The sequence below is a fragment of the Neovison vison genome, chromosome 6 (assembly GCF_020171115.1).
Source record: "Neovison vison isolate M4711 chromosome 6, ASM_NN_V1, whole genome shotgun sequence".
NCBI classification, from domain to species: domain Eukaryota; kingdom Metazoa; phylum Chordata; class Mammalia; order Carnivora; family Mustelidae; genus Neogale; species Neogale vison.
In genome coordinates, this window is record NC_058096.1 from 46,283,273 (window position 1) to 46,355,361 (window position 72,089).

General features: G+C 36.5%; 2 protein-coding genes and 2 pseudogenes across 2 annotated transcripts; 3 read left to right on the plus strand and 1 right to left on the minus strand.

The window, feature by feature from the left end:
* Window positions 1–7,179: 7,179 nt before the first annotated feature.
* On the plus strand, window positions 7,180–8,109 carry LOC122910384 (olfactory receptor 5K3-like). The gene has a single exon (XM_044255014.1). It carries the CDS (start codon window positions 7,180–7,182, stop codon window positions 8,107–8,109), a length of 930 nt encoding a protein of 309 aa, XP_044110949.1.
* Window positions 8,110–19,539: 11,430 nt separating this feature from the next.
* Window positions 19,540–40,186, minus strand: LOC122910040 (annotated as a pseudogene).
* A 199-nt stretch (window positions 40,187–40,385) lies between these two features.
* LOC122910041 lies at window positions 40,386–41,295 on the plus strand (annotated as a pseudogene).
* Window positions 41,296–56,352: 15,057 nt separating this feature from the next.
* Window positions 56,353–61,377, plus strand: LOC122910385 (olfactory receptor 5H2-like). Its single transcript, XM_044255015.1, has 2 exons — window positions 56,353–56,361; window positions 60,448–61,377. Exon 2 carries the CDS (start codon window positions 60,448–60,450, stop codon window positions 61,375–61,377), a length of 930 nt encoding a protein of 309 aa, XP_044110950.1. The 5' UTR covers window positions 56,353–56,361.
* Window positions 61,378–72,089: the final 10,712 nt, after the last annotated feature.

A 72,089-nucleotide genomic window follows, 5' to 3' on the forward strand; every position in this document is an offset into this window, starting at 1 on the left:
TGTGGTTAATTCTTATTGTTATATAACATTTCCATTGCGCTGATTTTTTTTCTTAAATTATCTACATTTTTTGGAAGAAGCAGAGGAAGATAAGCGGTGTAGAGTTAAATTATGGAAAATCACACAAATTCACAGAAGAGGAAAAGAGAAGTCCTGGATCACAAAAATAAATTTAGAGACTTCAGTGATTCCATAAAGCACAATAACATTATATCATAGGAGTTCCAGAAGAAAAAAAGAAGAAAACAAAGTACATATATTCCCTCATGGAAATCTTTCAGATTTCCAACTAGCAGAACCTGTTTTCTCTTTGGCCACCAGAGCCCATTCTGTCCTCCTTCAGGTGAGGTCAGAAGTGGCAGGGAACTGACGACACACCTCCCCACCAAGATCAGACCTCAGCCAATATTTATGTAGAACTGCTGTACAGTTCAGTCTTGAACAACACAGGTTTGAATTGCAGAGTTCCACTTATATGTGGATTTTTTCAATAACTACATACCATACTACAAATGCATTTTCCTTTTGATTTTTTTACTTATGTAATTTTATTTTTTTAAATTTTATTTTTGTGTTCCAGACTCATTGCTTATACACCATACCCAGTGCTCCATGCAATACATGCCTTCCTTAATACCCACCACCAGGCTCAACATCCCCCTAATCCTCTCCCCTTCAAAACCCCCAGCTTCTTAGAGTCCACAATCTCTCATGGTTTATACAAAGATACAGATTTACTGAGAAGAAGGGCCATATGTACCCCAATGTTCCTTATGATTTTCTTTTTTTTCCCCTCAAGTAGTCTTTTTAAAAAATTTCTTTTCAGTGTTCCAGAATTCATTGTTTATGCAACACACCCAGTGCCCCATGCAATACGTGCCCTCCATAATACCCACCAGCAGGTCACCCAACCTCCCACCCCCCTCCCATCCAAGTGTTATTTGAACAAATTCTACCTGAAAACTTCCACAATCAAGGGAGGAAAACAGACATTCAAATTCAGGGGACACATAGAACCCCCACAACATCAACAAAAACAGGCCAACACCAGCACATACCAGTTAAATTTGCAAAATATAGAGATAAAAAAAAATCCTAAAAGCAGCAGGACAAAAGAAGTCTCTAACTTACAAGGGAAGAGAAATAAGGTTAGCAGCAGATGTCTCCACAGAAACTTGACAAGCCAGAAGAGAGTGGTAAGATGTATTCACTCTACTGAATGGGAAAAATATGGAGGCAAGAATGCTTTATCTAGCAAGGCTATCATTCAGAACTGAAAGTGACAAAAATTAAAGGATCTCATGACCACTAAACCAGCCCTGCAAGGAATATTAAAGAGAACTGTGAGGGGAAGAGAAAAACCAAAAGCAGCAAAGGCTAGTCCGGAAAAGAAAATCTCCAGAAACAATGAAAAAAAAAAAGTAATGAAATGGCAGAAAATTTCTATCAATAATTACTCTCAATGTAAATGGACTAAATGTACCAATCAAAAGAGACAAGTTTTGTTTCTTAAATTCCACACGAGTGAAATCATACTTTGTCTTTCTCTGACTGACTTATTTTGCTTAGCATAATACACTCTAATTCCAACATAGGGGAAGGGAAGGAAAAATAAACTAAAATAAAAACAGAGAGGGAGACAGACCATAAGAGACTCTTAACTACTGATAACAAACAGAGGATTTCCTGGGGAAGGGGGTGTTACCAGGGGGATAGGGCAAACAGGTCAAGGACATTAAGAAGGGCACTTGATGTAATGAGCCCTGGGTATTATATGCAACTGATGAATCACTAAATTCTACCCCCCAATTAATAATACATTACATGTTAACTAACTTGAATTTGAATAAAACAAAAAAAGTAGACCAAGGTATCAGAATAAATTTAAAGAGACACATCCATATGTTGCCTACAAGAGACCCATTTTAAACCTAAAGATACCTGCAGATTGACAGTGAGGGGATGGAGAAATATTTAGAACACAAAAGGATGACTAAAGAAAGCTAGAATAGCCATACTTTACCAGGAAAACTAGATTTTAAAACAAAGACTGTAAAAAGAGATGAAGAAGGTGACTGCATCCAAATAAAGGGATATATCCAACAAGAAGATCTAACAAACGCAAATATTTATGCCTCAACTTTGGAAGCACCCAAGTGTATAAAACAGTTATTGACAAACATAAAGGAATTCATTGGTGCTAATAATAGTAGGGGGTTTTAACACCCCACTTACAGGAATGGGCAGATCATCTAAGTAGAAAATCATCAAGGAAACGATGGCATTAAATGACACAGTGGACAAGATCAACTTACCAGATATATTCAGAACATTTGATTCTAAAACAGCAGAATACACATTCTTTTTAAGTACACAAGGGGCATTCCCCATAATAGATTATATACTAGGTCCCATATCAGGCTCAATAACTACAAAAAGACTGTGGTCATACCATGCCTATTGACAGCTATGAAACTTGAAGTAAATCTCAAGAAAAAATTTGGACAGGCCACAAATAAATGGAGGATAAAGAACATCCTACTAAAGAATGAATGCATCAACCAAGAAATAAAAGAATAAGTTAAAAAGTGCACTGAAACCATGAAAAATGAAAACATGATGAAAACCTTTGGGAAGCAGAAAAATGGGTCATAAAAGGTACGTATATAGCAATGCATGCCTACATCAGGAAGCAAGAAAAATCTCAAATACACAACCTAACCCTAAACCTAAAGATGCTGGAAAAAGAACCACCAATGAAGCCTAACGCCAGCGGAAGAAGGAAATCATAAAGATGTGAGCAGAAATAAAAGATATAAAAATGAAACAACCTAGTAGAACCGATCAATGAAACCAGGAGATGGTTCCATGAAAAAAATAAAATTGATAATCCTCTAGCCAGACTTACCAAAAAGAAAAGAGAAAGGACCCTAGTAAATAAAATCACTAATGAGAGATGAGGAATCACAACCAATACTACAGAAATACAAACAATTAAAAGAACATATTATTGAAAATAATATGCCAAGAAATTGAGCAATTTGGAAGACATGGATACATCTCTAGAAACATATAAATACCAAAACCAAAACCAGAAGAAATAGAAAACCAGAACAGGCCAATAACCAGGAAAGAAATTGTATCAGTAATCAAAAATCTCCCAGCACACAAAAGCCTGGGGAAGATGGCTTTACAGGGGAATTTTACCAAACACTTAAAGAAGAGTTAATACCTATTCTTCTCCTGCTATTCCAGTAAACAGAAATGCAAGGAAAACTTTGGAACTCATTCTATAAGGGCAGCATTACCTTGATCCCCAAACCAAAGACACCACTAAAAAGGAGAATTACAGATCACTATCCCTAGTGAACTTGGGTGTAAACAATTCTCAACAATATAATAGCAAATCAAATCCAACAGTAGATTAAACAGATCATTCACCACGATCAAATGGGATTTATTTCTGGGTTACAAGGGTGGTTCAATATTTATGAATCAATCAACATGATACACCTCATTAATAAAAGAAAGGACAAGAACCATACAATCTTCTCAATAGATGCAGAAAAAGCTTTTGATAAGGTACAGCATCCTTTCTCAATAGAAACTTTCAGCAAAGTAGGGATATAGGGAATATGCCTCAATATCATAAAGGCCATATATGAACAACCCAAGCTAAAATCATCCATACTGGGGAAAAACTGAGAACTTTTCCTCTAAGGTCAAGAGGAAAACAGGGATGTCCAATCTCACCACTATTATTTAACATGGTACTGGAAGTCCTAACGTCAGTGATTAGACAACAAAAAGAAATAAAAGGCTTCCAAACCAGCAGGGAAGAAGTCAGACACTCACTCTTTGCAGACAACAAGATACTCTGTGTAGAGAACCCATAAGACTCCATCAAAAAAAATGGCTAGAATCGGTATATGAATTTAGCAAAGTCACAGAATACAAAATCTACATACAGAAATATGTTACATTTCTATAAACTTATAATTAAGCAGCAGCAGTATAAGTAAAGAAACAAATGCTCTAAAAAGAGAGCATTGCAAGTTCCTGAGCAGTAGACTTCATTTTATAGTCATCCAACAAATATTGTTTACGCACCACAAAGTATCATCTTTCGTGGTTTAGAAATGTAGGAATGAACATAACAGAAATCCCTATAGCTAATTGTAGCAGCTGGCAACAAGTGATGGATTAGAAGCAACTCTATGTTGTCTATGTTATATATACTCTATATATAGTATTTATATTAAATTAAATTTTATTAATGATACAGTATATTTATATGAATAATGGAATGAAGGGGGAAAGCAAGGTAAGAAGGATAATGTAACTGGGAAGAACTGAAAAGAACAGAGCACAACTCAGTAAATCATATGTGTGGCTAAAGGGTGACAGCAAAGTCTCCACGAGGGTTTTGCAATATATGGAACAAATTCAACTCAGAGTGAAGGAGTTGATGAGCCTAGCTAAACCTCCTACACCTTTGTTTTCCTCTCTAAAAGCTAATTTTCTTTTATAAACCATATTAATCTCTCTAGTAACTGTCCAAACTGACCCAAGACTCTCTCTGGCTCATTTTACATTTTATGCACAGGATAATGAACACCATTCTAAACATGATGTCAGTTACATAAGAATCAGCAAGATGATCATCAAATGAATTAGTGACTTTAGTGAAGGTCATTTACTTTAACCTCATTGTCTCACAGGTCATCTTTAATTTGTGTCACAGAGTTAATATGTTTTGGGAGCTGAATCTCCCCATAGAAATACACTGACGTCATCAGAGGAAAGTCCCATAAGCATTTGATGGGAAAGTTTAACTTTACATTTGTAAGGAATGTAATTCTTGACACTGACTTCTTAGTAGTCACCTAGATTTTCATTTTTAATCCCAAATGTTTTTGAGAGCATAATTTATATCCTGAAATTCTACAAGACTTACCACCATTAAAAAAAGCAATCTGATGTTGCAAGACTCTTCTCAGTGCACTCAGGTAAAGGAAGTACTCAAATTTATCTTTACTTTTGCTATTAGCATCCATAAATATTGATTTATCTGAATTAGTTCTGAGATTTCAACTTCTCACTTTTCTAGCTCTTCTCACAACTGAAGGCTATGGCAAATTAGCATGAGATTTAGACTCAGTTCATGCTGACCTTTTCTGATTATAAGGTAGATCTTCAAAACATACAGGTAAGAGTACAGCTTAATTCTGTTACATAATTCAGGCAAGTACATTGAAAGTTAATTCTAAACATAGCTGAATAATTAAATGGCTTATCTTTAGTACTTTAAAACAAGAAAATAAAACATTCCACCTGTGCCTATATTTTGATGTTTTCATTATGGAAAAATAAACCCATTTTGACCAGAGAATTTACATAATTATACACATTGGTCAAAATATCCTAATGGATCCCTATGTCATCATAAAAAATAGCCTTTGAGGTAAAACAAAATTTGTCTTTGAAAATCATATTTAAATTTTTAAAAAATTTATTCTTTTGATAGAGGGGCAGACACAGAAAGCTCAAGCTGGGGGAGAGGGGAAGAGAGAGGAAGAAGCTGACTCCCTGTTGAGCTGGGAGTCAGACATGGGGCTCAATTGTAGGACCTGGAGATCATGACCTGATCTAAATGGGGACACTTAACTATCTGAGCCACCCAGGATCCCCATCTCAAAAATCATGTTAAGATTTTTTTTTCTTTTTCTAAGTAGTATGAAACTGAAATATACAGGCAAGCTTATTTTTGCTGGATTTCAAACTACTGTGATATACGTCAGAAAATATTATATAAGTTTCTTAGGAAGCAGGAAAATAGTGGATGCGTCAATTCAGATAAGAAAATGATATAAAACTTTTTTAAAGATTGATTTCCAAGAATTTCCATTGTAGGCTCTTGTTCAAAATTAGCAGTCTCAATTTGCAAAAAGCAAAGAGATCACTAAGGATCAGTGGTAGTATACTGACAAGTTCCCCTATCTCAGGTGTTTGAAGCTAGGGCTGGAATCAGTACCTTTTTCCTCTATAGCACAAACAACTCACAAGTCATAACTAAACTCAAATATCTACAGTTCTAATAACAAAACTGTGCATGCATATAGAAAAAAAGCCATGTAGATTATACACAAGCAATTCTGGATTGTGTTGCATATATAGTATATGCTTGAGAATGCAGGGAGTAAAAATCAGTGTGGTCTGGTGCATTTAGTTAAAACTTTCTTAAGTAACATTATATGTAAACTATGCTTTACATAAAGAAGAAGAGGATTTATATATCTGGGAAATATCAACAGGAATTATGGGATGGACAAAATCAGTTTTTATGGAAATGGATCTAATCCTAGAGAAGGTGATGAAAGAGGTGAAAATATACAGATATTTACTTTCTTGGATAGCCAAAGTAATTTTCTTTAAGGATGAAAGTCCTATACTTAAACTTTGTGATATTCATACAATTCCTAAGATATAAATTTAATATTTCTTGAATGCTATTTTCAGTCATTCTCTCCACCAGAAGAGTATATGAAATCTTTGTGCTCAGTTACAAAAATGTGTATATATGAGAATTGATGGTAAATTTATTTTAAGAATCTTTAATACAAAAATTGATATTGAAATCCTTTGTCGGGACGACTGGGTGGTTCAGTGGGTTAAGCCGCTGCCTTCGGCTCAGGTCATGATCTCAGGGTCCTGGGATCGAGTCCCGCATCGGGCTCTCTGCTCAGAGGGGGGCCTGCTTCCCTCTCTCTCTCTGCCTGCCTCTCCATCTACTTGTGATTTCTCTCTGTCAAATAAATAAATAAAATCTTTAAAAAAAAAGAAATTCTTTGTCAACAATGTATAAATATGGGTATGCAAGATTTCTACACTATTCATACATGAATTCATGAAGACAAACTTTTTCAATTGTAAGCATTCTTCTTGCAATTACAAAAATATTCACAGGAATGCTGATTTTCAGAATTGAGTTTGTAAAATGACATGTTAGGGGAATGACTATCCCCTAGAGGTTTGTGTGCCTTCATCCAGAGATACTAAGGGAAGTTTGAAGAAGCTCCTCTCTTTGTTGTAAAAAGAAAAAGTTGGAAGGAAAGTTATATATACTCTAAATTAGAATCTTATATTTCCAGAATTCCTCTCTCAACAGAGAAGGTGGATATGACTGAGGATAACTACTCCTTGACCACTGAATTTATCCTCATAGGATTTGCAGATCATCCAGAGTTGAAGAGCCTCCTGTTTGTGGTGTTTCTCACTATCTATGTGATCACTATGGTGGGGAATCTGGGCCTGGTGATGTTGATTTTTACGGAGGGTCGTCTTCACACACCAATGTACATCTTTCTGGGCAACCTGGCTTTGATGGATTCCTGTTGTTCCTGTGCCATTACCCCCAAAATGTTAGAGAACTTCTTTTCTATAGACAAAACAATTTCCCTCTATGAATGCATGGCACAATTTTATTTTCTCTGCCTTGCTGAAACTACAGACTGTTTTCTCCTGGCAGCAATGGCCTATGATCGCTATGTGGCCATATGCAGCCCACTGCAGTACCACAACACGATGTCAAAGAAAGTGTGCATTCAGATGATCACAGGGGCCTACATAGCTGGAAACCTGCATCCCATGATTCAGGTAGGGTTTCTCTTTAGGTTAACTTTCTGTGGGTCAAATCAAATTAATCACTTTTTTTGTGATGTTTTTCCATTATACAGACTTTCCTGTGTTGACCCTTATATCAATGAATTGATGATATTTATCTTTGCAGGTGCAATTCAAGTCTTCTCTATTATAATAGTCCTAATCTCCTATCTCTGCATCCTTTTCATGATTTTCAAAATGAAATCCAAAGAGGGAAGAGGCAAAGCCTTATCTACTTGTGCCTCCCACTTTCTCTCTGTCTCAATATTCTATGGTTCTCTTCTCTTTGTGTACATTCGACCACATTCAGTTAAAGAAGATGATGAAGATATACCTGGTGCTGTTTTTTATACTCTAGTGATCCCTTTATTAAACCCTTTTATTTATAGTCTAAGAAATAAGGAAGTAATAAATGCTATGAAAAAAGTTATAAAGAAAATTTTGTAAAATTTTAAAGGAAGAATCATCCCCTGTGGAAAATTAATTTAAATTTGAAAAAAATGATTTTCAAAATCATGGAATATTGAGAAAGTAAAAAAGCATCACTTTGTTCATAAAATATTCAATTACTAATACATGTAAGTATAGGAGTCAAATAAATAAGTTCTGCAAGGAGAGATTCTGCTACACTGTATTCCAAAATCTTAGCTACTAGCTCCCTTTAAGAATGAATGAATTAATTATTCTTGAGGTCACAAAAAGATTAGCTAAACTATTAACTAATTCTTTCAAAGAGTAATAAGTTATAATTTTCAACAAATACAACAAATATTAGGAATACAAGTGAGTATATGTAAAGATCACCTCCATTTAATATTGTTGACAAATTTCTGGAATTCCAAAGCATAATCTTATAAAGTCTGGCACCTTCTATGTTCTCAAGAATTTATCCCTTCTTAAACTACAACATCTGTCAGATGTACACTGTATGTATTTGATTCCCAAATTTCTTTGAGTCTTTTTCATGAGACTATATTTGAATATTAATTCACATGGAATATCTATTCTGAAAAAGAAGAACATTTTCATCCTTGTGGCACCTGGGTGGCTGTCAGTTAAGCCTCTGCCTTTGGCCTGTGTCATAATCTCAGGGTCCTGGGATCGGGCCCCGCATCATGTTCTCTGCTCATCAGGGGGCCTGCTTCCTTCTCTCTCTCTGCCTGCCTCTCTGCCTACTTGTGATCTCTCTCTCTCTCTCTCTGTCAGATAAATAAATAAAATCTTAAAAAAAAGAATATTTTCACCCTTAAAAGGGGAAATTTTGTTATACATCATTAGCCACAATTAAAATTATTAAAGACAAAAAAAGAATACTATTAAAGATTTATAATTAAAAGAGACTACTTTGATCTTTAGTGTTCGTCAATTTTACTCTCATATTTTCTGAAGTAGTGTATCTGTATACTTGTGATTTATCAATCTCTAGATGAAATAGATGGTATTCATACAGAAATCCATATAGATTTGGATATTTTTATATAGTTTGATTAGGTGTCCATCAAAAATGAAGTGCAATTTTGAATACATTGTACATAATGTAGGTGTTATTCTCTTTGATATTACTTATCATGTTTGTTACTAAGAATTCCACCCACCTGTACTTATTCCAATGTAAACTACTAATACATTAATAGCATTAAGAAAAAATTGGAGATGCTGTAAGCATAAATGAGGCACAAAATAGTAAAAATTCTAAATTCCTAAACATAAATATTTATTGATCAGTTATATATACAGATACGAATAAGAATAATTTACTGAAAACATGTTATCTGCGAGACACAAAGCTACACTTTAAATCGATATTATCTACCAACTGGTTAGATATAATTTTTCACGAATTTTCTCAGTAAAAATCCTCATACTTTGAAACACTGAGTGACTTGCTCAAATTCAACCAGGTGATTCAGATTGAGCTCGAATTTGTATCAGTGTTGCTTGGAAGTTTAGGAAATGGAGAGCCTTGTCACGTGGGATATTTAGTCCTTATGCAGGATCAGAAGTAAGATGTGCTTTAAAAATGATTTTTAGAAAATGATGTTTGGAGGAAAAAAGGAGTGAGTATGACCACAGTGTTTATGGAAATAAGTGTGACACTGGGAACTGGGATGAAGGAGGTGAACCATGGACAAGGTCAGAGAGCTGACAAAACTATCCTTAAAAGATGTGGAATATGGGAAATAAGGATGGAAGGGAATCAGTTTACTGAGAATCTTAAATGCCAACCTAAGGAATCTTAATTTATCTTAGAGGCATCAGATACTGAATTCTTCCTAGGACCAGGTAATATTATTGTATTTTTCAGAAAACTAATCTGGCAATTGATTGGAAGGAGGCTAGAATCAATGAGGCTAACTGCCAGAATTCATATATTAGATGATGAGAGCTGACACTGGAGGATGAAAGGGGAGGAGGGCACAGATATAAGCACATTTTAAAGAAAAAGTAGTAAACTGTGACTACCCAATAATAAAATGAAGGCCTGTCTTCTTCCTGTGAGTACCAACCTAGTTGTGACTGATTTCCTACCACTAATACTCGAAAAGGTACCTGACACATTTGGTCATTCATTAGCCATTTCCATTAATATATTTTAATATAATCATTTAATTTAATGTCTGACATGTCTGTTATTTTTATTTTTAAATAAGTCAGTGAATATTTTTAATTTCTTGGTTTTAATTTCTAATATTGTAAATACTTTTAGCTGTAACCCACAAACACAAAGCTCTACAGGGTCTTAAACACATTTTTTAAAAGTGTAAAGGAATCCAGATACCTGTGTTCAAATAATGTGTTCCTTTGTATCCACTGTCTATTTTAGGAGTTACTTTGGGTTGTCCGATTCACATGCATTGGTCCCCTTCCCTTTTCAAGGGATACCACAGATTCTGTTTATGTATTTCTGCGCCACCTGCTTCCAACCCTTACCAACACTGAAACCTAGAGGTCTGTTAAGGGAAGAGTCGGTGGCTTACTTGGGCCCATTGAGTCAAAAGAGGTAATTTTGTGAAAGTTTCTGGGTTATATGTTTCTTTTATTTTAAAAGAGATTCACCATAAAAGGTCAGCTTTCTTCCTCTGAATGCCATGTTTTGTGGATATGAAATCTGGCACAGTCTACAACCATTGGCCACCAAAAGAGAAGCCAGCCTGGATGAAATCAACACACTAATGAGGGCATAACTGAGGGAATCACAGAGAAGCAGACCCAGGGTCTCTGGAATTAATCTCATTTCAAAAATAACAGTAGATATTCTTATCATTAAACTTGTTTGGAAGTAATGCTTTTATTTCAATTGAGTAAATATTAGCAGATACATTCATGTCTTTTGCCTCATGTCAGTTTTGTTTTATTTTAAATTAATTCACCCACACCCTTTTAACTTGCAAATAACTTTCATCAATATCCATTTAACTACTCAACATATCTGTTGAGTTTTTTACTTTTATTTCTATATTTTAATTTTCTACAAGCCCACTGAAAAAATGGGAGACAAAAGGGGTTTCATAATTTGTCCACAGAAATATTAAGGTGAGCTCAGGGATCAAATATAGAGATTAATTCCAAAATCCATGTTCTTAACCACTAAGTCATGTTATACACAACATAGAGAAGTAAAAGTAGCAGGAGAGGAAAACTTACAAGAAACTAATGTGTAAAGTGGGCAGAGAAATAGGGCAGAGGATCCAGAAAAATGTGAATCAATGACATTTTCCTCTAGATTTATTCTTAAAAATTTCAAACCTACAGATAAGTTGAGAGAATGTCCATGAATTTTTTTAAAATCAAGATGATTAATTGTTAACCTTACACCACATTTACCCAATATCACATTTGCAAATGTGTATATATACACATTTAATACATGAATTTATGTCTATATGTACATATGTAAGATTATGACAGTTTATCCATAAATTTCTCAACATAAATCTCAAAAGAACAAAGACAATTGTACATTGCCATATCATTTTTTTAAGGATTTTGTTTATTTACGTGAGAGAGAGAGAGGGATCATGAGTGGGAGGAGGAGAAGCAGAAGCCTTAGGTGCTTGGGATTTGATTCCAGGACTCGAGAAGATGATGATCTGAGATGAAGGCAGATACTTAACTGACTCAGCCATCCAGGCACCCCATCATGTCATTATTATCCCCAAGAAATTTAGCATCATCTAATATGGTGTTCATATTAAAATTGTTCCCAATTTTCCCAAAATTGTCCTTTCTAGAAATTTATTTTTTCATCAAGAATTCAATAAAGGGCCATTATTTGCTTTATTATCATTCTGTAATCTCCCGTAATGTAGAATAAATTTCTTGCTTTTTATTTCCTTTTATGACATTTAAAAATTTTTAAACATTTGTGTCAGACATCATTGAAAGTATCCCACCATCTCTTTTTTTGATATATCCTCATTATTAGATTAAATTAAATAATTCAGGAATCATGGGTGTACTGTTTTCTTTTTTTTTTTTTTAAAGATTTTATTTATCCATTCGACAGAGAGAGATCACAAGTAGGCAGAGAGGCAGAGAGAGAGAGAGGAGGAAGCAGGCTCCCTGCTGAGCAGAGAGCCCGATGTGGGACTCGATCCCAGGACCCTGAGATCGTGACCTGAGCTGAAGGCAGAGGCTTAACCCACTGAGCCACCCAGGCGCCCCATGGGTGTGCTGTTTTCTTCTCCCATCATGAGACCCATCACATTAACTTGTCTTGTTAACTGATGCTGTTCACTGATTACTTCATTAAGGTGGTACCCTCAACTCTATGATAAAGATAACTTATTTCCTTGCTATTAAAATCAATCTTTAGGGTGATATATTAAGGTCATGTGAATTTCTTCATGTGAAGATTCATGTGAATTTCTATTGTTCATAATTGTCTATTGTTCACAAATTCATGTGAATTTCTATTGTTCTCTAATAATTTTTCATCAAGTTTTAGCATCTGATGACTTTAATTTTTTGAATCAATTATTATCATTGGAAGCAGAAGACTGATGATTGTTTTTCCCCAAGTGTTCTCTGGATTCATTCTGAGAAAAAAAACTTTACCTCAAAGATTTTAATACATTTTTTAAAGGTCTGCAAACAATTTTGATTTATAGAAAATAATAAAGATAGTATAGAGAATTCCCTTATATGACACATCCGTTTTCTCATGTCATTAATATCCTGCATTAGTATGGTGCTTTTGTTATAATTAATGAGTCAATATTAATACATGATGATGAAGTGAAATTCATAACTGATGCAGATTTCCATAGTTTAATCTATTGTCCTTGAATTCAGAATCCCATTCAGCATATCACTTTATATTTGGTCATCACATCCCTTTAGTGATCAGGTGTCTGTCATAGTTTTTCAGACAATCCTTGTTTTTGATGTCCTTGGTAAGTTTTGAGAAGTACTAATCAGGCATTTTGTAGAATGTCCCTGAACTGGGATTCTTCTGACGTTTTTCTCATGATAAGTCTGGGGGGAGAGCTTTTTAGGAGAAAAGCCACAGAGGTAAATCACCATTTTCTTTACATCCTACTGGTGGCAAATACTGTCCTCATCACTTGTAACTCTTTTGATGTTGAACTTGACCACCTGGTTGAGGTAGAGTTTGCCAGGTTTCTCCATGGGGGAACTGCTCTTTCTCCACTTTCTCTTACTGTGTTGGGTAAGGAAGAAGTCACTATCCACAGCCTACACTTACAGAAAAGAGAGAAATGGATCACCTCCATTGGGCAAAGTATCTATATAATCTGGAATTCTTCTGCATGGAAGATGTGTCTATTCACCTCACTTATTTATACATTCAATCCTCTATTTACATGAGTATAGAATCATGGATAATTATTTTATACTTGGATAAAATTAAATACTACTCCATTAATTCTGGTGCTCAAATCATTCTAGCTTTGGCCACAGAGAGCTGTTTCCATGGGTTCCTGTGTCCCTTTGGTATACATCCATCGCTGTGTATGCAGGGAAGTTTTGTGTTTGTTTGTTCTTTAGCTTTGATTTTTTTCTTCCTCCCTCCCTCTTCCCTCTCTCTCTCTCTTTTTTTCCTTTCTTTCTCTCTCTTTCCTCTTTCTTTCTTTCTTTCTTTTTCTTTCTTTCTCTTCTCTCTCACTTTCTTCCTTCCTTCCTTCTTTCTTCTTTTTTTAATTTTCTGGCATTACAAGATGTTTCAGGCTCATCCTGCATATTTTTTTCTAACCTACCCTACCCTATCCTAGTCACCACATCAGCTATTTTTCCAAGTAGACTTAATTCCTTTGACTGGAAAATGGTATTAAGAACCAAAATCTGGGGGGCACCTGGGTGGCCCAGTGGGTTAAGCCACTGCCTTCGGCTCAGGTCATGATCTCAGGGCCCCGGGATCAAGTCCCACATCGGGGTCTCTGCTCGGCAGGGAGTATGCTTCCCTCTCTCTCTCTCTCTGCCTGCCTCTCTGCCTACTTGTGATCTTTCTCTGTCAAATAAATAAATAAAATCTTTAAAAAAAAAAAAAAGAACCAAAATCTGGGCCATAGGTAAGATAACGGTTTCTTTTTTTCTTTTCTTTTTGTTTGTATTACTTCTTTTTTTTTAATTTTCAGCATAACAGTATTCATTATTTTTTCACCATACCCAGTGTTCCATGCAATCGTGCCCTCTAAAATACCCACCACCTGATACCCCAACCTCCCACCCCCCGCCTCTTCAAATCCCTCAGATTGTTTTTCAGAGTCCATAGTCTCTCATGGTTCACCTCTCCTTCCAATTTCCCCCAACTCCCTTCTCCTATCTCCCCATATCCTCCATGCTATTTGTTATGCTCCACAAATAAGTGAAACCATATGATAATTGACTCTCTCTGCTTGACTTATTTAACTCAGCATAATCTCTTTCAGTTATGTCCATTTTGCTACAAAAGTCGGGTATTCATCCTTTCTGAGGGAGGCATAATACTCCATAGTGTGTATGGACCACATCTTCCAATCCATGCGTTCGTTGAAGGGCATCTTGGTTCTTTCCACAGTTTGGCGACCGTGGCCATTGCTGCTATAAACATTGGAGTACAGATGGCCCTTCTTTTCACTACATCTGTATCTTTGGGGTAAATACCCAGTAGTGCAATTGCAGGGTCATAAGGAAGCTCTATTTTTAATTTCTTGAGGAATCTCCACACTGTTCTCCAAAGAGGCTGCACCAACTTGCATTCCCACCAACTGTGTAAGAGGGTTCCCTTTTCTCCACATCCCCTCCAACACATGTTGTTTCCTGTCTTGTTAATTTTGGCCATTCTAACTGGTGTAAGGTAATATCTCAATGTGGTTTCAATTTTAATCTCCCTGAGGGCTAGTGATGATGAACATTTTTTCATGTGTCTGATAGCCATTTGTATGTCTTCTTTGGAGAAGTGTCTGTTCATATCTTCTGCCCATTTTTTGATATGATTGCCCGTTTTGTGTGTGTTGAGTTTGAGGAGTTCAATATAGATCCTGATATCAACCTTTTGTCTGTACTGTCATTTGCAAATATCTTCTCCCACTCCGTGGGTTGCCTCTTTTTTTTTTTTTTTGACTGTTTCCTTTGCTGTGCAGAAGCTTTTGATTTTGAAGAAGTCCCAAAAGTTTATTTTCTCTTTTGTTTCCTTTGCCTTTGGAGACATATCTTGAAAGAAGTTGCTGTGGCTGATATAGAAAGGATTATTGCTTATGTTCTCCTCTAGGATTCTGATGGATTCCTGTCTCACATTGAGGTCTTTTATCCATTTTGAGTTTATCTTTGTGTACGGTGTAAGAGAATGGTCGAGTTTCATTCTTCTACATATAGCTGTCCAGTTTTCCCAGCACCATTTATTGAAGAGACTGTCTTTTTTCCACTGTATATTTTTTCCTGTTTTGTCGAAGATTAATTGACCATAGAGTTGAGGGTCCATATCTGGGCTCTACAGAACATTCATGAAAGAAATTGAAGAAGACACAAAAAGATGGAAGACATTCCATGCTCTTGGATCAGAAGAATAAACATTGTTAAAATGTCTATATTGCCTAGAGCAATCTATACTTTAATGCCATTCTGATCAAAATTCCACTGGTATTCTTCAAAGAGCTGGAGCAAATAATCCAAAAAATTTGTATGGACTCAGAAGAGACCCCGAATCGCTAAGGAAATATTGAAAAACAAAAATGAAACTGGGGGCACCATGTTATCTGATTTCAAGCTTTATTACAAAGCTGTGATCACCAAGACAGCATGGTATTGGCATAAAAACAGACACATAGACCAGTGGAAGATAACTGTTTCTTCAATGTCTTTGCTTCTGGGTCTTGTCAGCTGGCAGAGTGAAGGTATGTGTGTGTGCTCCTATCATTCCATATTCTTGCCAACAACTGGTATCTTTTTAAATTTTTTTAGATTTCTTTTATGTTATGCCATTATTGTTTTAATTTGTAATTCTTTATAGCAAATAATATGGAGCAGATTTTCATATGCTTATTTACCATCTGTATTTCTTCTTTGGTAAAATGCTTGTTCAGGACTTTTGTCCAATTTTTTTTTTTGGTTTGTTTCTGTGCTTCCTGTTCAATGTTTATCAACAAACAACAAACAACTTGGATCTTCTTATACAAGTCTTCTATCAGAAATGTGTTTTTCTGGTACTCCCAAAAGCCCATGCTGATGCATTTACTGCTGGCTTTATTTCTCTGTGAGTCTGTGCATTTCTTCTCATTCTTTTTCTCCTTCATCGTTTGGATTGAATACTCTCTGTTGATATAACTTCAAATTCACCAATCTTCCTGCTATCAGTTTAAATCTAGAGTTGAGCTTCCACAGTGACTTTTAAAATTTCAGTTGTACTTTTAGATTACAGAAATTCCATTTCCTTGTTTCTTTATAGTTTCTCTACATTGATAGTCTATTTCATATAATATTACATTCATATCTTCCTTTCTCTTATTTAATCCTGGTTTCCTTTAGTTCTATGAACACATTTATCATGATTATTTTTAAGGTTTTGTTTTTCCTGTTAAATCCAATATATTATTACTTTAACAGGCAGTTTGTGTTCTTTGCTAACTTTGTGGTGTATACGTAACACTTTTTCCCTATCTCACGACTTTGTTGTTGTTGAGAATTTGGCATTTTAGATAATACATTATGGAACTCTGGATACTCATTCATCCTTGGATCTTGTTATAGCTCTGTTTATTTGTTTAGGAATTGTGTGGATATTTTGTGTGTGTGTATGTGTGTGTGTGAGAGAGAGAGAAGAGAAAGAGAGATAAAAAGATAGAGAGAAGTCCATTTCTCTGCAGGGTAGAGACTCTGATGTTGTTCCTCAGAGAATGCAGTGTGCACACAGTCACTTTGGATGACCATGGTTTTATCATAGGTCCTCTTCTATCCTTCTTTGACCACAACCAGCTGTTAGGTCCCATTAACTCCTAGCAATAGCATGAGCACTCTATCACTCTCTCTCAAATGCCTTGGGGAATAAGTTATTCTACTTTCATAAGCAATTTAATTTGGGCCCCTTTGAAGCATGGTTTGTGAGGATAATGTTTGAGGGTCTTTCTAACTTGAAGCAAGTTCCTCCCTATTTTCTCCTGCATTTTTCCAGGAAAACCGGCAGGATGTTTCACCAATGGTTCCACCAATCTCCTCCTAATCATCTTTTGCCAATAAAGTCACCTTCTTTGAGGGACACTTTGGCGGTTGCTATACATGACTAATGAATCATTGAACACTACAACAATAACTTATGAAGTACTACATGCTGGCTAACTGAACATAATAAAAAAGTTTAAAAAAAAAGAAATGAATCTTTTCCTAAAAGGATATAAAAATGTTTATTCACATTATTTAGTAAGATTACGAACAATAAAATTAAGACTTTCAAACATGTTTCTTAAATTACCATAAAAATCATACTTAGAAAAATCTGAAAATTATGTTTTAACTTTGGAAGTTGCTATCAAAGGTTAGGTGAAAAAAAATTAACAAAACTTGATTTGAAACTGATTTTCTACTATTTGTTTTAATCAAAAATAGTCAAATATCGGCAAATTCATATGGTTCTACCCAATTAGAAGCAAGAGACAGCTGGAAAACTAATTTTCACATCAAACGAAACAACCCAGCCCATATGTTGTAACAAATAAAGTCTTTGCAAGAGAGGGTGACTTCAGCTATTTTGAAATGTGCTTGAAATACCAACCACAGGGGCGCCTGGGTGGCTCAGTGGGTTAAGCCTCTGCCTTAGGCTCAGGTCATGATCTCAGGGTCCTGGGATCGAGTCCTGCATCGGGCTCTCTGCTCAGCAGGGAGCCTACTTCCCCCTCTCTCTCTGCCTGCCTCTCTACCTACTTGTGATCTCTGTCTGTCAAATAAATAAATAAATAATCTTAAAAAAAAAAAAAGAAAGAAATATCAACCACAACATATATTCAACACCAGGGCTTATGGTGCCAGCATTCCATGCTTCAGGATGCTACCAGTGAGGCTGTAACTCACAAGGTCCAATAGTACCTGACTTCCACAGTGCATATTAAAAGCTGATGTTGGACTGACATTCACAGACAGCTTTGGGCTGACAAGAGGCAGGGACATTGTCCTAAATAAATAACTTCCTAATACAAAAATGCTATGTTAGTCAATAATTTTAAAACCCCATGTCAAATGCTTTGCATCTTTGTTTAGGTTTTCTGCCTTCTACGGAAGGTGATGAAAGGCATGATACTTGAGGAGTGAGGAAGAGGTAGAAAAGTGAGTAACCAGCAACTGCATAGGCAATAATCAGCTGCAGAGTAGTACTGGCTCTACTGTAAGTCAGAAGCAGACTTGATTATTTCTGTGCTATAGAACACAAATACCCACAGCCTTTATATGACTTTTTTAAAATCTAGCCACATTAAACAGGACACACAGGGTCACAAAAATACACTGAAAACATGTTTTTAAAACTCTGAAACATAATGGATAAAGAGGCTCTTATTTCCTAATGGGGCAAGGAGTTCCCATATTTTTTGGAACACAAAACAGAGACGCCAGAAACAAGGCATTTTCTGAAGAACCACAGAGATACTTGCTCAGAATCCTGTACTTCTTTATCCTAAAATATTGACATTTAAATCAACTCAAACATGACACACAATTGAGTTTCTTCTCATTTTTTAATTTTATTTTTAAAAAGGACAGATTTAGGATATTATAATAAGTTACTAAGTTACATTTTAAAAACCTGTCAAGTCTACAGTAATGGAATAAATAAATAAGATTTTTTTAAAGTTCAATATTTATAGACATATTTATTTAAAAATGACTGAATTAGAAAATGTTAAATAATGTTGATACACACCAGGAAGAGATTTAGATAAGGAAGGCACTTTATTTCACCACAAGAAATAAAAACCTTAGTTGTAAATCAATGAGCACCCAAAGCTTTAGGTCTTGTGGTAGGTTTTCTAAGCTCCAGTGGGTCATTATGGAGGAAACTTCTTCATGGTACTGAGCTAGATTAAATAAGATAGGAGTTGGAAAATTTTACTCTGTGATCCCACAGTAGTGTTAGAAAGAAAGCACTCTTAATAAGCCTGATCTGTGAGGAGGCAAGGAACAAAATCCAAAATGGTTTGGTTGTACTAAAAATCCTACTGACATTAAGGAGAGCTTTTAAAAAAAGTAAATTAAAATAAGATTAATCCTCTTGTCTGGCTGAATTGGAATTCTTACAGTTTACAAAGTTAAAATTTCAAGTAAACACTATTTTTAGCTTCCATTCTTGTAGACAGACACAGTTTGGTTAGACAGCTGCCATACTTCACTTTGAATAAAGCTGTATGCACATATTTGGGGAAAAGGATCTTAGATAAGCTCCTTATTTTATATCACTTAAGTCTTTGAAAAGAGCATTAATGCTCTGGCTGACTGGCTATCTACAATGGCAAAGCGACCATAGGTTCTGACAAAAATGAGAGGTTTCTCAGAGACACTAAAGGGTTTCTAGTTCAACAGATAGTTATTTACTGAAAAGTCTAACAGACTTCAGTAGATGTGTTTGGATAAATTTCCCACTATCAGTTTTCTTTCACAAATGTGTGGCAAGTGTTTACCCATTTCTTGCTGTCTGGACTCTAAACCCAGATTAGTTTGTTTAAAAGATGGGCTCAAATTCAGAATAATCCATATAAGTTTTAGTGGTATTAAGAAACAAATGTCTGAATAAATAGAATGGATTTTCAGGATAAAATGGAATATCCACAAAGAAAAAAAATTAAAAACAATGCAGGGGGGGAGACAAGGGGAAATATTAATATTGAGAAATAACAAAATGGCAATTGCAAAGCAGGCAGCTTCTCACCCATTCCACATGAAATGCTTTCATTAAGGTTTACTCTTTCCTATTGGTATGAGCAACCCAGATGAAGAGATCAGAAGCCATGAACTGTAAGGGAACTGAGACACAAGCCAGGCAGAAGAACCATCCAGATTCACCAGACACATTCTCAGGCAGCTCTAGCTTCTGGTGGAGTAGCTCAGTTCCAGCAACATAACTCAGTGAGCCCAGTGTACACAGACCTTGGAGGAAAACAAAACTTAACTAAATAAGAGCACAGTCACCAAACTATGGAAAGAACCAAGATGCCCTTCAACGGATGAATGGATAAGGAAGATGTGGTCCATATACACTATGGAGTATTATGCCTCCATCAGAAAGGATGAATACCCAACTTTTGTAGCAACATGGACGGGACTGGAAGAGATTATGCTGAGTGAAATAAGTCAAGCAGAGAGAGTCAATTATCATATGGTTTCACTTATTTGTGGAGCATAACAAATAGCATGGAGGACAATGGGAATTAGAGAGGAGAAAGGAGTTGGGGTAAATTGGAAGGGGAGGTGAACCATGAGAGACTATGGACTCTGAAAAACAATCTGAGGGGTTTGGAGTGGCGGGGGGGTGGGAGGTTGGGGTACCAGGTGGTGGGTATTATAGAGGGCATGGATTGCATGGAGCACTGGGTGTGGTGAAAAAATAATGAATACTGTTTTTCTGAAAATAAATACAGTGGAAAAAAAAGAGCATAGTAGGAGATTTCAGGCAACATGACAGGGCAACAATATGGGATTGTTTAAGAATTATAACAAATAACATAGAGGACAAGGGGAAATGGAGAGGAGAAGGGAGTTGAGGGAAATTGGGAGGGGAGGTGAACCATGAGACACTATGGACTCTGAAAAACAATCTGAGGGTTTTGAAGGGGTCGGGGGTGAGAGGTTGTGGGAACCAAGTGGTGGGTAATAGGGAGGCCACGGATTGCATGGAGCACTGAGTATGGTGCAAAAACAATGAATACTGTTACACTGAAAAGAAAAAAAATTAAAAAAAAAAGAATGATAACTCTGTCTCTACAGAAACAGGAAGAAGATAAAAGTTATGTATAATGACAAGACTAACCTGCAAGGAGATGGAGAATTCCTGTGGCAATGGTGGTATAAAAACTCTGGCAAATGCAAGCATAAGATCCAATCACAGCTCCAAAGCACATCAAATCTAGACAAAAAAGGTGAAAGGAACTGGCAAGACTGAAGATCTGATTTTGAAAAGGGTCAAAGATCTGATTTTGAAAAATGGGAAAAAAAAGATATATTACCACAATTTCAGACAGTTTTTTCACAATGACAGTTTCATGGGCTAATTAGATCTTTTCTCAAAAAGTGATCTTTTCTCAAAAAGGAAGGGCTCCTTGATGGTGCAGTTGGTTGAGCATCTCACTCTTGGTTTCTGCTCAGGTGGTGATCTCAGGGTCCTGAGAAAGAGTCCTGTGCTGGGTTCCATGCTCAGCAAGGAGCCTGCTTAAGAGTCTCTCTCTTAACCAATGTGATACAATAGATTAATAAAAGAAAGAAGAGGGATGCCTGGGTGGCTCAGTGGGTTAAAGCCTCTGCCTTCGGCTCAGGTCGTGATCCCAGAGTCCTGGGATTGAGCCCCATGTCGGGCTCTCTGTTGAGCAGGGAGCCTGCTTCCTCCACTCTCTCTGCCTGCTTCTCTGCCTACTTGTGATCTCCATCAGTCAAATAAATAAATAAAATCTTTAAAAAAATAAATAAAAGAAAGAACAAGAACCATATGATACTCTCAACAGATGCTAAAAATGCATTTGAAAAAGTACAGCATCTCTTTCTGATCAAAACTCTTTAATGTGTAGGGATAGAAGACACATACCTCAATATTATCAAAGCCATCTATGAAAAACCCACCACAAATATCATTCTCAATGGAGAAAAACTCAAAGCTTTTCCGCTAAGGTGAGGAACATAAAAGGGATGTCCATTATCACCACTGCTTTTCAACATAGTACTAGAAGTCCTAATCTCAGCAATCAGACAACAAAAAGAAATTGAAGGCATCCAAATTGGCAAAGAAGAAGTCAAACTATAACTCTTTGCAGATGATATGAGTTTATATATGCGGAAAACCCCAAAAGACTCCACTCCAAAACTGCTAGAACTTATACAGGAACTCAGTAAAGTATCAAGATATAAAATCAATGCACAGAAATCAGTTGCATTTCTCTACACCAACAACAAGACAGAAGAAAGAGAAATTAAGGAGTCAATCCCATTTATAATTGCACTCAAAACCACAAGATACCTAGGAATAAACCTAACCAAAGAGGCAAAGAATCTATACTCAGAAAACTATAAAGTACTCATGAAAGAAATTGAGGAAGACACAAAGAAATGGAAAAAATTTTCCATGCTCCTGGATTGGAAGAACAAATATTGTGAAAATGTCTATGCTACCTAAAGCAATCTACACATTTAATGCAGTCCCTATCAAAATACCATTGATTTTTTTTTCAAAGAAATGGAACAAATCATCCTAAAATTTAAATGGAACCAGAAAAGACCTCGAATAGCCAAAGGGATTATTGAAAAAGAAAGCCAAAATTGGTGGCATCACAATTTTGGACTTCAAGCTCTATTACAAAGCTTTCATCATCAAGACAGTATGGTACTGGCACAAAAACAGACACATAGATCAATGGAACAGAATAGAGAGCCCAGAAATAAACCCTCAACTCTATGGTCAACTAATCTTTGACAAAGCAGGAAAGAATGTCCAATGGAAAAAAGACAGCCTCTTCAACAAATGGTGTTGGGAAAATTCAACAGCCACATGCAGGAAAATGAAATTGGACCATTTCCTTACACCACACACAAAAATAGACTCAAAATGGATGAAGGACCTCATTGTGAGAAAAGAATCCATCAAAATCCTTGAGGAGAACACAGCAGCAACCTCTTCGACCTCAGCAATTTCTTCCTACGAACATCGCCAAAGGCAAGGGAAGCAAGGGCAAAAATGAAATATTGGGATTTCATCAAGATCAAAAGCTTTTGCACAGCAAAGAAAACAGTTAACATAACCAAAAGACAACTGACAGAATGCGAGAAGATATTTGCAAATGACATATCAGATAAAGGGCTAGTATCCAAAATATATAAAGAGCTTAGCAAACTCAATGCCCAAAGAAGATATAGTCCAATCAAGAAATGGGCAGAGGACATGACCAGACATTTCTGCAAAGAAGATATCCAGATGGCCAACAGACACATTAAAAAGTTCTCCACATCACTCACCACCAGGGAAATACAAATCAAAACCACAATGAGATACCACCTCACACCAGTCAGAATCGCTAAAATTAACAAGCCGGGAAATGACAGATGCTGGCGAGGATGCAGAGAAAGGGGAACCCTCCTACACTGTTGGTGGGAATGCAAGCTGGTTCAACCATTCTGGAAAATAGCATGGAGGTTCCTCTAAAGGCTGAAAATAGAGCTACCTTACAACGCAGCAATTGCACTACTGGGTATTTACCCTAAAGATATAAAATGTAGTGATCCGAAGGGGCACATGCACCGGAATGTTTATAGCAGCAATATCCAAAATAGGCAAATTATGGAAAGAACCTAGATGTCCACCAACAGATGAATGGATAAAGAAGAGATGGTATACACACACACACACACACACACACACACACACACAGAGGAATACTATACAGCCATCAAAAGAAATGAAATCTTGCCATTTACGATGATGTGGTTGGAACTAGAGTATATTATGCTCAGCAAAATAAGTCAATCAAAGAAAGACAACTATCATATGATCTCCCTGATATGAGGAAGTGGAGATGCAACATGGGGGGCTAAGGGGGTAGGAGAAGAATAAATGAAAGAAGATGGACTCGGGAGGGAGATAAACCATAAGAGACAATCTCACAAAACAAACTGATGGTTGCTGGGGGGAGGGGGTTCGGGAGAGGGTGGTGGGGTTCTGGACATTGGGGAAGATATGGTGAGTGCTGTGAAGTGTGTAAACCTGGTGATTCACAGACCTGTACCCCTGGGGCTAAAAATACATTATATGTTTATAAAAAAAATAAGAATTTGATTAAAAACAAAAGAATTCTCTCTCTTTCTCCCTCTGCCCCTCCCCCTGCTTATGTTATCGCTCTCCTTCTCTCTCTCTCTAAAATAAATTTTAGAATCTTTTTTTAAAAATAGTGAGAAAGTAATACATTAATATTGGGGATTCTTCTTTGTTTTTTAAAGGATTTTATTCATGTATTTGACAGAAATTACGGGTAGGCAGAGAGGCAGGCAGAGAGAGAGAGGAGAAAGCAGGCTCCCTGCTGAGCAGAGAGCACCATGCAGGGATCGATCCCAGGACCCTGGGATCATGATCTGAGACAAAGGCAGAGGCTTTAACCCACTGAGCCACCCAGGCACCCCAGGGATTCTTCTTTAAAGCACTTTGTTCAAACAGATGCTATCTGATAAAAGTAAAAGGATACTAACAGTTAACAATTACCGAGGCTCACTCTGTCAGGCACTGTTCTGCACATGCTCTGTGTATTAATCCTCCCTAAAGCCCTATGAAGGATTTATAAATTTTATAAATGAAGGGAATGAGGCAAGAAGTACAAATAACTTGTACAAGATAGCACAGTAAATGGTAGATCCAGCATTTGAAGCAAAACCTTTTGGCTCCACATACAAATAAGTCTATATCCTTATAGGTTTTCAAGACAGGAATAAAAAGTAAATGAATGGTGATTGTAAAAGACTTATTGAAAGAATATACATAAAGCATAAAACAGAGGATCTCAGCACTCAATAAATGGTAGCTTTAATTACCATAAATATCTCAACAACATGGGATGATAGCTGATGACTTTACAAACCAACAACTCCCATTTTTACATTATTTTAATTATTGGAAATGTCTTAATATCAACGTTAAACCAAATTCAACTTTCTAGGGCTCGTTTTATTTTTTGGAACTACACAAGTCTTTTCTCCAGTTTCCCTTCAAACTCTGTCAATAATAAACTTTTTCCTATATATTTGGAATACAAAATTGAATACCTTGAATAACATGGTTTAAGTGTACAGGCTGACTATGGACTCTGAAAAACAATCTGAGGGGTTTGAAGTGGCGGGGGGGTGGGAGGTTGGGGTACCAGGTGGTGGGTATTATAGAGGGCACAGCTTGCATGGAGCACTGGGTGTGGTGAAAAAATAATGAATAATGTTTTTCTGAAAATAAATAAGTTGGAAAAAAAAACAGTACTGTAAATGTATATTTTTTAAAATTTATTTTTTTTCCAACTTATTTATTTTCAGGAAAACATTATTCATTATTTTTTCACCACACCCAGTGCTCCATGCAAGCTGTGCCCTCTATAATACCCACCACCTGGTACCCCAACCTCCCACCCCCCCGCCACTTCAAACCCCTCAGATTGTTTTTCAGAGTCCATAGTCTCTCATGGTTCACCTCCCCTTCCAATTTACCCAAATTCCCTACTCCTCTCTAACGCCCCTTGTCCTCCATGCTATTTGTTATGCTCCACAAATAAGTGAAACCATATGATAATTGACTCTCTCTGCTTGACTTATTTCACTCAGCATAATCTCTTCCAGTCCCGTCCATGTTGCTACAAAAGTTGGGTATTCATCCTTTCTGATGGAGGCATAATACTCCATAGTGTATATGGACCACATCTTCCTTATCCATTCATCAGTTGAAGGGCATCTTGGTTCTTTCCATAGTTTGGCGACTGTGGCCATTGCTGATGTAAATGTATATTCTATTCCTTATGATTTTCATAAGGATTTCTTTTTCATAAGGATTCCTTATGAATTTTGTAAGGATTTCTTTTTTCTCTAACTTACTTTACGTAAGAATACAGCATATAATAATTATAATATACAAAATAAGTCTCAATTGACCATTTTATGTTATTGGTAAGTCTTCTTTTTTTTTTTTTCCCAATTTATTTATTTTCAGAAAAACAGTATTCATTATTTTTTCACCACACCCAGTGCTCCATGCAAGCTGTGCCCTCTATAATACCCACCACCTGGTACCCCAACCTCCCACCCCCCCGCCACTTCAAACCCCTCAGACTGTTTTTCAGAGTCCATAGTCTCTCATGGTTCACCTCCCCTTCCAATTTACCCAAATTCCCTACTACTCTCTAACGCCCCTTGTCCTCCATGCTATTGGTTATGCTCCACAAATGATTGAAACCATATGATAATTGACTCTCTCTGCTTGACTGATTTCACTCAGCATAATCTCTTCCAGTCCCGTCCATGTTGCTACAAAAGTTGGATATTCGTCCTTTCTGATGGAGGCATAATACTCCATAGTGTATATGGACCACATCTTCCTTATCCATTCATCCGTTGAAGGGCATCTTGGTTCTTTCCATAGTTTGGCGACTGTGGCCATTGCTGCTATAAACATTGGGGTACAGATGGCCCTTCTTTTCACGACATCTGTATCTTTGGGGTAAATACCCAGGAGTGCAATTGCAGGGTTGTAGGGAAGCTCTATTTTTAATTTCTTGAGGAATCTCCACACTGTTCTCCAAAGAGGCTGCACCAACTTGCATTCCCACCAACAGTGTAAGAGGGTTCCCCTTTCTCCACATCCTCTCCAACACATGTTGTTTCCTGTTTTGTTAATTTTGGCAAGTCTTCTGATCAACAGTGGGCTGTTCGTAGTTATGCTTTGGGGGAGTTAAAAGCTACACATGGATTTTTGACTAAGTGAAAGAGACAGTTCTCCTAAGTTTTACATTATTCAAGGGACAACTTTATTTGCCATATTTATTCAATACTCCTTCTCGCGACATGGTCATTCTATGCATAAGCTCCAGAAAGTCTCTGCGGCCTGTATATTAGGTCCAAATATGAAAACAATATTTCCTAGGTAGTCTGACCATCAAAGAACAGAATGCTCCTAATAAATATATTCATTATTTTGATATCTATACTTTTGTTAATACTGCATAAGACTGGATTAACATTTTTCATAGCCCTGAACTTTGACTCACATAGAGCTTTAAATCAACATATTTCAGATATCCCTATCTGAACTCAGATTACTGAAATGTTTATCTCAAATCCAGTAATTTACTATTTATCTAAATTTCCTATATAAGTAAAGATTTTTTTGCCTCTTTAGGTAAGTTTATTCCTAGGTACCCTATAGCTTTAGGTGCAATTGTAAATGGGATTGATTCCTTAATTTCTCTTTCTTCCATCTTCCTGTTGGTGTATAGAAATGCAACTGATTGCTGTGCATTGATTTTATATCTTGACCCTTTTTACTGAATTCCTGTATGAATTCTAGCACTTTGGAGTGTTGTTTTTGGGTTTTCCACATTGAAGTATCACATCATCTGCAAAGAGTGAGAGTTCGACTTATTATTTGCTGACTCAGATGCCTTTTATTTCTTTTTGTTGTCTGATTGCTGAACTAGGACTTCCAGTACTATTGGGAGTAGCAGTAGTGATAGTGGACAGTCCTGCTGTGTTCCTGTCCTTAGGGGAAAAACTCTCAGTATTTCCCCATTGAGAATGATATTCACTGTGGGTTTTCAAAGATGACTTTGATGAAATTGAGGTATGTACCCCATATTCCTGCATTGTGAATAGTTTTGATCAAGAAAGAATGTTGTACTTTGTCAAATATTTTTCAGCATCTACTGAGAGGATCATATGATTCTTGTTCTTTCTTTTGTTAATGTATTATATCACACTGATATAATGGATGTTGAACCAAACTTGCAGTCCAGGAGTAAATTCCACTTGGTCGTGGTGAATAATCCTTTAAATGTGCTGCTGGATCCTATTGGATAGAGTTTTGGTGAGAATTTTCACATCAGTGTTCCTCAAGGATATTGGTCTGCAATTCTCCTTTTTGGAGGGGTCTTTGTCTGGTTTTGGGATCAACGTAGTGCTGGCCTCATAAAATGAGTTTTGAAGTTTCCCTTCAATTTCTATTGTTTGGAACAGACTCAGGATAATAGCTTTTAATTCTTCTTTAAATCTTTGGTAGAATTCCCTTAGGAAACCGTCTGGCCCTGGTCTCTTGTTTATTGGGAGATTTTTGTTGACTGCTTCCATCTTCTTCCTGGTTATGGGTCTGTTCAGGTTTTCTGTTTCTTTCTAGTTCAGTTTTGGTAGTTTATATGTCTCTAGGTATGCATCCATTTCTTCCAGATTGTCAAATTTTCTGGTGTATAGTTGCTCATAATATGCTCTTATAATTGTTTATATTTCTTTGCTGTTGGTTGTGCTCTCTCCTTTTTCTTTTTTTTTTCAATTTATTTATTTTCAGAAAAACAGTATTCATTACTTTTTCACCACACCCAGTGCTCCATGCAAGCCGTGCCCTCTATAATACCCACCACCTAATACCCCAACCTCCCACCCCCCCGCCACTTCAAACCCCTCAGATTGTTTTTCAGAGTCCATAGTCTCTCATGGTTCACCTCCCCTTCCAATTTACCCAAATTCCCTACTCCTCTCTAATGCCCCTTGTCCTCCATGCTATTTGTTATGCTCCACAAATAAGTGAAACCATATGATAATTGACTCTCTCCGCTTGACTTATTTCACTCAGCATAATTTCTTCCAGTCCCGTCCATGTTGCTACAAAAGTTGGGTATTCATCCTTTCTGATGGAGGCATAATACTCCATAGTGTATATGGACCACATCTTCCTTATCCATTCATCTGTTGAAGGGCATCTTGGTTCTTTCCAGTTTGGCGACCGTGGCCATTGCTGCTATAAACATTGGGGTACAGATGGCCCTTCTTTTCACGACATCTGTATCTTTGGGGTAAATACCCAGGAGTGCAATGGCAGGGTCATAGGGAAGCTCTATTTTTAATTTCTTGAGGAATCTCCACACTGTTCTCCAAATAGGCTGCACCAACTTGCATTCCCACCAACAGTGGAAGAGGGTTCCCCTTTCTCCACATCCCCTCCAACACATGTTGTTTCCTGTTTTGTTAATTTTGGCCATTCTAACTGGTGTAAGGTGATATATCAATGTGGTTTTAATTTGAATCTCCCTGAGGGCTAATGATGATGAGCATTTTTTCATGTGTCTGATAGCCATTTGTATGTCTTGATTGGAGAAGTGTCTGTTCATAACTTCTGCCCATTTTTTGATGTGTTTGCCTGTTTCATGTGTGTTGAGTTTGAGGAGTTCATTATAGATCCTGGATATCAACCATTTGTCTGTACTGTCATTTGCAAATATCTTCTCCCATTCCGTGGGTTGCCTCTTTGTTTTTTTGACTATTTCCTTTGCTGTGCAGAAGTTTTTGATTTTGATGAACAAAGTACACAAAGAAAAACTCAAAATGGATAAAAGACCTCAACGTGAGACAGGAATCCATCAGAATCCTAGAGGAGAACATAGGCAGTAATCTCTTTGATATCAGCCACAGCAACTTCTTTCAAGATATGTCTCCAAAGGCAAAGGAAACAAAAGCGAAAATAAACTTTTGGGACTTCATCAAAATCAAAAGCTTATGCTCTCTCCTTTTTCATTCATGACTTTATTTATTTATTTATTTATTTCATTACTTTATTTATTTATTTATTTGGGTCCTTTCTCTTTTCTTTTTGATAGGTCTGGCCAGGAGTTTATCAATCTTATTAATTCCTTCAAAGAACCGGCTCCTAGTTTCGTTGATTTGTTCTATTGTTCTTTTGGTTTCTATTTCCTTGATTTCTACTCTGATCTTAATTACTTCTGGTTTAGGTTGAGGCCTTCTTTGCTGTTGGGTTTAGACTTTCTTTGCTGTTCTTTCTCCAGGTCCTTCAGGATTTGGGCTTTCTTTGCTATTTATTCTTCAGCTCCTTCAGGTGTAGGGTTAGGTTGTGTACTTGAGACCTTTCTTGTTCTATAGATTACTCATTAAAGAAATTGAGCGAGACACAATTTCTGGAAAAACATTCCATGCTCATGGATTGCAAGAACAAATATTGTGAAAAAGTCCATGGTACCTAAAGCAATCTACACATGTAATGCAATCCCTATCAAAATACCACCTTTTCTCCCCCAAAGAAATGGAATGAATAATCTAAAATTTATATGGAACCAGAAAAGACCCCAAATAGCCAGAGGAATGTTGAAAAAGAAAGCCAACATTGATGGTATCACAATTCATACTTCACACTCTATTACAAAGCTGTCATCATCAAAACAGTATGCTACTGGCATAAAAATAGACACAGAGATCAATGGAACAGAATAAAGAGTCCAGAATTAGACCATCAACTCTATGGTCAACTAATCTTTGACAAAGCCAGAATGAATATCCAATGGAAAAAAGGCAGCCTCTTCAACAAATGGTCTTGGGAAAATTGGATAGCCACATGCAGAATTATGAAACTGGACCATTTCCTTATATCACACACAAAAATAGACTAAAAAATGGATGAAGGACTCAATGTGAGACAGGAATCCATTAAAATCTTTGAGGAGAACACAGGAAGCAACCTCTTTGACCTCCGCTGCAGCAACGTCTTCCTAGAAACATTGCCAAAGGCAAGGTAAGAAAAGGCAAAAATGAACTATTGGGACCTCATCAAGTTCAAAAGCATTTCCTTATCCATTTGTCCTTTGAAGGGCATCTTGGTTCTTTCCACAGTTTGGCAACTGTGGCCATTGTTGCTATAAATATACACTATGGAATATTATGCCTCCATCAGAAAGGATGAATACCCAACATTTGTAGCAACATGGACGGGACTGGAAGAGATTATGCTGAGTGAAATAAGTCAAGCAGAGAGTCAATTATCATATGGTTTCACTTATTTGTGGAGCATAACAAACTGCATGGAGGACATGGGGAGTTAGAGAGGAGAAGGGAGTTATGGGAAATTGGAGGGGGAGGTGAACCATGAGAGACTATGGACTCTGAAAAACAATCTGAGGAGTTTGAATTGGCAGGTGGGTGGGAGGTTGGGGTACCAGGTTGTGGGTATTGTAGAGGGCGTGGATTGCATGGAGCACTGGGTGTGATGAAAAAATAATGAATACTGTTATGCTGAAAATAAATAAAAAATAAATTAAAAAAAAAGATCAAAAGCTTTTGCACAGCAAAGGAAACAGTAAACAAAACCAAAGGACAACTGGCAGAATGGGGAAAGATATTTGCAAATGACATATCAGACAAAAGGTTAGTATCCAAAATCTATAAAGGACTTATCAAATTCAACACCTGAAGAACAAATAATCCAATCAAGAAATGGGCAGAAAACATGAACAGATATTTCGGCAAAGAAGACATCCAAAATGGCCAAGAGATACATGAAAATGTGCTCAACAGTGGTCAGCATCAGGGAACTACAAAGCAAAACCACAATGAGATACCACCTCTCACCAGTCAGAATGGTTAAAATTAACAAGTCAAGAAATGACAGATGTTGGCAAAGATGCAGGGAAAGGGGAACCTTTTTACACTGTTGGTGGCAATGCAAGCTGATGCAGCCACTCTGGAAAACAGAGTGAAGATTCATGAAAAAGTTGAAAATAGAGCTACCTCACTGTCCAGCAATCACAGTACTGGCTGTTTACCCTAAAGATTGAAATGTAGTGAACTGAAGGGGCATGTGCACAGGAATGATAATAGCAGCAATGTCCACAACAGCAAAACTATGAAAAGAACCTAGGTGTAGATCAACAGATGAATGTATAAAGATGTGGTGTGTGTGTGTGTGTGTGTGTGTGTGTATAAAATGGAATAATATGCAGTCATTAAAAACCCCACAAAATCTTGCCTTTTGCAACGTTCTGGATGGAACTAGAGAGTACTATGCTAAGCCAAATAAGTCAATCAGAGAAAGACAATTATCACATGATCTTTCTGATGTGCAGAATTTGAGAGGCAAGGTAGGGGTCCTAGGGTGAAGGGGGGGAAAAATGAAATAAGATGTGACTGGGGAGGGAGAAAAATCATGAGACTCTTAATCTGAGGAAACAAAGTGAGGATTTCTGGGGATGGTGGTGGGAGAGGGATGGGGTGGCTGGATTATGGATATTGGGGAAGGTATGTGCTATGGTGAGTGCTGGGATTCATGTAAGACTGTTGATTCACAGAACTGTACTCCTGAAGCAAATAATGCATTATATGTTAATTAAAAATTAAAAACAAAGCTATTAGTTTCATCACATAAATCTCTTTACCTCAGAGAAGTTGGAAATATCTTAATAATTCATGGGCACAAACTTCAATTGACTATTTTTCCTGGATGCCGCTGAGGGATGGGAGGAGGGGAAAAAACCTTATTACAAGGTGCACTGTTCTAATAGGGGGGAGAAAAGAATATGAAGAGAAGATTCATGAGTTGCTGATCATGATCCATTTACTTGTTATCAACAGACAAAAGGTTGATATCCAGGATCTATAAAGAACTCTTCAAACTCAACACACACAAAACAGACAAGCATATCAAAAAATGAGCAGAAGATATGAATAGACACTTCTCCAATGAAGACATACAAATGGCTATTAGACACATGAAAAAATGTTCATCATCACTGGCCATCAGGGAGACTCAAATTAAAACCACCTTAAGATACCACCTTACACCACTTAGAATGGCCAAAATTAGCAAGACAGGAAACAACATGTGTTGGAGGGGATGTGGAGAAAGGGGAACCCTCTTACACAGTTGGTGGGAATGCAAGTTGGTGCAGCCTCTTTGGAGAACAGTGTGGAGATTCCTCAAGAAATTAAAAATAGAGCTTCCCTATGACCCTGCCATTGCATTCCTGGGTATTTACCCCAAAGATACAGATGTCGTGAAAAGCAGGGCCATCTGTACCCCAATGTTTATAGCAGCAATGGCCACAGTTGCCAAACTGTGGAAAGAACCAAGATGCCCTTCAACGGAGGAATGGATAAGGAAGATGTGGTCCAAATACATTATGGAGTATTATGCCTCCATCAGAAAGGATGAATACCCAACTTTTGTAGCAACATGGATGGGACTGGAAGAGATTATACTGAGTGAAATAAGTCAAGCAGAGAGAGTCAATTATCATATGGTTTCACTTATTTGTGGAGCATAACAAATAGCATGGAGGACAAGGGGAGTTAGAGAGGAGTAGGGAGAAGGGGGAAATTGGAATGGGAGGTGAACCATGAGAGACTATGGACTCTGAAAAACAATCTGAGGGGTTTGAAGGGGCTGGGGGTGGGAGGTTGGGGGAACCAGGTGGTGGGTATTGGAGAGGGCATGGATTGCATGCAGCACTGGGTGTGGTGCAAAAACAATGAATACTGTCACACTGAAAATAAATTAAAAAAAAAAAAAAGAACAGAAAGTAAAATTTCTTTGTAAGTTAAAATAAAATAAAAATTTACTCTTTAAAATGGCCCAGTAATGACATATTTTGGGGATGTGTATATTCTTCATCCAATGTTTGATGCTTCTCTCAACTTCATATTTCCAATTTGGTAAGTTATTATCTAACTTTAAAGTATATTACCAACAGAACAGATTTTACTGGGATACCACTTATTCCAAGCTGAGGCAATGTACTGACTCATCCGGGTCAATAACAAAGATCAACAACCAGCATATTTATTTCCTTTTTCCCCCAACTGTACTGCTGAGATCAATGTACTCATAGGTTTGAAGCAGATCAATCCCTCTACTATGGTTTCTAAGATCAACAAATTTCTCCATGAACTGCTCATTTAGTGTGAAACTTATGCACTTTGTGACTACATCAAATAAATCTGCAACACAAATATCAATGACTGCTTGTTGTTTGCATTATAAATCTTTAACAAAAATCCCTTTCAGTAATTATTCTCTGAAATAAAAAGTGATATAGAAAGATGTTCCCAGAGGACAACAACCTCTTTGGCCTTGAGTGACACACAGGATTCACTGATGCTCAATGAATGCCAGTAGTTCTCAGGCTTTAAAGTCATGGGCAGAAGGAAGGAAAAGAAAAGTTGGAGCAGTAAAATGAATGAGAATAGATATGCAAGAAGACTAGGAAGGAGGAGAAGACAAAGACCTATATGAATAGGAACTTTGATTTTCTTTGTCAAAGCTACTCCTCAAACCACCCTCTTACCCATTTCAGTTAATGATAAATCCATCCTTCCAGTTCTAGTTTTTTCTAGTTCCATCTTGCTGGTTTTCAAATGGAGAGTAATTGTCTGTAGTGATAGCATGGCTGAGTTCTAAACCTAGGGACCTGTGCTGTGATTTGCCTACAGAGACCTGCCTAAGTCCCCCAAAAGTGTCCTTATCTCCCACTATGCCTTGAACTACCATTAGTTTTGGTGGATCATGTGACCCAAGGAGTAGAGCACCTTGTACAGCTGTTTACACCTTTGTAAATCCTTCTCCTGTTCATAGTCACACTTAAAACTAATAGCTTTCCTGGACACTTGGTAAGTGGGTTGGTATAATACACCCAAATGAAGATGACATTGGATCCAAATCCACAGACCCCAAAAGGTGTTTTACCTTTCTCTTGGCTGTAAGAGGGCCAGATGCAGCAACTTATCCTTTACCTTAGAAGAGATGTCTCCCCATGACCCATTGCTGGATTGCTAGAAATTTCACCTAGATATAAGAGCCTTGAATTTTGTTGAATATATTTCTCAACTTCTGGTACACAAGTGTCTTCCAATAGGTCTACAGTTGCTGCTTCATAAAGAATAAATGTGATAGCTTATGGCAGGGAAAGAAGATCAAGGTCCTTGAATAAATATTTGCAAATCATGTATCTGATAAGAGCCTCATAAGCAGAATATAAGAAGAATCTCAAAGCTAAAAAATAAGAAATATATCTCAATTTAGAAATAGAAAATATTTCAGTAGACACTTCTGTAAACAAGATATGCAGATATCAAACAGAGACACAAAAATATGTTCATCAAAATTCATCATTGGGAAAATGCACATGACTATAGTGAGATACACTGGCCCACCATTTAAAATAACTAAAGTTGAGCAGCACCTGAGTGGCTCAGTTGGTTAAGCATCTGTCTTCTGATAAGGTCGTGATGTCAGGGTCCTGGGATTGAGTCCTGCATCCAGCTCTTGCTCAGTGGGGTGTCTGCTTCTCCCTCTCATGCTTCCTCTGTGCTCTTTCTCTCTTTCTTAAATAAATAAATAAATATCTTCAAGAGAATAAGTAAAGTTGAGAAGACTTCTAATATTGAAAGCAACAATATAGACTTTTGTACGCATAGATGGACCACAATATGAGGTGAGAGATAAATACACAAAATTGAAGAGAGAATTAATTTTATTTATTTATTTTTTTAAAGATTTTATTATTTATTTGACAGACAGATATCACAAGTAGGCAGAGGCAGAGAGAGAGAGGAGGAAGCAGGCTCCCTGCTGAGCAGAGAGCCCAATGCAAGGCTCAATCCGAGGACCCTGGGATCATGACCAGAGTTGAAGGCAGAGGCTTTAACCCACTGAGCCACCCAGGTGCCCCGAGAAGAATTAATTTTAACTCACATTTGGATTATGTTGAAATTTCCGGTACACATATTGTTTACACATCCTCCTACTGAGTTTTGACAGGGCTTCTATTTTATTTATGTAGTTTATTTCCCCCATTTTCTTTGGCTTTCACAAGCAAAGTCTAAGCACACAATAAATGATTTATGACTCCACCAAAATATAAGCCCTTTGTTTCCCCCTAGCTTCCATCAAGTCCCATGTGGAGGTTAAGCACTTTTACTCCTCTTTAGATCCTAAATGAAAATGTTGCTATTTGTACATTGTACTCTTTTGACACATATAATGTCATTATTTTCTGAGTGAACATTATGTAACTTCTCTCTTCATGTTGAAAGGTAAATATGAACACTTTACCACCATGTTCAAAATATCTCACTAGTTGTCCTTAAAAGTGGGAACAAGAACAAAGGGCCTAACCTAGCCTCCAGACCCCATGTGAGCCCAACCATTTTGGACTTCCTCATCCTATCTGGCTCCTCTTGCTTCTCTTTGGATGCCAGCTACATTTGCCACTTTTCTTTATGTGCTTCTCCAATGATCTAGCTCTGAGACCATCTAGGCCCTCCAAGGATGGAAGGCCCTAAAGGTGGCAAATGTCCAGGTCATCACATTGTTAATGAAGACTTTGGACATCCTCCCTGACCAATCAAAAGAGAATCTTCATTTTAGGAAAATTCCTAGGAAATTTAAAGGCATTAATATTTGAGAAGCATTGCTATATGGCACCTCCTACTATGGTCCTTTGTACCTCTGTGAAGTAAGATTTCTCACCTATTTACAAATGAAAGTAGGAAGTTCAGTGTAGTTCTGGAACATGACCTGCATTTTTCAAGAGAAGGACACCTGTATTTGAGTTTCCCCTGAAGGGAATGCAGAACTTTGGCCTCATTAAAATCATGTATGATTGTCTCAGATGTGATCATACTAATCAAAGCACTCAGAGCATCAACATTTATATATTAAAATTTGTATAAATATGTCAGAGGTGTCATTAATAGTGGAAAATAGGGGCATAAAATATAATATCAATGATGACTTGATGTTTATGATTTCAGAGTCTATAATGCCCTATAAGTTACCTGGACTTTTCACACATGTTCAAGTTTACATTGTCCAGAAGAACAATTTAGTTTTGTTCTAAAGGGAAGCCTTAGGTGCTATTGGGAGAATTTTAGTTCTTCATTCCTTCTTATTCTGACAAAAAGCCCACAGTTGTACAACGGGTTGACTCTTGTGCTTGAAACAAATTGGTATAAACAACATTCTCCTGAGCTTCTTAAAGGAAGCTCCAAAGTGAATCAGTGTGCGAGAGGTTACTACACATGTTGTGGTTGTTTCAGTGCTACTGTATTTCTTATCTCCTTTAGAAAACCTAACACTTCAAAAGAATTTTCTCAATTTCTTATAAGATATGGGTAAGACAGAAATGATTACTATAAAATTTGTTATTCTTTATATATAAATTTGATACACTCTTACATTTATAATAATTTTACATTGGGTTTACAAGAGCCAATAAGCCAGGTGAGAAATGGAAAACAAATACTGAATAATTTACATATCAAATCTTAATGACTCTCCTCTAGTAAGCAACATAGATGTAATCCTGAATTACTTCCTTTAACAATGTTTTATTATTTCTTAACATATCTCTAAGGTATTTATAAGTATTCATGAACTAGAGTGTTAAACAATTTAAACTACATTTAAATAGCATTTCATAATGATTCCTACATCAGTAATCTTTTTGCTTATTCTGATTAAAAGCTCCATTACATTTAACTGATCACATTTTCTCATTCAGACATTTAATGTAGGCCAATTGTGTATTAACTCTATCCTATCTCCCACTTCTGACAAGCATTTCATTGACTATTTATATACATGTAGCAGGAAACAGGCAGCAGGTGCTTCTTCGCTTCTCTTTCCAGCATTTATACCTTAATAAGTACCCACACAAACTGAATTTGAGATTTTTTCATTATTTAGTGATCTGGAATTGCCTAGAAAGGAGTTTTTTTTTCCCCAATAAAAATACCTTTATCATGTGAAATTAGTAGCTTTGTTATTTATATCACCTGTATTCTACTCCATTCTGCCTCAGTTTTATTCTGTGAAAACACTGGTAGAGAAAAGGTGTTCTCAAGTAAAACCATAAGGATTTCTAGAAAAAGTCAGTCCTAATCACTGTTATAGAAAATGTGAAGCAACTTTTAAATATTAAAAACGTTTCAGGCAGTGCTAATATATTTATGAGCAAAGTTTGTGACGTAAAATTTTACCAGAAAATCTGTTACATACACATATTCCATAGAAAAATAAATTTGGAAATTGGAATAAAATAAGGAAAGAAAAGATTCCTATTGTTGACAACTTTAAACAACACCCAGGGTTACAATAAACATTTGTCCCTAAACACTGGGCCTTTACATTTTTGTTGTCTATAGTCTTTCTCTGATACATTCTTTTTTTCTTTTAAAGATTTATTTCTTTATTTTAGGAAAAGAGAGAGAGAAAGTGCAAGTAGGTAAAAGGGCAAAGTGAAAGAGAGAGAGAATCCTCAAGAAGATGCCCCACTGAGTGCATAGTCCAATGTGTGGCTTAATCCCAGGAATCTGAGATCATGACCTGAAGTGAAATCAAAAGTCTGCCTCTTAACCCACTGACCCACCCAGTCACCTCTGATAGATTCTTAATCTTTCTTTTCTGCTTGTCTTTCCCACACTTACTAACCATGCGTGTATTATTCTCTGCTTATTTCTGTTCCTGCATCTTGTGATCTTCATCCACCCAAACTTCTTATGCGGTCTTCTTTCTTCTTTTTATGGCTTTCTCTCCATTTCTCTCTTTTGAAAAATTTTAATAAAGCAATATCAATGAAAAATGTTCTATTTGTCTACCCGCAATAGACTTATAACAACTCTTGTCCAAATTCTTGGAATATTTTAATCTTGCTTCCCTTCTCACTGTTGTGCAGTTGTTTCCCACTCACTGCTCATTATGCTCTGGCCTTTACTGCATCACATGACAGAAATTGGTCTCACTAAAGCCATCTCTCAGTTTCCATGCTTAATCACACCTGTTCACTCCTTATCCTGCCAGAGCATTTATTTTAGTGATTGGTACCATAATTTTCTTTGACGTTCTTGACTATCTTCCACTCTTTGTGTTCATGACACCCATCTTGATCATTCTGCTCAGTATCCTTTCCTGGTCTCTCCTTGTCTTTATTCTCTGCCAGTCAGAACTATTAGTTTCAACAAGAAATTATTTTTTGGAATGGAATCTTACATGGAAATGCTGGGAAATTAAAGGAGTCTTCTGAGAAAAAAATGGGCAGGAACAGAAGCAAGCATGGTCATCCACCAATAGCAAAAATTATATTCCAACATTGACTCCATGAGGGCTGTTGTCACCACTGCTATGTGAGAATTCCACTGTTCTCATGGACAGAGTCACTGGTGTGGGTACAGGGTGCATTTGCTGGAAATTTCATATTGTGCCTTGGCTGTCTTTGCAATTCAGATTACCTTTTGTCCTTGTCCCTTTTCCTCCCTCATTCCATATTTCAACTCTAGTGTGACTGATGTAGAGTTGCCAAACCTATATCATGTCCCCTCACCCTAGATGTCAGGGTGCTAGGAAAGCCAACCATAGCACTCTTGGGCCCCACAATGGGTGTTAGAGTTTGCTAGCATCAAAATTATGTGGTAGAAAGGAGGATCAGTTTGGCTATCTAAAGGAGATATATAACTTCACTTCACTTTAGTATACGTTGTCAGTTTAGTTATTCACCATTCTCTTCACTTTATGTATTCTCTAATAGATAGGTCATACATAACTATGCCTTCAATCTACCCAATGATTTTCAATTCATGATCTGCAGTAGACTCAAACTACAAAGTACACAAGCACTGATGCCCACAAACTGGCCACTGCATCTGAGTTCTCAATCAAATTTTGATGAAAATCTACCCAGTTGCCAAATGATGATTCTATTCTTCACTGACCAACACTGTAATGTGTCAGAGAGGCACTGTGTCTATCTTCTGAACACTTTCCTTCTGCCTCTTCATCTTCCCACCAATATCAATGTCATTTCACACACAGATTAGCCACGTCACATGTGTTTGGTTCACTTAGAGTTCAAAGAGAATACAGATTATTAGCCTTAATAATTGACTCACTAAATCAATGTCTACAGGGAAACCTCAAATCTATATTTTGCATAAAACTTTCCCCAAATGTGTGATCTGGAGGACCTTTAATGCAAAATATAGATTTGATGTTTTTGTATAGGTTCTCATTTGAGAACATTGAATAGTAGTAACATTTTTACTAATATTCCTGACCCTAATTTCAAACTCTCTGCAGTCTATTTCCTACACCTCCATATATTCATTTTAGAAAGAATCTACCACTACTACTCTTTTTTCTTAGTTTCAGTGCATGCTTATTCCCTGATGAAAAATCATGATCCTCCACATGCCATTTAACTCATTTTATTACTGAAACCCTTCAAGATCCTTTTCCCTTTACCCTACATCCACATTCCAAACATAAAATTTCCAAATTACACAGATCCTGTCCCATAAATTTAGGATGTACTACAATGTCCTTCATTTTTCCAACTCTGTTCATTGTTGCACATTTTAAAAATTGAAATGATTCCACTTATTTCAAAGATCTTACAATAGTTTCCAATCAATAGAGAGGCAATAAACAAAATTGAGATGTGCATAATTTTATTTCAACTCTCCTTTCTATATTTTCTTGTTATAAATTGAGAGACTTTTTTCCAATTTACTAAGTTTCATTTCAGGCAACACTCAGTGAGGATATGGAAAAGGAACATAGAAAAGGACTTGGAAATGTAACGTTGCTGACAGATTTGATTCTCACAGGATTCACATCTGAACCTCAGTGGCAAATCCCTTTGTTCCTAAAGTTCTGGCCTAATTGCTGTCATATGGGATGACTCTCAGCTTCACATCCCTATGTACTTATTTCTTGGGAGTTTGGCATTTGTGGATGCTTGGATATCATCCACAGTATCCCCCAAGATGCTGGTCAACTTTTTGGCAGACCAAAATGATATTTCTTTCAGAATGCATGATACAATTTTTTTCCTTTGCAGTAAGTATAACAGTGGAATGCTTTCTGCTGGCAACAATGGCAGATGATCACTATTTGGCCGTTTGCAAACCATTACATTATCCAGTGATTATGTCCAAGACACTGTGCATCCGCTTGTTAGTTTTGTCACTTTATATGGCCTATGTCATGCCATAATTCGTAGTTCTTTTTTATTCAGATTAACCTTCTGAAATTCCATCATAGTACATCACTTTTACTGTGACATTATACCATTACTTAAGATTTTTTGCACTGACCCTTCTGTCAATTATCTGACAGTATTTGTTTTTGCTGGATCAATACAGATGTTCACCATTCTGATAGTTCTTATCTCCTACACACTAGTTCTCTCTACAGTCTTAAAAAAGAAGTCTCTACAAGGCATAAAGAAAGCATTCTCTACCTGTGGAGCCCATCTCTTATCTGTCTCCTTATACTACGGTGCTCTTGTCTACATGTATGTGTGCCCCGTATCTACACAATCAGAAGACCAAGATATGATGGACTCTTTATTTTACACTATCATAATTCCCTTGTTAAATCCAATTATCTACCATTTGAGAAATAAGGAAGTCATAGATTCATTGAGGAAAATATTGAAGAGAAATTCTTAGAATTCACATTATTATTTGTTCTCGTTTCACTAGAATGACTAATTGTACAGATTTCATTCTTTCTAGGTGTTTATTAGTGTTCATTTTTTGCAGTTGTAATTGTCTTAATGTTTAAATGACTTAAGGTGAGATTACAAAACAAATATATGTATATGAATTAAAAAATAGAGGGAATCTTAATCAAGTGTTCATGACATAAAAATAATTTAAAAGGAAACAAAATATTTCACATGATTGCGTGTTTCAATGTGGATTCATAAATGTATTAAGCATTGAAATAGGGTAATTACTTTAAAAAAGAATTTGAATATGATATATCTGACAACCATACAGCTATGTACCCTGAATACTCACATTACATTCATTCCACATTGGAGTCAGGGTTATATTTGAGTGAACAGAGACCAAAAATATAATGAGTGATCAGATTTCAGGTTCACCTCTGCCCTTCCTCTCTCACCACTGATTACCTACACCATTCTACTGTTATAACTGAGGTCTTCACACTAAGACTGCTCATTTCTGCCATTTGCTATAGTCTTGTTGCTTCTTCTACATTCTATTGATATTCTTACTTCCAAAACATTGACTAAATAATATCCCACTTCAGCAACTTTTTATGGATTGTCATATCTACTAGATTATTATATATGGCATATGTACCTAGAACTGTATATATGCATATGCATATTTTACTTATATATGTATATGTACAAAATGGATGATATACAAAGATACCTACATACCTATTATATAGATTGTATATAACCCTGGCAGATTATATATTTGCTATGTGTTGATTAGTAAGTTGTTGTTGTTATAAATAAATTTTAAAGATTTTATTTATTTATTTTAGGAAGAGAGAGCACACAGGAGTGGCGGAGATGGGCAGAGGGAGAAGTGGACTCTCCACCCAGCAGGGAACCCAATATAGGGCTCTAATCCAGGACTCTGGGATGATGATCTGAGCCAACAGCAGAACCAAATGAGCTTAACCAACTGAACCACCCAGATGTCACTGTAGTTGTTGCTGTTGTTGTTGTCTTAAAGTAGTCTCCACACCTAGTGTGGGACCCAACACAGGGACTGATCTAACGACCATGAGATCAAAATCTCAGGTGAGATCAAGAGTCAGAAACCCAACTGACTGAGTCACTTTGATGCTCTTGTGTTGACTAGCTTTAAACAATTTTTGTAGTTATAATTGCCCTAGTGTTAATGACTTCAGTCCTAAAGTCATTTTATTCCCATCTTTAATATCTGTGTATGTTTGTGGACATATACACTTGTTCTCCCTGGCATTATGTGAGATTCATCCCCCCAAAACCTTGATTTCACTCTGAAGTCTCCTAAAACACTCCTAATGGATTCTGTGTTATGCTGAAATGAGTTAACTGAAATCCTTCTGGACTCTTTCTTCTTAAGTACACAGTTCTGTTGATACAGGTCTTTCTGCAAGGAATCCTTTCTCAATTTCACCCACCTTCACTTATAATTGAAATGGGTCCTTTCTTCAAGATCTGTCTTAAATGTTACAGCTTCCTTGATGTATTTCCAGAGGTATTGTTTGAGGCATTGTATATTTCCTTTATTCTTTTAGGTCACAAATGCTCTTGTGTAATACTTACGTTTAGCTTATACATAAATTACACTTTAGAAGTCCTAGTACTCTTCCAATCTTTTGTGGTGTTTAGCACAGTGGCTGAAACCCATGAGTTAGTAAATAACTATTTACAAAACATATGTAAATTGAAAATGAAACTGACAGCACAAATATTTCAAATGAAGTAAGAATGCATCACTCATTCTTTTTTTTTTTTTTTTAAAGATTTTATTTATTTGACAGAGAGAGAGAGATCACAAGTGGGCAGAGAGGCAGGCAGAGAGAGAGGGGGAAGCAGGCTCCAGAGAGCTGGATGTGGGGCTGATCCCAGGACTTTGAGATGATGGCCTGAGCTGAAGGCAGAGGCTTAACCCTCTGAGCCATCCAAGTGCCCCTCCATCACTCATTATCATACTGTAATGAGTCTTGGGTGATTACTAGGCCTGGAGTGCATGCGACATGCCAGTTCACCTTCTTGAACTTCTTCCAGGACAATCACGAGTATCATACACCTAAAGTGAATCATTCGTATTCTTCTTATCATGAGAATTAGCCCCAGGGACAGAGTACAGCACAACCTCAGGGAGAAACTCTTTGATTAGGTGTTTGTTTAAAGATACAAAACAGGAAAACATTTAAAACAAATATTAATATGTATTCCTGGAGTTTCTGATCACAAGATTAGACCAGAACAACTGCTATGTGTTTGTTTCTCTGAGCGATACCTTCAAGTCCAGGGAAAGGGAGTGAATACAGTAGAGTCCAGACATTGTTACTACTTTTCACTAGAGAATCCATGTTATTGCATAGGTCTGTGGTTTAATTCTTATTGTTATATAACATTTCGATTGTGCTGATTTTTTTCTTAAATTATCTACATTTTTGCTTGTTCATGTAACATGATAAACCAAAGACTGTATTGGCAATAAAAACAACTGGTGTGTATTTCTTTTATAACCATAAATATCTGTCTCCCCAACTGGTTTTTTCTTTAAATGAAGCAGTTTACATCAACCCATGAGTATATGAGTGTGGTGTATATACTGACTGGTCCTACAATAGGTTGGGTGTGTGTGGCATAGGATTTGGGGGTCTCAGAAACTCAGACTTCCTGTGCAGACTTCTCTTGTTCATGTCTCATCTATAGATTCCACTACCCTATGTCTCTTTTGTTAAATTTTTGACTAATTTATGCCTTCCAGAAATTCACAAAAATCTTCTGTTCATTGGTGTGTCCCCATTCTTTTTTCTTATAGAATTTTTCATCTATGTACATCATTTCTGTCAATTTAGTGTCATGTTGGGAAAGATCTAAAATATATATCTCTGCCAAACCCACATTTTAGACAAGTTATTCTGCAAATTTTTAAAAAGTAAACTATAAAATTATGTATGTATTTCTTAATGAATATTTACCTGTGGAGGATGGCATCACAATGCGAAGTTCATCCAGTTGTCTGGACTAATGCTGAAGGTAGATTAACCACCCCTTTAAAGTAATACTATTATAACATAAACACCCTTTCTTATGAACATACTGATTTTCTTACTTGGAGATTTAAAAGAATTCATTGTACCTCTTTCAGAAAACATATATATATTTTGTCTTTATCATGTTATACCCATTGAGATGTTGACAACATTATCCTACGCTGTGCTCAAAGAATCACCACACTTAGTACTTAGGCAAAAACAAATACCAGGGGCACCTGGGTGGCTCAGTGGGTTAAATCCTCTGCCTTCAGCTCAGGTCATGATCCCAGGGTCCTGGGATTGAGCCCCACATGGGCTTAGCAGGGAGCCTGCTTCCTCCTCTCTCTCTCTCTCTCTCTCTCTCTGCCTGCCTCTCTGCCTACTTGTGATCTCTGTCAAATAAATAAATAAAATATTAAAAAAAAAAACCCAAAAACCAAAAAGCAGATACCAGTGGTAGGCAGCTAAGATGGTGGAGTAGTAGGAGGACCCTAAACTTTCTTTGACCATGAAACACAACTAGATTAATAGCACATCATTGTGAATACCCAAAAGATCTATCTGAGGATTGACAGAACAAACTGCACACAACTAGAAGGAGAAAAGAGGGCATTATCCTGCAAGTGGAGGTGCAGAGCTGCAGTTTGGAGGAGAAAGGGATCACAGGTGCTGTGGAGGGGCTGTGCTCTTGTCACAGAGAAAGGTGAGAGAAAGAAAGAAGAGAGAGAGAATGAGATAAGGAAAGAGGCGCACACAGGGGGTTGCACAAGGAAAACACCTTCCCAAAGCCATTCACTAGAACAAAGAAAAAGGTTGCTTTCTATGAAGTTTTACAACCAGTGGGGCTCAAAGACTGGAGTTTATAAAGGTCTGTGGTATGGTTGGCGTGGAGCCCTGGGGGCATTGCAGTGCTCCTGTGGAAATGGTGGGCAGATAGCCCAGGGGCAAAGGCATGAACTGAGAATCCCCTGGGACACTCAGAGAGATGATTCCTCCTTCTTGGAGTGACCTGGATAAGATGAAATGGTCTCTTCATGGAGAATAGAGCCTGAGCATCATTTCCCAACACCACCCTTCAACACAGGTGAAGAGGTACTTACTGAGGGTCATTAACCTGGACACTGTTTCTTTGCTGTACTTTGCTGTGCAAAACCTATGCTCCTGTGCTTTGATATGATTGCCCCTCTGGGTCAAGTTGCAGTAGGTCCAGCAAGACAAGACCCTGTCATAAAGAACAAGTGGGCACCATGCCATGCCAGGTCCTTAAAGTTTGGAGTTTTAAAACTCAGTGGGCCTGCCTGGGATAGAACACAAGGTGCACTGGACTGCAAGGCAGGCAGATGGCCCAGGCACAAACAGTATGAAGACAGTGATTTGAGAAACACCTGAGACACATAAGGGTCGGCTGTATGCTTTTCTGTGAGGTCTTCCTGGATAGAAACAGGTGTGAACTCTCCTCTCTGGTGACAAGGAAAAAGGCTGGTGCCATTTCCCTCCCATGCTGTTCAGCATAAACTAACTTCAATAAGTAGTACAGTGCCAACACTGGTGGCCTAAACTGCTTACACCAAACAGCACCCCCACCTAAGATCTGCTAGCACTGCTTTTCTTGGGCAAGTGTGCCTGAGAACCAGAGCAGCGGGACCCTCCCCACCCAAAGACCAGCACAATCCCCTGCACATACCATATCTACTGACCATAGAGTTCTGCAAAACTTCAGCTCTAGTGGAAATAGCATCAGTTCTTTTTTAACAAGCAAACCAGAGCACACCAAGTAAAAACTCAGCATAATCTGGTCAAGGTCCAGACATTCCCCACTACAGGCAAGGAGAAACTGCAGAAGATTGAGCTGTGGGAAAGACACAGCAGCAGAGTATACACAGAAGACACCAGAGACACTTCCTGAAGTGCCAGGCCCTGGACAGCTTATGACCTCTTCTTCATAAAGCCATTACTTTCAGGAATAGTTAATGTCACAGGCTTTGCAAACATACAGAAGAACACAGAGACCTAAACAAAATGCCAAGATGGAAGATTTCATCCCAAAATAAATAACAAGGAAAGGTCACAGCCAGAAATCTAATCAAAACAGATAAAATATGCCTTATGCAGAATTTAAAGCAATCATATAAGGATACTAGCTGCGCTTGAAAAAAGCTTAAAAGACATCAAGGGGTCCCTCACCACTAAATAAAAGAGTTAGAAACTAATCAGGTCAAAATGAAAAATGGAATACCCAAGTTTTGAATCTGATTGAGTGTAATGACCACAAGGATGGAAGAAGCAGAGAAAGAATAAGCTGTATAGAGTTAAATTATGGAAAACCATGCAACTTCAAAGAAGAGGAAAAGAGAAGTCTTGGATCACAAAAGTAAATTTAGAGACTTCAGTGACTCCATAAGGCATAATAACATTATATCATAGGAGTTCCAGAAGCAAGAAGAAGAAAACAAAGTACATATATTCCCTCATGGAAACCTTTCAGATTTCCAACTTTCAGACCTGTTTTCTCTTCGGCCACAGAGCCCATTCCGTCCTCCTTTAGGTGAGGTCAGAAGTGCCAGGGAACTGAGGACACACCTCCCCAACAAGAACAGACCTCAGCCAGTATTTATGTATAACTGCTATACAGTTCAGTCTTGAACAACACAGGTTAGAACTGCAGAGTGCCACTTACTTGTGAATTTATTTCAATAACTATATACTGTACTATAAATGCATTTTCCTTTTGATTTTTATGCTTACATAATTTTATTTTTTTAATTTTATTTTTTGTGTTCCAGGATTCATTGTTTATGCATCATACCCAGTACTCCATGAAATACATGCCTTCCTTAATACCCACCACCAGGCTCAACATCCCCCCAAGCCTCTCCCCTTCAAAACCCCCAGTTTCTTAGCATCAACTGTCTCTCATGGTTCATCCAAAGATACAGATTTAGTGAGATGAAGGGCCATATGTACCCCCAATGTTCCTTATGATTTTCTTTTTTTTTTCTCAAGTAGCCTTTTTAAAAAAAATTCTTTTCAGTGTTCCAGAATTCATTGTTTATAAACCACACCCAGTGCTCCATACAATGTGTGCCCTCCATAATACCCACCAGCAGGCTCATCCAATTTCCCAGCCCCCTCCCATCCAAGTGCAATTTGAGCAAATTCTACCTGAAAACTTCCACAATCAAGGGAGGAAAACAGACATTCAAATCCAGGGGACACATAGAACCCCCACATCATCAACAAAAACAGGCCAACACCAGCACATACCAGTTAAATTTGCAAAATACAGAGATAAAGAAAAAAAATCCTAAAAGCAGCAGGACAAAAGAAGTCTCTAACTTACAAGGGAAGAGAAATAAGGTTAGCAGCAGATGTCTCCACAGAAACTTGACAAGCCAGAAGAGAGTGGTAAGATGTATTCACTCTACTGAATGGGAAAAATATGGAGGCAAGAATGCTTTATCTAGCAAGGCTATCATTCAGAACTGAAAGTGACAAAAATTAAAGGATCTCATGACCACTAAACTAACCCTGCAAGGAATATTAAAGGGAACTGTGAGGGGAACAGAAAAACCAAAAGCAACAAAGGCTAGTCGAGAAAAGAAAATGTCCAGAAACAACGACAAAAAAAAAAAAAAAAAAAAGTAATGAAATGGCAGAAAATTTCTATCAATAATTACTCTCAATATAAATGGACTAAATGTACCAATCAAAAGAGATAAGTTTTGTTTCTTAAATTCCACACGAGTGAAATCATACTTTGTCTATCTCTGACTGACTTATTTTGCTTAGCATAATACACTCTAATTCCAACATAGGGGAAGAGAAGGAAAAATAAAATAAAATAAAAACAGAGAGGGAGACAAACCATAAGAGACTTTTAACTACTGATAACAAACAGAGGATTTCCTGGGGAAGGGGGTGGTACCAGGGGGATAGGGTAAATAGGTCAAGGACATAAGAAGGGCACTTGATGTAATGAGGCCGGGGTGTTACATGCAACTGATGAAACACTAAATTCTATCCCCTAATTAATAATACATTACATGTTAACTAACTTGAATTTGAATAAAACAAAAAAAGTAGACCAAGGTATCAGAATAAATTTAAAGAGACACATCCATATGTTGCCTACAAGAGACTCATTTTAGACCTAAAGATACCTGCAGATTGACAGTGAGGGGATGGAGAAATATTTAGAACACAAAAGGATGACTAAAGAAAGCTAGAATAGCCATACTTTACCAGGAAAACTAGATTTTAAAACAAAGACTGTAAAAAGAGAAGAAGAAGGTGACTGCATCCAAATAACGGGATCTATCCAACAAGAAGATCTAACAAATGCAAATATTTATGCCTCAAATTTGGAAATACCCAAGTGTATAAAACAGTTAATGACAAACATAAAGGAACTCATTGGTACTAATAATAGTAGGGGGTTTTAACACCCCACTTACAGAAATGGACAGATCATCTAAGTAGAAAATCATCAAGGAAACAATGACAGTAAATGACACAGTGGGCAAGATCGACTTACCAGATATATTCAGAACATTTCATTCTAAACAGCAGAATACACGTTCTTTTTAAGTACACAAGGGCATTCCCCTTAATAGATTACATACTAGGTTGCATATCAGGCTCAATAAATACAAAAAGACTGCGATCATATCATGCCTATTGAAAGTTATAAAACTTGAAGTCAGTATCATGAAAAAATTTGGACAGGACACAAATACATGGAGGATAAAAAACATCCTACTAAAGAATGAATGCATCAACCAAGAAATAAAAGAATAAGTTAAAAATTGCACTGAAACAATGAAAAATGAAAATGCAATGATCCAAAACCTTTGGGAAGCAGAAAAAGAGGTCATAAAAAGGACATATATAGCAATGCATGCCTACATCGGGAAGCAAGAAAAATCTCAAATACACAACCTAACCCTAAACCTAAAGATGCTGGAAAAAGAACCACCAATGAAGCCTAAAGCCAGTGGAAGAAGATATCATAAAGATGTGAGCAGAAATAAATGATATAAAAATGAAACAACCTAGTAGCACCGATCAATGAAACCAAGAGATGGTTCCATGAAAAAATTAATAAAATTGATGATCCTCTAGCCAGACTTACCAAAAAGAAAATAGAAAGGACCCTAGTAAATAAAATCACTAATGAGAGATGAGGAATCACAACCAACCCTACAGAAATACAAACAATTAAAAGAGTATATTATTGAAAATTATATGCCAAGAAATTGGGCAATTTGGAAGGCATGGGTACATCTCTAGAAACATATAAATACCAAAACTGAAAGAAGAAGAATTAGAAAACCGGAACAGACCAATAACCAGGAAAGAAATTGTATCAGTAATCAAAAATCTCCCAGCACACAAAAGCCTGGGGAAGATGGCTTTACAGGGGAATTCTACCAAACACTTAAAGAAGAGTTAATACCTATTCTCCTGCTATTCCAGAAAACAGAAATGCAAGGAAAACTTTGGAACTCATTCTATAAGGGTAGCATTACCTTGATCCCAAAACCAAAGACACCACTAAAAAGGAGAATTACAGATCACTATCCCTAGTGAACATGGGTGTAAACAATTCTCAACAATATAATAGCAAATTGAATCCAACAGTAGATTAAACAGATCATTCGCCACGATCAAATGGGAGAGGGGATGTGGAGAAATGCGAACCCTCTTACACTCTTGCTGGGAATGCAAGTTGGTGCAGCCTCTTTGGAAAACAGTGTGGAGATTCCTTAAGAAATTAAAAAGAGAGCTACTTTATGACCCTGCAATTGCACTACTGGGTATTTACCTCAAAGATACAGATGTAGTGAAAAGAAGGGCCATATATACCCCAATGTTCATAGCAGCAATGGCCACAGTCACTAAACTATGGAAAGAACCAAGATGTCCTTCAACAGATGAATGGATAAGGAAGATATGGTCCGTATATACAATGGAATATTATGCCTCCATCAGAAAGGATTAATACCCAACATTTGTATCAACATGGGCAGGACTGGGAGAGATTATGCTGAATGAAATAAGTCAAGCAGAGAGAGTCAGTTATCATATGGCTTCACTTACTTGTGGAGCATAAGAAATAACACAGAGGACATGGGGAGATGGAGAGGAGAAATGAGTTGGGAGATATCAGAGGGGGAGACAAAGCATAAGAGACTGTGAACTCTGAGAAACAAGCTGAGAGTTTTGGATGGGGGGTTGGGTGAGCCTAGTGGTGGGTATTATGGAGGGCACATATTGCATGAAGCACTGGGTGTGGTGCATAAAAGAATGAATTTTGGAATACTGAAAAAAAATAAATTAAATTAAATTTATTTAGGACATATATTCAAAAATAAAAATATGCATGAAATGCACAACTTTCTAATAAAATATAAGATTTCCTAAGGGAAAAAAAAAAGAGTTGGCCACTTTACTGACTGAGGCATCTGGGCTTTCCATTGTCTGTAGTAACTTCTAACTAGACACTGGAGGTAAGGAAACAAAAGCAAAAGTGAGGTATTGGGACCTCATCAAGAGAATACCCTGTGCACAGCAAAGGAAGCAATCAACAAAACTAAAAGGCAAGTTTTAGAATGGGAAATGGTATTTGCAAATGACATACCTGATAAAGTGTTAATATCCAAAATCTGTAAAGAACTTATCAAACTCAACAACTAAAAAACAAAAGAAACCTGGCATTTTTCTCTAGAAGACATATAGATGGCTAACAGACACATGGAAAGATGTTCAACACCAGGGAAATAAAAATCAAACCTACAATGAGATATCACCTCACACCTGTCAGAATGGCTAAAATTAAAGATAAATGAAACAGAAGATGTTGGTGAGGATGTGGTTGATGGCAATGCAAACTTGTGCAGCCACTCTGGAGAACAGTATGGAGGTTTCTTAAAAAGTTAAAAATAGAACTACCCTATGATCCAGCAATTTCACTACAAGGTATTTCCCCAAAGGATACCAATATACCAATTCTAAGGAATACATGTACCCTAATATTGACAGCAGTATCATCAATAATACCCAAATTGTGGGAAAAGCCCAAAATGAACATTGAGTCATTGAATGAAGAATAGAGAAAGAAAAGCTTAGATATTTCCACACACACACACACGGAATATACATGTGGAATAATATTATTATATGGAATGTAATATATAGAATGTATTATTATATGGAATATTATTATTCCATTATATATAGAATGTGGAATGAAATTATTATTCCATTATATATGTATATATATGTATATATATACATATATGTATATATACGCATGTATATATATATACGTATATATATACAAATATGTATATATACATATATATAATGAAATCATGCCATTTGCAATGATGTAGAAGAACTTGACTAAGTCAGAGAAAGAAAAATACCATATGATTTCACTCTTATATGGAATTTAAGAAACAAAACAAAGGAAGATGGGGGAAACAAAAGAGAGAGGCAAACAATAAAAGAGACTCCTAACTATGAGAACAAAGTGAGGCTTGCTAGAGGGGAGATGGGCAGGGGATGGGCTACATGGGGGATGGGTATTAAGTAGGGCACTTCTGATAGCACTAGGTGTTGTATATAAGTGATGAATCACTAAATTCTACATCTGAAAATAATATTACACTGTGTGTTAACCAACTGGAATTTAAATCAAAACTTTAAACTACAAAAGAAGAAAAAAAACAACACAAGAAAATAAACCAAGAAAAAAAAAATAATACCCCCAAATAATAAAATAAGATAAAGGAGCTTATTTTTAAATTCAAAAAAATACCAATCAAATCCTGAACAGTTTTTCACAACCTGTGTTGTAAGCTAGCTAGGATACAATCTTATCAGTACATATGTATTAGGTGTGTGTGAACACTTCTGTAGTCTAGGCCATCTTTTGTTATTGTTCTTCTTTTAAAATAATGGTTCTTAAACTTTAGTTGACCTCAGAATCACATGGAGCATTTGTGGAAACAAAGACTGATGGGTTCCATCTCTAGATTTCTTTCTTCAGTAGTTTATGTTGTTTGGTTGGGATCATACTAGATAACTACTCTTTTAAATAATATTAGACCTTTTAAAATGCAGTTTTTGCATATTGTCTATTCCTCTTTTAAATAATATTAGACCTTTTAAAATGCAGTTTTTGCATATTGTCTATTCCTTACTCAAATAACACTCTGCAAGTATTGTGAAGATTTCCACTTTTTTTTTTCCAGAGACTGGTTTTTATTTAAAATTTATTGTAATGGGATCTATGAAAAAAAAAGAGGGAGGAAAGAGTAGAGAACATGCAGGGGACACAGGAACATGAGGACATGGCTAGGGCCACAGCTTTTGTCATGAGGAAGAAGGATGAAGAGAAAAGACCAGAGCTGGAGCTGGGGTGAAAGAAAGGTCGGGGACATGTGGCTGTATTCCCTCATCCCCAGGAAGCATGCCTAATCCCTGGATCTCCCTCTGTTTACCCTGGAACCCTGGAGTTCTATCTCTGGTCCTGCCTCTGGCTCTAGTGGTTCTTTCTTTGGCTCCCCTTGTCTTGTTTTCCTCTGATAGGACAACAGTTAGGGCCTGACCCCAAACAACATCACCTTATGAACATGCTATACCATTGCCTTCACTGCTTTTGCCCCTTCTCCAACCTCAGCTTTTCCCCTCTCTGAAAGGAGGGGGAAAAAAAGCACCAGCTCCCCAGGGAGGGGCAGCAGTTAGTAGTGGGACTTGTGCAAGGAAGAGAGCAAGGGCCATCAAGGAGAAGTCTCACAGATCCTTAGAAGGGAAGGGCAGGGTTTACAGAGAGGAGAAGGGGTGAAGGCAACAGCTTCTCCTGTCCTCTAGGACTTTTATACTTTTCTCTCTGTTTGGGCAGCTGAATGCAGGTTTCAAGGTAACATAGGCTTCAAAAAATGAAATATTGTGGATGATTCTATAGTTTTTTCCTTGAAAACATGATTAACAATGATGATAGCCAATTAAGAGCCTACCGTCTCAAAGGTTAATGACAAGGCTATCCATTCATTAGAAAATGTAATGTCATGCTGGGTCAACTTTTGAGTCATCTTTCTCAAATTAATTTTAATACACATGTTGGAACATGTAATGATACGTCTTCATAAAAGTTACCTTCTAAGAGTTATTTGAGTTCAATAACTAACAATTGCATCATACTTCAGTCTCTTTCTCAGATTAAGAATAAGTCACTAATGTACAGGTAAAGTTTATATTGCTCAGGGTTGTCCAGAATACTGAACCAATAAGATATACTAATCTATAAGTTATATATATATATATATATATACACACACACACATATATATACACATATATACATATATTATATATAGAAATATGAATATATTTCTATATAAATATATATGACATTTTATATAAGATGTTGGCTCATGTGAACATGGAGCCTGAGAAGTCCCATGATCTATTGTCTGCAAGGTTTGAGACCCAGGAAAGATGATGTTGTAGTTCTAATGTGAGAATAGGGGAGCGAATGAAAGGTAAAAATTCCATCCATCAAGTCTGAAGGAAGGACCGAGGATCAAGAGCATCGAGGGCAGGAGACTATCAATGTCACAGATCAACCAGTCAGGCAGAGTGAATTCAACTTCCTCTGGCTTTTTGCTCCATTCAGGCTCTCAGTGGATTAGGATGATTCTCACCAGCATTAGGTAGACCCCTCTACTTACTCAAGTCAACTGACATAATACCAATTTCTTCTGGACACACCCTCACACATACAACAAGAACTAATATTTCACCAGTTATCTAGACATCTTGTGCACTAGTCAAATTGGCATATACAATGAACCATCACAAATCCACCCACTGTGGTGAAAGACCAGGTGCACTACTCAACATTCTGCCCACTGGGAGGAATTTTTCTATCATTATTCAGGGATGTTTCAGAGCATGGCAGTAGTGTTACAATTGTCCACTTTTGAAAGGTGTCTACATATCTTGCAGAATTATCAGTAAGCCAGGCCTGGGTCATCTCTCCCTCTGTCTACTGATTACAGTGAAACCTCCATGAGCCCATAACTATTGCTCAAATAGCAAAGCCAGTCTAACAGGCATGGGGGACATGGGCATTTGGAACACTTCTTCATGTAACTTACTGATACCTTCAGGGCCTGATCAGGCTACATCATGTGTATATCACATCCATTTGATGATGCTGTGGCTGTGTACTCTGAAATTTATGTCTTGGTGGGTAATACAATACACAATTCATGAAAGGCAGCTCTGGTTTCATGGGAAATTGCTGGTCCACGGTTGAGCGTTCAATCTCTACCAAAGCTTAGTAGCATACCAATAGCTTTTTATCAAATGAAAAGTAGTTGTCCACAGTGATGGCAGAACTTAACATGAAATTTAGCATCTGTGCTATGATTTACCCACATATAGCAGTCCAAGACTCCATACAGCATTCCCTTGCAGGGAATTCCCTTGCATACAGCATTCCCATACAGCTATTGCCAACTGGACCACCACTGTTTTTGGTGGATCAGGTAACCCAAGTGCCAGCGCAACTTGCATAGCAGCCCACACCTTTTGTAAGTCCTCCTTTTCTGAATCATACTCAAAAATAGTACAAAATTATCTTATGGTTTTATTAATATGTAGAATATAAGGAATAGTGCAGAGGACCATGGGGTAGGGGAGGGAATCTGAATGGGAGGAAATCAGAGAGAGAGAGACAAACCATGAGAGACTGCAGACTCAGGAAAACAAATTGAGGGTTGTGGAAGGGAGGAGGGAGATGGTAACTGGGTGATGGGGATTAAGGAGGGCACCTGATCTGATGAGCACTGGGTGTTATATGCAACTGAATCAACGAAAACTACATCAAAGACTAATGATGTACCATATGTTGGGTAAATGATCTTAATAAAAAGAAAAAAAACTAGCAGCTTTTCTGTACATCTAGTAAGTGGGTTCTAATAATATACTCAAATAAAGATGATGTTGCCTCCAAAATCCACTATGTGTTGCACCTCTTTGGCCACAGAAGGGCTAGATGCAACAATTTATCTTTTACTTAGAAGTTATATCTCCAGGGGTGCCTGGGTGGATCAGTAGGTTAAAGCCTCTGCCTTCAGCTCAGGTCATGATCCTAGGGCCCAAGGATCAAACCCTGCAATGGGGAGCCTGCTTCCCTCCTCCTTCTCTCTGCCTGCCTCTCTCTGCCTACTTGTGATCTCTGTCTGTCAAATAAATAAATAGAATCTTAAAAAAAAAGAATATATATCTCCACATGACATATCCACTGGACCTCTAGAAATGTCACTGAGATAAATAGGCCCTGAATTTTGATGGATTTATTTCTGAACCTCTAGTATGAAAATGTCTACCAGAAAGTCCACAGTAATTATTACTTCTTACTCATTAGGTCCAATCAGCATAAGATACTGGTGTCTTATGGGAATGAAAGAAGATCAAGATCCTTGAGAAAATATTTGCTAATCATATACCTGATGAGAACTTTGTACCCAGACTATATGAAGAATTCTCAAAACTGAATAATATGTATATAACTGAATTTTAAAAAGGGAAATACTTGAACAGGTACTTCGGGAAACAATACATATAGACATCAAATAGGGCACAAAAATATTTTCAATATAATTGATCAGTGGGGATATGCAATGAAGACCATAGTGAAATATCATGAACTACCTATAAAAATGACCAAAAAATGAGACTACTACTCATACTGGAAGCAGCATTAGATCTACCCTTCTGTTCAGTTTTCACAATGATTTTTCTTTTATCTGTGTTTTTTATTTCTTCTCTTTTTGGTTTTCATGAACAAATTATAAGGACACAAACTAAATGATTAATGAGTACCAAAATATAGACACTTTGATTTCCCCAGCTTCTTATCAAGTCACATTTGGAGGTTAAGCAATTTTCCTACTCTTCACATATCAAATGAAAATGTTACTATTTCTACATACTAATACTTTGACATTAATAATGTCATTATTTCCTGAATGAACTTTCATTGCCACTTCTCTTTTATTGATGAAAGACAAAGATGAACACCTTACCACTATGTTCAAAATATCTCAGTAATTCTTAAAATTTGGGAAACAGTGCAGAGATTCCTTAAGAAATTAAAAAGGGAGCTACCTTATGACCCTGCAATTGCACTACTGGGTATTTATACCAAATATATGGATGTAGTGAAAAGAAGGGCCATCTGTACCCCAATGTTCATAGCAGCAATGGTCACAGTTGCCAAACTGTGGAAAGAACCATGATGCCCTTCAACAGACAAATGGATAAGGAAGATGTGGTCCATATAAACTATGAAGTATTATGCCTCCATCAGAAAAGATGAATACCCAACACTGTATCAGCATGGACGGGACTGGAAGAGATTATGCTGAGTGAAATAAGTCAAAAAGAGAGAGTCAGTTATCATATGGTTTCACTTATTTGTGGAGCATAAGGAATAACACAGGGCATGGGGAGATGGAGAGGAGAAGGGAGTTGGGGAAAATTGGAGGGGGAGACAAAGCATGAGAGACTGTGGATTCTCAGAAACAAAATGAACATTTTGGAGGGGAGGGGAGTGGAAGGCTGGGTGAGCCTGGTGGTGAGCATTATGGAGGGCACATATTGCATGGAGCATTGGGTGTGGTAAATAAACAATGAATTCTGGAACACTGAAAAGAAATTTAAAAAGTAAATAAAATTAAAAAAAAAAAAAGAAACTGGGGTAAAGAACCGAAGTGCCCCAGGTGATCCCATCTATGCTGGTCTTTCTTGCCCCATCCAATTCCTCTTGCTTCCTTTTTTCATGTCAGCTACATTTACCTGTTTTTGTTGTTGTTGCTGATGTTTCTGCAGTTTTCTGTCTCTGAGATTATCTAGACCCTCTAATGATGGAAGGCTCTGGGATGACAAATTTTCATAAGCATCACCTTTTTAGACACAAAATTTCTCAGCCTCACTCTTGACCTATTGAAGTGGAATCTGCATTTTCAGAAAACAACAACAGAGTATTTACCTACATTACAGTTTGAGAAGCACTGATATATGCCACCTCCCCTGTGGTCCTTTGTTTTGTTTTCCTTTTCTTCTCCTCTGCCCTATGCCTAACAAAGATTTCCGTGTGTTTTCATATTAAAGTGGGAAGTTCATTGTAGGTCTGGAATGTGGTCTGCAGTTTGTATGAGGGTTGACAACTGAATTTAAATTTAGATCATGAAGACAATCAAGGACTTTGGTCTCATTAAATTGGTATATGGTTGATTAGCTCAGAAGATCATACTAATCAAAGAAATAAGAACATCAAAATTTTTAGATAAATAGAAGTTTGCACAAACCTGTCAGAAGTGTCATCTGTGCTGGAAAATAGCATAAAGTAGTTTCAATTGTTAGCATTAGTACTGTATAGAGTGACTTGATGTTAATGATTTCAGAATCCATAATGCCCAGTGGGACACCTGGACTTCTCACACGTGTTCAGATTTATAACGCCCAGAGGAACAGCTTAGTTTTGTCCTAAAGGGAACCTGTGGGAGCTATTAGGGGATTTTTAGCTCTTCATGCCTTCCTCTTCTGGCAAAAGCACACAGTTGTACAATTGGTTGACTCTTGTGTTTGAAGAAAACTGATATAAACAACATTTTCCTGAACTTGGCAAACGAAGCATCCAAAATGAATAACTGTTGTTACTTGTGTTTTGTCATTCCAATGTTACTATATTTTTTCTACTTTAGAAAGTGTAACTCTCCAAAGGATCTCCACATTTTGTTATAAGATATGGGTAAGAGAGAAATAGTATCTACAACATTCACTCTTTGTATAAAAATTCAAAATACTGTATAATTTGTAATAACTTTAGATCAACTTACTAGATGCAAAAAATGGCATGGAAAAATGTAAAACTCTTAATTATCTGTTTATCTTATTTTCAGGACTAAATCTGGATAAGCAAAATACCTGTAAAACTGAAATTTTCACCTTAACATAATTTACTATCTTTCTAAGATAACTATAATGACTTTATAAATTTTAGTGAACTAGAATGCTAAACTATTTAAGCTGAATTTTAATATCAGGTCATGTATCCTACATAACAAGTCTTTCTGACTATGCTGACTAGATGATTTATCCTTTTTAATTAATCACATTCTGTGATATAAGTTTTAAGGTAAGTCATATACATATTAACTCCTCTAGCTTTCTCCCACTTCTAGCAACAATTTCATTGAGTATTTTAAAAACATATTAGTAAGAAATTTATAGAAAAATGTGCCTCTAATACTCTTTACACCATATGACTTAATACATACATCACAGAAATTAAATCTGAGATTTTTCAATTGGGATTTTGAACTGCATTTAAGAGAATCCATTCTAAACAAAAATACAATTAACCACTGGAATTTTGTTAGTGGTTATTTGTGTCACCTGTACTAAGTTCCAGAGTTTAACTCAATTTTATTCTGCTGAAAAAACTGGTGGAGAACTAGTACTCCAAGTGAAACCAGCAGGATTTCTTGAGAAAGCAGCAGGTGACTGGCTGCTTAAACCTACATCAAGTCCTGTCACACTAGATATGATGGGGATGGGAAACTAAGTTTCTGGCTCTTTTGACTTCTAGAGTGGTAGACTTTGGTTAAACCCATACTTGTGTGGCAAAGAGGATCAGTTCCCAGCTATCCAAAAAACACATGTATCTATTGTACAACCTCTTTAATGTCTTTTCTCAAGTTTCTTTCTGTGCCCTTCTTCTGTTTACCTTATCTACTCTCCAGTGGATAGGTCATCTGTAAGTATGCCTTCAGCTACCAAAATGACTCCCAAGTCATTGTTTCTACTAAGCTTCAGTAGACTTGTACTATTAAGCTCTCTCACCTAAATGTCCAGAGGGTTCTTTCTCCACAAACAAGGCATTTGACTTCTCAATCTCAACTTCTCAGTCTCAACATCTACCCAGTCTCCATGTGTCTCTTCTCTCCTTCACATCTAGTATGATGACTACCTACTGATTTATTTTTATCTCTTTGTTCTCCTCATCCTTTCCAATATTACATTACACATAAACCAAGAAATTTACATACACTTGAATCAACTAGAAGGGATTTGTAAAATGCAGATTATTAGACATCATTCTTTACCTACTGAGTCAATGTCTAGAGTAATACCTCACAATCTATATTTTGTACAAAAAGTTCCCCCAAAATTCTGTTGTGTAATCTGGTTTGAGAATCACTGAACCATATTAAAAACTCATTAAGTAGTACTCCTGACTCTAGTTTCCCCTCCCTGCAGCATATTCTCTTCACTACAAGATATTTAATTTGAAAATTATTGTGGGGCACTTAAATGGTTCAGTCAGTGTCTGACTCTTGGTTTCTGCTCCATTCATGATATTAGAGTTGAGAGATCAAACCCCACATCCAACTGTGTGCTCAGCACAGAGTCTGCATGAGATTCTTTCCCTCTCCTTTTTTCTTTCCCCCTCCTCACGTGCTCTCTCTCTCTCTTTTTCTCTAAAATAAATAAAATGTTTTTTAAAAAATTATCTATGGTGCTACTGATTGTCTTAAAAGTTTTGGGTGTATGCCTATTGCCTGAGGAATAAATTTCAACGTTCTTCACATGTCATTCAATTCATTTTGTCACAATTCAAAATTCTTTTCCCTTCTTTTCCCCTTAACCATGTGTCAGAATTATCTAAGACACTCAGTTTTCCCCATAAATTCTCTAACACACTCAGGTATCTCCATAAATTTAGTAATTTAATAAAAATATTTGAAATGTCTTTCCTTTCTTCTGAATCTGTTAATTCCTGTACATTTTTTGAACTGAAGTAATTTCATTTTCTATTACCTCAGTTCCCCAAATAGTTTTCATATTTTATAGTAGCAGTAAATAAAAGTAAGAGCATTCTGATTAGTCTATGGCTTTATTTCAACTACTTTCTTCCTCTTTTCTTTCTATATAATCCTAGTGAATGCTCTTTTTATACTTACTGCATTTCATTTCAGGGGTCATCCTGTAACAAGATGGATACTGAAAATGGAACATTGGTGACAAAGTTTATTCTCACAGGATTCACATATCAACGACAGTGGCAAATCCCCCTGTTCCTGGTGTTCTTGGTGATATACCTCATCACCATTGTTGGAAACCTTGGACTAACTGCTCTCATATTCAATGACCCTCACCTTCACATCCCCATGTACTTACTCCTTGGGAGTTTAGCTTTTATAGATGCTTGGATATCATCCACAGTGACCCCAAAGATGCTGGTCAACTTCCTAGCTAAGAGTAAGATGATCTCTCTCTCTGAATGCATGATACAGTTTTTTTCCTTTGCATTCGGTGGAACAACAGAATGTTTTCTCTTGGCAACAATGGCATATGATCGCTATGTAGCCATATGCAAACCGTTACTTTATCCAGTGATTATGACCTATAGACTTTGTACCTTGCTGTTAGTCTCATCATTTGTAGGTGGCTTTGTTCATTCTGTGATTCATATAGGTTTTTTATTCAGATTAACCTTTTGTAATTCTAACATAATATATCACTTTTACTGTGACATCATGCCATTGTTTAAGATTTCCTGTACTGACCCTTCACTTAATGTTCTGATGGTTTTTATTTTCTCTGGGTCAATACAGGTATTTACCATTCTGATTGTTCTGGTCTCTTATATACTTATTCTCTTTACAATCTTAAGAAAGAAGTCTCTGAAAGGCATTAAAAAAGCCTTTTCCACCTGTGGAGCTCATCTTTTATCTGTGTCTTTATATTATGGCCCTCTTCTCTTCAGATATGTTTGTCCTGGATCTGCACAATCAGATGATCAAGATATGATGGACTCTCTATTTTATACTGTCATAATTCCTTTGTTAAATCCAATGATCTATAGCCTGAGAAATAAAAAAGTCATAGATTCACTAAGAAAAATGTTAAAGAGAAATGTTTAGATCTTACACTATTATCTGTTCTCTTTTTCATTTAAAGCATCACAAATTATGCAGGTTATATGTGTTCTGTTTGGTAAGTGTGCAAAGACTTTCCAATTATAATTGCCCTAGGTTTTAATGATTTATTACATGTGTTCATATCATACTAGAATCATTGAAGCATGAAACAAATAAAAGTATTTTATATGCTTACATATTCTTCCTTGTAGTTTTATAAAATCATTCAGTACTATAGAGTGTACTTCCTCTGAACAGGAATTGATTATGATGTCTTTGATAATTATATAGCCATATAGCCTGGAGGGAGGGCCATGCACATTTGGTCATACACATTGGCCATACATACCAGAGGAGGCAGGTTTATGGTTGAATCAACAACAAATCCCAAGAATTCTGCTAGCCATTTAAAGGTCTCTCATTCCACTTTATTTGGGGCATAGTAAATTTTACTTCATCTGGGTATTCAATAATTCTCAAAGCACTAAGGGAAGTAAAAAGAAATGGGGGAGCCATGAGGAAAATATAAGAAGGGACTTAAAACAGTGAGGGTCCGGCCAAATTGTAAGAAAGAGAGTCTTAGCCCAGTGTCTATGAGAAATGAAATGGAGCCAGGCAGGGGGAAGAGGAATGTTGCCTCTCATTGTCTATGATGCCTTCTACATGCCCTTTCTAGCTGTGTTTGGATGTTGTAGGGTAATCTGTAAAGGTACGCTAATTGAGAAAGCTAAGAAAGGAGACTACAGAATTTTAAGTGGGATGGTCAGGGAGAAAAAAAGAGAAGAAGCAGAAGAGAAAGAAAATGGTCAATCTTTCTTTCTTTTCTTTTTTTTTTTTTTTAAGAATGAAGCTAGTAAGATATATCAGTAATATGTAATTTTTTAATGTGTTGTTGATGTGTGGGCTTCAAAAGCATGTTTCCAAAATTCAAATAATGGTAAGATAATATGATGTCAGAGTGCCTAGTGGGTGTCTGGGAAAGACATGAAAATGAGCAAAATTTTGGATGTTTTCTGTTCTAAGAATTTTTAATTTTAATTTTTTTTTGTTCTAAGAATTTTTAAATATTAACTTTCTTCTACTCCATACTCTAAGTATAATGAATAAACCATTTTCAAGTCTAGTCCTGTCCTTCCTTTCTCAACATGGAAAATCTACACACTTTTCTATTGATACTCCTGAAGCCTTGGCCCCGATTCCGTGTTTTATAAAAATTTAGTTACTTATCTTTTACATCCTGATACTATTCCTTCCATAACATAGTCACATTGTTATTCTTAAAAAAAAACTCTGACTAAATCATATCTCTTTTCAATAATTTTTAATGGGTTATCATTGCTACCAGATTATGTGCAAGTACAGTATTTCTAGCTCTCCATATATACACATGTATGTTTGTGTTCATGTGTATGTCTAGATTTATATATTTATTATACATTTTATATATTTATTTAGATAAGCAGATTTTATATATATTACATGTATATTTTTCCATATATATCTATCCATTCATTCCTTCTCTATATATTTATCTTCATCACTCTGGTTTGCCATCCTGGTATTATTTGAGGTCCTTTCAAATAAAACCTTAGTTAACTCTGAAGTTGCTTCTTCCAAAATTCTCCTAATTCTCCTTGTTTTATACCCAAAATGAGTTGCAGAAAGCTTTCTGAATACTTTCTACTCTTTCCAATACATGCTTTTGCTAATACAGGTCTCTTTCACAGAGAAAGGAACTTTCTTCAAGGTCTATCTCTAATATTACAGCTTTCCTGATTATCTTGAAGAGGATAGTAATGTTCACTTGAAACACTTAGTTTTTGTGTTTGAAACATTTAGCAGCTTATTCTTGTTAGGTCACACTTGACTTTGTATAATACTTATTTCTGGGCTACAGGCTTTTCAAGATGATTATTATGAATTCAATGTCCTAGTCTCTATTTTTCCCAGTGTTTGGGATGATGGCTTACACACATGAGGTCCTAAATAAGTATTTGTAAAATATTTGTAAAAGTGAATTGAATCTGAGAGCCCAAATGAACAGAATGCAGTAAGAGTACATCACTCATTTTCAATATGGCAACGAGCCCCAGGAGATTACCAGCCCTGGGATGGCTGCTGCAGCCTAGCTCACCTTCTTGCTTCTTTAATGACAGTTACATATGTCATACACTTAAGGTGAATTATTTCTGTTCTTATTGCTAGGATTGGCTTCTGGGCTTCAATTAGCTGTGTGGTTTAAACAGCTATTTGTTTAAAAGATGTTTTAAAATAGATAAGCATTCAAAAATTGTAACTATTCTATAATCTGGAAGTCCACATCACAAGATTAGAGCAGATCATCTGCTCCTGAGGAATATCACCAAGCCCTAGGAAGGGGAGGAGTGGATCACAGCAAAGCTGTTTTTATGCTTTTCTCCCAGAAAAATCCATATTGTTGTTATGTCTATAGTTTTTAAAATTTTTGTTTCTGTATAATATTCTCACTGTACTGACAGCTTCCTTTAATTGTTTTGATTTTTACTTATTCATTCATTATTACAACCCAAGGACTGGATTGATAATGCAACAATTAGTATCTCCTGCCATCATAACAGTCCAGTTCCCTAAGTGGTATTTTCCTTGAATGAGAAGGTTCACATCAAGCGGAGTATAGGAGTGTGGTATGTTACCTGAAAAGTCTTACTTTAGGTTTTATGAGTATAGGTCAGAAAATTGGGGGCCTCTCAGAAGCTCATACCTCCTCTGCAACCTCTTGTGTATGTCTGGTCTATAGATTCCTCTGCTCTAATTTGACCATCAGTGCAATACCAACTACTTTATGTCTTTCAGGAATCCATCAAAGTCCCTAGTCCACTGGTGTGTTCCCATTCTCTCTTATAGATATTTCTATTGTACTTTACTTTTATTGCTTCAGTGACATGTGGGAAAAAGATAGAATATATATCTGTGCAAAATACACAGTTTGGACAAGATATTCTGCTGATTCCTTTAAAAAGAAACTATAAAATTACATATGTATTATTTAATGATTATTGAAGTATAAAATATAATATCACATTGCTAAGTTTACCCAGTTGTCTGGAACACTGATGATGTTGACTAAACCATCTCATGAAACTACCAACAATATACATGAAATTCTCTTCATTATGCAGATGTATTCATTTTCTTAACCTGGGGATTTAAAAGAACTCATAATCCCTCTCATTTTACATACATGAATGTACTTATCTATTTTTTTTATCTTTTTTTCTTATCATTTTCTAATACTTTATACCCTTCAGAAGATTTCTGACAGAATCTCTAAAATTGTATTAAAAAAAAAACAAAAGAATTTAAATTTAGATTCACACAAAGAAGCACCGATCAAAACTGGAACTGTATTACTGAAGTTTGGTTTGTTGACAGACTATGGCACAATCTCACTGAGTGCATTTAGGTACGTGTTAAAATCTCTCTGTTCTAGGCTTCTTTTTAGTTTTTTTAAAAAGAAAGTTCTCAAACTTCAGCTTAGAATCAACTAGAATAGAAAGCTTTTTAAAACACAGATTGACAGACACTACCAAGAGTTTTTGATTCAGCAATGTTTATGTTGTTTATTGGTTTAGGCCCATATTTATAGAATCCCTGCTTTGGACTAAATCTTGAATATTCCCTAAATTCATATGTTGTAGTCCTAACCCCTAATGTACTGGTACTTGGAGTGGGGCCTTGGGAGGTATTAAGTTATGTCATCATAAGGAACCTTATGGAAACTTCACAATGTGAATAGTGTCCTCTTAAGAAGAGGAAGAGAGAGGACAGTCCTCTCCCTCTACTTGAGTACTCACCTAGGAAAAGTCATGTAAGCACACTGAGAAGGCAGCTGTCTATAAGCCAAGAACCAAGATCTCACCATGTGACACCTTAATCTTGAATTTCCCATCCTCCAGCACTGTAAGAAATAAATATCTGTTGTTTAAGTTAGCCAGTGTGTGGTATTTTTATAGCAAACAACCAGGCTGAGACAACCACTGTTTTAAAATAATCAGTGAAGCAAAACTCTAATAATAAGATATTTAGGGACCAGTCAAAATGGAGTATGTATACACCTTCTATTTCTTATTTAAATACCCCTATGCAAATATTCTAAAAGTTTCCACTCTCTGTCTTCTACTTTCCTTTCTGTTTTGGGTAGGTAGATGTAGATTTCAATAGGACATCTATTACAAAGGATGAAGATGTTTGGATCTTTTTATAACTTTTTCTTAGGAAGCATGATACACAGTGATAGTATCAAACATAACACGATTGCTTCATTTCAACAAGGATAATAGGAGGGAAATCTGTTTATTAGAAAAGAAATTGTAAGGTTGGATCCACATTTGTGCCATCCCTCCCCCAAAAATTCATATTTAAGATTTTCCACTGCTGCAATAATATGAAGTTTATCTCTTTTGAGGAGATAACCCTCTTATTTGACAGCAATAACTGGCAACCTTATGACATCCTGTATTTTTCAAGGACAAGAAATTCATTAAATGTATAGTCAGGGTTAAAGAAATTTCAAAATGTCTGAGGTTATAAGATTCAAGCAAAAACGAAAACCACCTATACACTGTAAACAGGAATACTAATTGAAATATACACACTCAAGGAAAGTATAAAAGGATGGGAAATAAGCATGTCATGCAAATATTAGGAAAGAATATCAGTATCAACCAATTTGATATTATTGACGTTACTGAACACTTCTCCCAACAGCAGCAGAATGCATAGTATTTTAAGACACACACAACTAAAATCTATCAAGATATAATCAATTATTGAGTTGGATATGTTACTTACATGTGCTTTTTGTTTGTTTGAAATATTCCATTGCATTCCACTCTCCTTTGAAATAAATTAAATTGGAGAGAGATTTTAAACCATGGAAGGACATTTTAATTTTTAATGCTAATTCTTTATCAAGATAGAATCTCAAACTCATTATCTTCATTGAAGAAAAAGTTACTGACAAATTAAAACCAGACAATTTATGCTTCCCAAAAGAATTTGCCTTTTACAGGAGATCAATGCTCCAAAACAAAGGAGCAAAGTTTTTATACTGTTGGTTTCTTTCTTTTCTTGTCCTTTTTCCCCCTTTCTTTCCTTCTCTTTCTTTTTTTTCCTTCCCCCCTTCCTTTCTTTCCTCTTTTTACTTCCCTATAGGGAGTCATTAAAAAACTTAACATTGTTTTTTAAATTGAAGTTCCCCGCCACCCCCACCCCACCCATAAGAAATGCAGACGGCCAACAAGCAGTGCCTCATTCCCATGTGTCTGGAGCATTGGAAGCTTGACTACCCTACATTCTCCTACAAATGGACCTTAGGAGCTTCTTTGAAGGTTCTAACAGAGAAGCACTGCTATTTGTATGCCCTTGAACAATCCTCCTCTAGCTGGGAAGTTCGTCCTCTTTGACCCAGCATGCAGCTTCAGGAGAAATGCTCATGAAGCAGTGAGGGAGGAAGGGGACACCTAGATAACCAGCCAGATCGGCTAAATCAACCCTGAAAATCAAAGGGGTGACCGATGTCACAGCCAGATCATTCTCAGCCAAGTCTTTTTTTTTTTTTTAATTGAGGCATAATTAACAATGTCCTATTAGTTTTCAGCAACTTTATGTAGACTCATTGATAACTAGTGTTTTCTAAATGGATTAGATTCTTCCAATTTGACAAATTCATGTAACATTTGGAAAGGAAAGTAAGGCAGATGCCCGCTTTCATTCACAGTGCATGTAAGCAGGCTCAGGATGACATGAGCAGGACAGAAGATATCTTCCATGTTTCATTGTCTAGTAATCAACTTTTTGGGAATGGGAACGTGGGGTTGTAGTCACAGTGCTAGTAGTGGTAGTAGCAGTTTCCTGAACTCTAGAGGCAGCAATAGGGCTGTGACCTTGAAAATAAAGACCAATGGTCAAATCCTGGCTTTTGATCCTCTAGCCCTTCCAGTGATTGTTTTTCTTTAATATTTGACTTTTGGGCAGCACGTAGGTGGCTCAGTCATTAAGCATCTGCATTTGGCTCAGGTCATGAGCCTAGGGTCCTGGAATTGAGCCCTTCATTGGGCTCCCTGCTTGGCTGGAAGCCTGTTTCTCTCCTCTCACTCCCCCTGCTTGTGTTCCCTCTCTCACTGTCCTTTTCTCTGTCAAATAAATAAATATAAATCTTTTTAAAAATCTGATTTTTTAAAAGTCTGCTTTATTAGAGTATAATTTACATAGAGTAAAATTCACTCTTTTTTCCCTCTTTAATGTCCCTTACCCAGTTACTCCATCTCCCAAAACCTCTCCCCTCCAGCAACCCTATGTTTCCTATGATTAAGAGTCTTTTATATATTGTCTTCCCTGATTTCATCCTGTTTTATTTTTTCCTCTCTTCCCCTATGATCTTCTTTTTTGTTTTTTAAATTCTGCATATCAGTGAGCACATATGATAATTGTCTTTCTCTGATGGACTTATTTTGCTTAGCATAATATCTTCTAGTTCCTCCCATGTCATTGCAAAAGGCAAGATTTCAGTTTTCTTGATGGCTTTGTAGTATATATATATATATATATATATATATATATATACATATACACACATATATATCACATCTTCTTTATCCATTCATCTGTCAATGGACATCTGGGGTCTTTGCATAATTTGGCTATTGTGAACATTGCTGCTATAAACATTGGGAGGAAGGTGCCCCTTTGGATCACATTTGTATCTTTGGGGTAAATACATAGTACCTGATTGAATACACCTAATTCCCTACTTCTCCCACTATTTGGATAAAGGTTTCTGTTTTTTGCATCAAAACATCAGAGTCTCTTAGAACACATTTCTATAACTTTAAAATAACTAAATAACTATCTTGATTCAACAAAATAGAGAAATACATGAAAAAGAACAGAGTGTTTCATAGTGATAAAAAAAATTGCAGTAAAAGGACAAGCTTCCTATTATTTAAGCACAAATAAGAGCACCAGTGGACTAGGATATAATTTATACTGTTGGAAGAAGGTAGTCATCAAATACCCCTGTTGAACTGAAGCTAACACCATCACTTAACTACAATAGCCTCCAGAAAACTATCAGTCAATCAACAAATTATAGATGCTTAAAATTGATTTGTATCCTATAAATTTTTAAGAAGTTTATAAAATAATCAAAAGATAACTAGATTTAGAATCTGAATACCTAGAAACAATTAGGTGCATGATTTGGGGAAATTATAAAAAACCTATCCCATCTGCTAATGAGGAAAACAGTAGTATCCTTCCAGAACTGTTGTGAGGCTTAAAGGAAATAATACATGAAAAAAATGTGGTTTTTTTAAAAGATTTTATTTATTTGACAGAGAGATAACAAGAGAGAGAATACAAGCAGGGGGAGTGGAAGAGGGAGAAGCAGTCTCCCTGCTGAAGAGACAGCCCTATGTAGGGCCCAATCCTGGACCCTGAGATCATGACCTCAGCCTAAGGCAGAGGCTTAACGACTGAGCCAGCCAGGTGGCCCAAGAAAATGCTTTTTAAACAGAAAAATACTCCACACTTTTACTTTTATATCTAGTCATTCTTCAGCAATATTTTTTAAATCCACAATTTTACAATTTTTTTTTTTATTTGACAGAGAGAGATCACAAATAGGCAGAGAGGCAGGCAGAGAGAGAGAGGAGGAAGCAGGCTCCCTGCTGAGCATGGAGCCTGATGCGGGACTCGATCCCAGGACCCTGAGATCATGACCTGAGCCGAAGGCAGCGGCTTAACCCACTGAGCCACGCAGGCGCCCCAATTTTACAATTCTTATGTAGTGATCTGTTCTGGTCCCTTGAGTTCATGATTCTTCTCTGTTAATTCATTCTGAGTTTGGCATAGCTAATCGGTGGAGATGAAACTTGTTTCATGTAAGTATGACCCTTCTTGTGAGATACTGAACTGGGATAAATTTTTCCTCTTTATTTTTGCACCATATTGCATAATTTATTGCATATTGCATATTTCATGATAATAAAGACAAATTTAATGGAAACTTGTTTAACTTTAATCACACACATAAAGAATATTTTATAAATAAATCTTTCTTCACCTTGACATTTATGACTTCCATTATTTTCTTCTGAGGTATTTGCTATGATTTCTATATTGTTTATAATATAAAAATATTTAGGTAAGTTTTATTACAATATTAGACATCTTTATGAACCATTAAGAAAATTTACCAAAAAATATACATATAACTAAAAAATTTAAATATTTTGGTTCTGGAAGATATAGTAAACTTTGAATTGTTTTCTATGACAATGGAACCTAGAGGGAACCAAGACACAAATGGTCAGTAACAACAACAAAAAAAGATCACGGACCTCTCATCAGAAATAGAGCCACAAAGACAGTAGGAACATCTTTAAAGGGATGAAAGAAAATAAAATATCTCAATGAAGAACTATATATCTGTTATAAATATGTTTCAAGAATAAAACACAGTAAAGATATTTTTGTTAATAATAACTAAGAAAACCTACCATGGATATCACTGTGATATAGGAATTTCTTAAGAATGAATGGAAATGAGTCCATGTGGAAAGTCAGATATTTGGGAAGAAACAACTCTGAAGATAATAATTCTGTAAATAAATAGAAATGAGTATTTTCTCTTTAATCTCTTTAAATACATATGAACAATCAATAAAACTAAAAGGAAGGCTATTTTCAAGAGGAAGATATTTTCAAATGACGTATCAGATAAAGGGTTAGTATCCCAAACCTATAAAGAACTTCTCAAACACAACACCCAAAAACTAAAAATTCAATTAAGAAGGGAGTTGAGGGAAATTGGAAGGGGAGGTAAGCCATGAGAGACTATGGACTCTAAAAAACAATCCCAAACCTATAAAGAACTTCTCAAACACAACACCCAAAAAACAAATATTCCAATTAAGAAAGGAGTTGAGGGAAATTGGAAGGGGAGGTGAACCATGAGAGACTATGGACTCTGAAAAACAATCTGAGGGTTTTGAAGGGGCAGGGGTTGGAAGGTTGGGGGAACCAGGTGGTGGGTATTAGAGAGGGCACGGATTGCGTGGAGCACTGGGTGTGGTGCAAAAATAATGAATACTCTTACGCTGAAAAAAATACATAAATTTAAAAAAGAAAAAAAGAAATGAGCAGAAGATTTGAATAGACACTTTTCTAATGAAGACATCTAGATGGCTAATGGCTAACAGACATATGAAATGATGCTCAACATCACTATCATCAGGGAAATACAAATAAAAACCATGATAAGATAATACCTCACACCTGTCAGAATGGCTAAAATTAACAACACAAGAGATAACAGATGTGGGTGAGGCTGTGTAGAAAGGGGAACACTCTTGCACTGTTGGTGGGAAAACAAACTGGTGGAGTCACTCTGGAAAACAGTTTAAAGTTTCCTCAAAAAGTTAAAAATAGAACTATCGTACAATCCAGCAATGACATTACTATGTATTTATCCAAAGGATATAAAAATACAGATTCAAATGGGTATGTGCACCTTGGTGTTCACAGGAGCATTATCAACAATAGCCAAACTCTGGAAAGAGCCCAAATGACCATCAGCTGATGAAAAGATAAAGAAAAATGGTGTGTGTGTGTGTATATATATATATATATATATACAATGAATGCTATTCAGCCATCAAAAAGAATGGGATCTTGTCATTTGCAACAATGTGGATGAAGATAGTGTATTATGCTAAGTGAAATAAGTCAGTCAGAGAAAGACAAATACCATTTGATCACACTCATATGTGGAATTTAAGAAAGAAAACAGATGAATATATAGGAAGGAGGAAAATTTAAAAAAAAAAAAAAAGGAGAAAGGGAAACAAGCCATAAGTGACTCTTATTGCTATAGAACAAACTGAGGGTTGATGAAGGGAGGTAGGTGAGGGATGGGCTAGATGGGTGATAGGTATTATGCCCCATAAGGGCACTTGTGATGAGCACTGGTGCTGTATTAAAGTAATAAATTACTAAATTCCACTCCAGACCAATATTGAACTGTATGTGAATTAACAAATTTAAAAAATAAACTATGATCCTGTATGGAAATTAACAAGAAAATTCCAAAATTTAAATGAAAATGTAAAAATATCTAGAATATCTAAAGCAAGTTAAAAAATGACTGAAGGACTTATTGATTGATTTCAATGCTAACCATAAAGCTATTGTAATTAATACAGTGTGCTATGGAAATAAGTTTCTACAAGTAGATGTGTGAGAGACAGAGCAAAGATAGGCTCACACATATGAAGAAATTTTTTTTAAATAAAAGACTTGAAAGCATTCCATGAAGGAAGAATGTCTTTTCAATCTGTTATGCTTGAAAAACTAGCAGCCTATAGTTAAAAAACAAAACAAAAACAAAACAAACAAACAAACAAAACCCCCCAAAACCCTTGGTCTTTAACTCTTATCACACACAATAACTAATTCAGGATTTATCATAGAACTAAAACTAAAAGCTAAACCATGAATCTTCTGGAAGTAAAATTATCTTCAAGAATTGTGGGTATGCAATAATCTCTATGTCCTTAAAAAGGACATAGAGAGAAATAGCATCTTACAAATGATAAATTAGACCATCAAAATGCAGTTTTCTGTTTATGAAAAGATGCCATTAAGAAGTGAATAGGTGGGGCGCCTGGGTGGCT

Bases quoted from the DNA above. Each gene is read 5' to 3' on its own strand.
- LOC122910384 (XM_044255014.1), top strand. From the start codon at position 7,180: ATGACTGAGGATAACTACTCCTTGACCACTGAATTTATCCTCATAGGA.
- LOC122910385 (XM_044255015.1), top strand. From the start codon at position 60,448: ATGGATACTGAAAATGGAACATTGGTGACAAAGTTTATTCTCACAGGA.